At 39.1% G+C, this 72,089-nt stretch overlaps 2 protein-coding genes across 2 annotated transcripts in view; both read right to left on the bottom strand.

Annotated features, from left to right (window-relative positions):
- The window catches only part of LOC114478464 (ras GTPase-activating protein-binding protein 2-like), a 23,066-nt gene extending 16,467 nt beyond the window's left edge, over positions 1–6,599 (bottom strand). Inside the window, exons 1-10 of the mRNA XM_028471560.1 lie at positions 6,461–6,599; positions 5,097–5,215; positions 4,949–5,021; positions 4,632–4,799; positions 4,151–4,241; positions 3,798–3,926; positions 3,490–3,602; positions 1,222–1,372; positions 951–1,079; positions 643–755 (exon numbers count right to left, since the gene is read on the bottom strand). Of these exons, the coding sequence (XP_028327361.1) occupies positions 643–755; positions 951–1,079; positions 1,222–1,372; positions 3,490–3,602; positions 3,798–3,926; positions 4,151–4,241; positions 4,632–4,799; positions 4,949–5,021; positions 5,097–5,191 (1,062 nt within the window). The 5' untranslated portion in view covers positions 5,192–5,215; positions 6,461–6,599. The remainder of the gene's footprint in view (positions 1–642; positions 756–950; positions 1,080–1,221; positions 1,373–3,489; positions 3,603–3,797; positions 3,927–4,150; positions 4,242–4,631; positions 4,800–4,948; positions 5,022–5,096; positions 5,216–6,460) is intronic.
- A 25,968-nt stretch (positions 6,600–32,567) lies between these two features.
- sim1a (SIM bHLH transcription factor 1a) lies at positions 32,568–65,768 on the bottom strand. Its single transcript, XM_028470883.1, has 11 exons — positions 65,295–65,768; positions 59,220–59,296; positions 52,418–52,507; positions 52,240–52,348; positions 52,088–52,173; positions 50,189–50,388; positions 49,982–50,088; positions 48,957–49,104; positions 37,675–37,834; positions 37,199–37,565; positions 32,568–34,055 (listed from the first exon to the last, which is right to left on the bottom strand). The coding sequence occupies exons 1-11, from the start codon at positions 65,467–65,469 to the stop codon at positions 33,469–33,471; spliced, it is 2,106 nt and encodes a 701-aa protein (XP_028326684.1). The 5' UTR covers positions 65,470–65,768; the 3' UTR covers positions 32,568–33,468.
- Between the last annotated feature and the right edge of the window lie 6,321 nt (positions 65,769–72,089).

Genomic DNA, 72,089 nt, shown 5'->3' with positions numbered 1-72,089 from the left:
ATGTGGCTATGCTAGGCTAGCTCTGCTAATAATATAATAATAATATTACAGTCTAATTTAAAACATAAATGGGTATATGAAGCACATTTGTTTATTTAATATACTTACAGTTCATATACAAGGAACGTGTGTGACAATATTGACTTTTCAAAACTGAACCTTTTCACAATATTCTAATTTTCTGAAACACTGAATTTTGGGTTTTCATTATCTTTAAGCCATAATCATCAAAGTTTCATGAATTAAAGGCTTGAAATATTTCACTCTGTGTCATGAGTCTAGATCATATATCGGTTTGACTTTCTGAAATGAGTGACCAAAAATATGAAACTTTTTTATGATATTCTATTTATTTTTCATTTTCATGTTTTGTACCTTTTTCCTACTTCTTGGTTTTTATCACTGATCCTGTCTGATAATGTTCTATGTTTTGTGAAAAAAAAAAAAAAAAAATCTAAATAAAAAGTTCTAAAAAAAAAATAAATAAATACTTTGAACATTGGGGTTTACAGCGTCAGTGAAATGATTTAAACATTTGATGCACCAGGTGAGCAATCCCAACTACACCATCCAATTAAATCAAGAACCAAACCACCACTATGTGAATGAAAGTTGATAATACTTTTGATAAATGCCCCTTACCTCATCCTGAAGGATATTTTGAACAGGATCAGAGTTGTCAAAGACCACAAATGCAAACTTGGGCAACTTTCTACCCCTGGTGTTAATCCTCAGCTCCACCACATTTCCATATGCTGCGGGAACACAGATGCAGGACAATTCAATAACAGTTTATTTGTACCAAAATGTGGTGGCAAATGAATCAAATGATTTGGAAATCATTTTACCACAAAAATCGGTTCAACTTATCCCTCTTTTTTTAACCTTATGTAATTAGCATATCTTTATTTAGACTAGTGAAACTACTGGTGTTTTGCAAAAAAACCTACCCATGAATATTTCTTTGAGCTCGCTCTCATCGGTGTCATGTGGAAGATTTCTGACAAATAGCTGGTGACTGTCAGGGTATCGAACAATACGCCTGTTGTCCGTATCTCCAGGTCCACCATCTCTGCCACCTGCCAGTCAAAGCAACAAACAGAAGATAAATTACACACCGGGTCACTTCTATAGTGTTAAATACAGGACAAATATTCCTTCAGATGAGGAATATTTATCTTTATTAACAAAACTCAGGTGGGGTTTTCCTGTTTCCCCTACCGTCGTGCTCACGCATCATTCCGCTTTCCACGATGCCTTGTGAACCTCTGGGTCCCCGATTGTTGAGCCTCATTTTCCGTTCACGTTCACGGACTGCCCATGTCTTCTTCTCCACCACATGCAGATGCATCTCACCTCGGAATAGTATGGGCTGTAGAGAGATAAAGGAGGTCTGGTGTTACCAAATTTGAAATTTTATTACTGGGCAGCCCAGCTTACTGCAATTGTAACTTGGATCAGCAGAGGCAAGGAGGCAAAGTGGACTCAAATAGAACAGGGTGAAGTTAGAGATGCAGTTATTTGCCCTGCCTTTTGTGGACTTGAAACTTATTCATAAAATGAAGATTGGAAATGAATGGATAAAACATGCTATAAAGGTTTGGGCAGAAGTTAAAAAGATGCTTAAAGATAGTGGATCTATTTCTCGAGCAATGCCCATAGTGGGCAAAACTGATTTTCCACCTTTGATTTCAGATCATGGTTTTAGGAGATGAGCAGCTAAAGGTCTCATTATCTTTAATCAGTTATTGGAAGGAACACACTTAAAATCTTTTACCCAAATGCAGGACTAAGTTCACCATTCCTCAAATTATTTTTACAGGTATTTACAAAGTAGGCACTTCTAGGCTTGGAACGTATCCAAATTTTGATACCATTGTGTCTGTCTGTCTGTCTGTCTGTCTGTCTGTCTGTCTGTCTGTCCACAGAGCTGAGTGACAGCAGAGAGGACTGATCAATAATTTTCCTTCTCACTCTGGCCGTATGTTTACAGCACTTATCATTAACAGCCCACTTTTATGATTTAAATGATCAACTGACGGAGTTACTAAAGGATGAGTTCACTCAGAATGTAGGCTTGTTCAAGGAGTTAAAGCTGCAATTCGTAGAATCCTCTCTTTGCTCCGTTTTTAAACCGAAACTGAAACTAAACCTTCCTCACTAGTATATTTTCTGAACACTCAGCGAGTTTTTTCTCAATATAGACTAGTGACAAATGTATGGACTTTATCTTGTGTTTTTGGAGATTTTTCTGGTGTTTTAGAGATTCTGACATGACTGTACGTATCACTGTAGATACTGTCCCGATCAGCTGCTGCTGCCATCAGCCCCTCCCCACCACAAGCACACACACATAGGGGGCTGTGATCCCTGCTGACTGCCGCTCTGAGCGAACCAACACTCTGCTTCCAGACTATACACCTTTTCGCTGTGACATCATCATCCGGGATATTTGCCTTAGCAACGCCCGCTGCCATTTTAAGAGGTGTATATATTTGCTTGACAACCTTTATTTATACTATTTACCGCGACAACACGAAGGTTTTACTCAATGTTGTATGAATATTTCAGCAGATTAGAGCTAAAGGCCAAGCACCAATATGAAGGGAAGTTACATCTGGTTGGTTTGGAATCATGTCCATACCAAACACCTCAAGGTTCATGGAAAAACGACCCGACAACATGGCCAGATCTCCAATGGTCTGATATTTATGAGTAGATCATTAACAGCCCTGGCGTCTACACAATGGAGAAGATGAGGACTTAAAAAAGCTTGGATGCATATATTTTCTTTAAGGTAGGCTTATGTATGTGTTTTTGTGTCTATATAGGCCTATGTCGACATGATACTTGGCTCTTACGCAATGTGGCTATGCTAGGCTAGCTCCGCTAATAATATAATAATACAGTCTAAATTAAAACATAAATGGGTATATGAAGCACATTTGTTATTTATACTTACAGTTCATATACAAGGAACGTGTGTGACAATATTGACTTTTCAAAACTGAACCTTTTCACAATATTCTAATTTTCTGAGACACTGAATTTTGGGTTTTCATTATCTGTAAGCCATAATCATCAAAGTTTCAAGAATTAAAGGCTTGAAATATTTCACTCTGTGTCATGAGTCTAGATCATATATCGGTTTGACTTTCTGAAATGAGTGACCAAAAATATTAAACTTTTTTATGATATTCTATTTATTTTTTATTTTCATGTTTTGTACCTTTTTCCTACTTCTTTGTTTTTATCACTGATCCTGTCTGATAATGTTCTATGTTTTGTAAAAAAAAAAAAAAAAAATAAAAAGTTCTAAAAAAAATAAATAAATACTTTGAACATTGGGGTTTACAGCGTCAGTGAAATGATTTAAACATTTGATGCACCAGGTGAGCCAATCCCAACTACACCATCCAATTAAATCAAGAACCAAACCACCACTATGTGAATGAAAGTTGATAATACATTTTGATAAATGCCCCTTACCTCATCCTGAAGGATATTTTGAACAGGATCAGAGTTGTCAAAGACCACAAATGCAAACTTGGGCAACTTTCTATCCCTGGTGTTAATCCTCAGCTCCACCACATTTCCATATGCTGCGGGAACACAGATGCAGGACAATTCAATAACAGTTTATTTGTACCAAAATGTGGTGGCAAATGAATCAAATGATTTGGAAATCATTTTACCACAAAAATTGGTTCAACTTATCCCTCTTTTTTTAACCTTATGTAATTAGCATATCTTTATTTAGACTAGTGAAACTACTGGTGTTTTGCAAAAAAACCTACCCATGAATATTTCTTTGAGCTCGCTCTCATCGGTGTCATGTGGAAGATTTCTGACAAATAGCTGGTGACTGTCAGGGTATCGAACAATACGCCTGTTGTCCGTATCTCCAGGTCCACCATCTCTGCCACCTGCCAGTCAAAGCAACAAACAGAAGATAAATTACACACCGGGTCACTTCTATAGTGTTAAATACAGGACAAATATTCCTTCATGAGGAAATTTATCATTAACAAACTTTTCCTGTTTGTGATTCTGAAGGAACACCATTTAATTGTGACAGAGGCATGCAAACAACATGAGACATGTGTGCATGTCATTAGAGATCATTGAAAAATAATAATGAGCATCTTACCTTCATCAAGCTCAGCATCAGAGTCACCAAATACTTCATCCACATAGCAGAAGATGTTGTTGTGTATATCATACTTTTTGGCATCCGAACCCTGAAAATATTCATAATACAATGTCAAAATGAATCGTTACACCCCAACTTTCAAGCCGTGTTTATCACAAATGACCCGTAACCACTGACATCACCAGTCCCATTGTGCAATTAGGAATTGGTCTATTGGTCTACTTAATCCATACAGTGGTCAACAGATTCATTGAAGCCTTCTTTCTTCCAGTGTGCTCAAGTATATATTATTAACTACGGCTTCTCTTTCCAACCATCGTCAACCTGTATTGACAGGGCATTGGATTGCTCACACAAAATTCTACTGTTCAGTCAGAAATAAAATTACCACATTGATAAATGTTGTGTAGTGACGCTAAAACCAGAACGGAACAAAATTATTTTTGAGGTGAACAAGATGATGCAAAAAAATACTCACTTCTGGAGCAAGAACAAACGTCTGCATGAACATCCTCATTGGTTGGCCACTGTTGGACAGCTCTCCAAGTACCTGCACAACCAGTCCATTATTCAGCATGGCTTGGGCATCCACGTGCCTGATCTTTGTGTGGCATTCACTGAGTGACACCATCTTCTCATGGATTCCCTAAAAGACAGAAATGGCACAAAAAGAATTTACAATAAAAAATAAAATCCACCTTCGACATTTATAAATCCTATGCTTTCTTGTTAAAACATAACAGTGATAATAAAACACATTGAATCACAATTATTTCAAGATTTGGCAAAACCCACCGCTTGTCCATTCACAGGTTCAGCCAGGTTTCCATTTGTATCAAGTCCTCCATGAACATCGGAAGAATCACTCCTAAAACAACAACAACAACAACGTTTTAATTAATTATTCTGGTAATTGATTATAGCATTTGAAGTCTTTATTTACCCGTGCAAAACATCTGGAGCGTTGTTTAGGAGGCTATAATATTGCCTCACAAACTCTTGCGCTACAAACAGGGGACTTGACTTCTCCATCTCCATTTCTTTGGTAAACAATATTAGGTGCTGTGAAGGAAAAAATGGGGAGAGGGGAAGACATTAGACACCATCAAATTGTCTAAAACAAGTGCTATCAAATACAAATACTTTATAACTCAATGCGACAATAATCTTAGGGTAACTGATCATTAAGGTTGTAGGATTTTTTTTGTATTAAAGATCATTATAGTCTATAGAAAGAAGCAGAATAGTCTACAAACCTAAATTTGGGGTACTGACTGGCAACATAAATTTGCACTTTTTGTCAAAAATAAATGTTGCATAAATGTGGGGGCAAGCAAATCAGGTTTTTGAGCCCGTTAGACGGCATGTTGATCTGTTAAGGGTCATGGTAGTTCAAGGACTCATTTTAAAACACATTCAGATTAATCGTCTCTATGGGGCGCCAATTGTAAAGTTACGCATACTGAAATAAACTTTTTGCAACATTTGGCAACAAACCACATTTAAAAAACATGTATGAATTTTTTGTTACTTTTGAAAAGATTTACAGCAATATTCGTGAAATTTCTTTTCTTGTAAAAACATATCAATGTAAAATCTGAATCTAAAGATTAATTGTTAAAGCTAAATGTTAAATCTAAATGTTAAAGCTAAATGTTAAATCTAAATGTAAATCTGAATATAAAAAGTTCAATCTAAATGTTAAAGCTAAATGTTGAATCTGATTATAAATGTCAAATCTAAATGGTAAATCTAAATGTTACATCAAAATGTTTAATCAGAATATAAGAGTTAAATGTAATTGTTAAATGTTAAATCTAGATGTCACAGGTGAAGCTAATTATCAAAATAAAGCATAACATAAAACAAACGCTTGTGAATTTGCATAAAAGCTAAATATTTAGTTTCACCTGTGACATTTATATTTAACATTTATATTTATATTTAAGCATTTAGATTTAGCATTTAGTAGTAACATTTACATCTAACTTTTAACATTTAACATTTACATTTGCCATTTAACATTAAACATTTAACATTTAACATTTACACTTAACATTTACATAATATTTATACAAGAGAAAAAAATGTCCCAAATGTTACAAGTATTGCTGTAAATCTGTTCAAAAGTCACAGAAACATTAACAAGCTAAATATTGCAAAAAGTTGCTCTTTATTTTGGCATTATCCAACTTTACAAACGGTGCCCCAGACATCTTTAAGGTAAACAACAGAATAAATGCATCATCACATTCATCAAACACCTATTACCAGTGCTATCAGGCTGATTTAGCAGTTTCTACATACCTCTGTGTGCTCTGATGATGGTCCAAAGTACTGTGGGTCAAGTAACTACAGTGAAACACTCACAGTTCCAATTAGACTTTGATGTCTAACCGTGAGTTACCAAGATACCTGTCAACAGTAATGTTCTAACTTATCCTGAGTAACCATGACTACCTGTCAACAGTAATGTTCTAACTTATCCTGAGTTACCATGACTACCTGTCAACATCAGTTCTTTTTTCTTTTTTTTTTTCTTTCTGTCACTTTTTTGGATTGTGGGAGGAAGCCGGTGTACCCGGAGGAAACCCACGCAGCATGGGGAGAACGTGCACGTTTTATCTCCTGACATGTTTCAACTGTCAACTGCCAGTTTTCCTCAGAGGTGATATGCCCTGATGTGTCCCTGTATAAAAGTTCTCTCATAAGGAGCTCATTGATGACTAGAGCTCCTGAGGGCCCCTCACATGGTCCATACCAGTGTTAATTTTGTTGACGAAAATTTTTCGTCATAGTCTTCGTCAACTACATGTTTTGTCTGACAAATACGAAACGATAACTTAATAAAAACTACCGCACAGGGATAAAAACTTTGACGAAAGTTATTGATATTTTCGTTGACGAATAAAAACGAGACGACAAGACCTGTGCCATCAACATCCAATCAGAGGAACTGTTAGTATCGTAAGGCGGGATAAACACAGAGACGTCCAATCAGAGGACGATGTCTTGCATAGTCAGGCTTCAGCATTTCCTTGTGTCTGCAATGGAAGTATGAAAATGTCGACTGCGGGTAGAAAAAGAAGAGCCGACATATGGACACACTTTAAATATGATGTGAACCAAAACAAGACGTTGTGTACACCGTGTGGAGCAACTATTAGCGGTAAAAACACAACAAACTTGAAGCGACATTTGCAGACAAGTCACCCTGAAATCCACTCAAAGGTAAGCATGTCATAATTATGTATAGCTTTTTGTTGCTACACTAGAGTTACGTTTGTAGAGCTATATTGCCCATTACTGTGGTATGGTAATTAAAAAAGCCTGAAACGTTTTAGCCAATAAGTTGAATGCTTTTTCTTTTTTTCTTTTACCCGCTATTTTTCTAGCAGTTGCAGAAGCGTCCAGATGATGACAGCGGGCCGCCGGGTGCAAAGAGGGCTAAAACTACTCAACAGAGTATTTCAACAGCATTTCAAAGTGTCTTAAAATACAAGAGTAACTCAAAAGAGCAGCTGAGTAAAGAGGAAGCAATAGCGAAATGGATAGGAAGGACAGGATTACCAGTCACTACTATTGAAGATGAGGACTTTATTCTAATGATGGAAACTATTGACAAAAAGATGACTATTCCAAAGAAAACCAAATTGGGTAACTTGATAGACAAACAGTACGAAGATGAAAAACAAAAATTTAGGGGGAGACTGGCTGCTGCTCGGAGGATGTCTGTAGGAATTGACTTGTGGACAAAAAAAGGACTGACTGCTTCATTCCTGGCCATTAGTTCATGCTATTTTTGCATTGAACAAAATAAACCAGAGCACATTTTGTTGGCTCTTGAACAGGTAGCCCATCCACACACTGCACAGTCAATCAAAGCTTGTGTGGATAAATCTCTGCAAGAATGGGATATACCAACTGAGAAGATCATCGCAGTGATAACAGACAATGGGAGCAATATGGTGGCAGCATTTAAAAATACAGCTTCAGAGGGAGAAGACATCACCTCAGATGATTCAGAAGATTTCCCAGTCATGGAAAGTGACTCTGTGCCTGAAGTTGATGATCTCAGGTGAGCAATTATCTTAAACCTCTTTTTATCCAAGTTTGATTGCATGAATAAAGTTGGAGTATGTTTGTGGTATTTGGTTTCTTTTGCACTTATAATTTATTATTTTAAGTTTCAAATAGAATATTTAAAAAATATTTGTTAATTTGTGTTTGTTGTTGTTATTCAGGTACCATAATGTTAACATGGAACGGATTCCATGTGTGGTGCACTCCATACAACTTGTGGTCCACCTGATGCAAAAGGAGGCAAGTGTCAAGAGACTCCTGGACAAAACAAGGTCGGTGGTGAAGCTCTTTCACAAGTCATCTGTTGCAACACAAAGGATCTTGGATGCGTGTGGTCTTATTGTCGTAAATGACTGCCCCACACGCTGGTCAAGCACATAGGCAAGGCAAGGCAAGGCAAATTTATTTATATAGCGCATTTCATACTCAAGGCAACTCAATGTGCTCTACATGATAAAACATTCAATTGTTTAAAATCAATAAGAACATTTAAATCAATAAGAACATTTAAAATCATCAGTAAAATCAATTAAAATCATCAGTAAAATCATCATTACATCAACAACATGACAAAAAATCTCTCTCTCAATCATATGCAGTAGAGAAAAAAAGTGCCTTTAACTTTGATTTAAAAATGTTCACATTGGATGCTGACTTCAGCTCCGCTGGCAGTTTGTTCCACTTCTTTGCAGCATAACAACTAAAAGCAGCATCACCATGTTTACAGTGAACTCTGGGCTCCACTATCTGACCTGTGTCCATAGATCTGAGAGACCTGCTGGGTTCATACCTGACTAACATGTCACTGATGTATTCTGGACCAAACCCATTCACACATTTATACACCAGCAGCAGAACTTTAAAGTCTATTCTGAGGCTGACTGGGAGCCAGTGTAAAGACTTTAAAACTGGAGTAATGTGCTCTGACCTCTTTGTTCTGGTTAAGACCCGAGCTGCAGCGTTCTGAACCAGCTGTAGCTGTTTGATGCTCTTTTGGGGGATTCCTGTCAGAAGACCATTACAATAGTCCAGTCTGCTGGAGATAAAAGCATGGACCAGTTTCTCCTGGTCTTTCTGAGCCATTAAACCTTTCACTCTGGAGATGTTCTTTAGGTGGTAGAAGATGTTTTTGTGATAGATTTGATCTGACTGCTGAATGTAAGATCTGAGTCAATCAGAACACCAAGGTTTTTGACTTGGTCTTTAGCTTTTAAAGATCGAGACTCAAGATAATTGCTGACAGCAGTCCTCTTTTCCTTGTTACCAAAGCCAATCACCTCCGTCTTGTCATGGTTTAGTTGAAGGAAGTTTTCACTCATCCAGCAGTTTACTTTTTCTAAACAGTCACACAACACCTCAATGGGACCATGGTCATCTGGGTTAAGTGATAGATATAGTTGTGTGTCATCTGCATAGCTCTGATAATCAACCTTACAGTTCTGTAAAATTTGTCCTAAAGGAAGCATGTAAAGGCTAAACAGAAGAGGTCCAAGAACAGATCCCTGAGGAACCCCACAGGACATTGGTAATCTGTCAGATTCAAAGTTTCCAATGCTTACAAAATAGCTTCGCTCCTCCAAGTATGACTTAAACCATTGCATTACTTTTCCATTTAGTCCAACCCATGTTTGCAATCTGTGCAACAAAATTGTATGATCTACAGTGTCAAATGCAGCACTTAGATCCAACAGAATGAGAACAGATACTTTTCCTGAATCAGTGTTCAACCTTATATCATTGATCACTTTGATATATAACACATATAACATGATCGCACGCCTCCTCAAAGTGAAAGACTCGGTCTGCCAAATAGAAAATGACATGGGTTGGGACAGCTTGCTCCCCAGTGAGTGGCAAAAGCTTAAGTCATTGCGTGAACTACTGCTGCCATTTGCAGAACATACACAAACCCTTCAGAGTGACACCATGTCCATGTGCCTGGTTGTCCCTGCTCTCCTTGACCTGCTCAGCCACCTTGATGACTTTAAAGAGAACACCAGCTACCGAGACCTTGGTACTCTTGCAGAAAAAATGAGTCAGTATAAACCTTCGTTTTGCATACATCTTGGATCCAACTGATGAAAAGTTCACGCCACTTGCAGCAGCTGCCTGTTTTGTCAACCCCAGTGTATGTGAAACCCTTGTTAATGTAACTAATGACAATATTCGGGAACTGCTCAAAACAGCAGAGGAGTATGTGGTAAAATCCACACACTCGCAACAAGAGGATGAGTCTGATGTTAATGGAGAGGAGAGCACAGAGGAACCAGTAGTACCATCCTCATCAAAGAAGCCGGTCTTCAGGTTTCTCTCAAAATGCTGCTCAACACCTAAACAAAGATTCTCTGAAAACAACATCAGGCAGCAAATCAGAAAGTATAAGGAAGAGCTTTCACAGCCCATCACTTGTGACACAGGAACAGAGTTTTGGCTGGAAAAAAGCGATTCTCTCTATCACAGCTTAAAGCCTTTTGCTTTAGACCTCTTGGCTGTGCCAGCTTCTCAAGCCTTTGCAGAGCGGGTGTTTAGTGTTACAGGAGACCTCACTAGAGGTAAGCGCAACAGAGCAAGGAGCACTTTAGCATGAAGCGCATTCCTTATCGAAGCAAATAAAAAGGGATATTAGCTATACTTGTATTGCAACAACATGCACTATTTCATTCTAAAAACGTAGTAAAATGATTTTGTTTTTGAGTGTTTAAAAGGCTGTCCGCCATGCCAGTAGATTGTTTTTTTTCTGCCCTGATGGTTGTTGTTTAGTAGTTAGGGTAAAATATTGTTAGAGACTGCACTTAATGCATATGACTACTTTTCATAAAATCTTGAATATGTGTTCTTTCTTTATTATTAGTTTTAAATACTTGATGGAATTATATTTTTATATTTTGTTTCCTTTGAATGTATTTATATTTGAAGATTTTTGTTGAAATACTTCAAATTAATTTTCAGAATTGTTTTATTTTTAGTTAAATTAATTTAATTAATTATCCAGGGAGTGAAGGCCTGCTGACAGTATAGCACATGCACTTTTCTTTAAATGTTTTTCCAAGGGTGAAAATATATACTACATATGGCAGTTAATTCAGTTTTTTTGTGTCAAGATTGTCCAAATTTTTTTTTTATGAACAAATGTTTTTTTTCAAGGAGCACTGTTCCTTTATTTCATACAGAGGAAAGCCAAGTTGATTAAAATTGTTTTCATATAAGTAAAACCTTTGTGTCTTTCTGTTCATACTTAATTTTTAATTCATTGTAGACATAGAAACATGTAAACACAAAAAGAAATGTACACTATTTCCGTCAACTAAATCTCTAATGGTTTTTAGTCAACTATAACATTATGATATTTAGTCGACTAAAACTAAACTAAAACTAATAGAATCAACATGACTAAATCATGACTAAAACTAAACAACCATTTAGTCAAAAGATTATGACTAAAACTAAATGAAATTTTGCTGTCAAAATTAACACTGGTCCATACCCTGCTGGCCGAGTGAGAGACGGATTTAGACAAAATTGTACAGAACTTTAACGTCATGACAGTTTAAAATATGTTACCTGAGAAAATGAAACTGTGACGTCCTTTTACCACCATGTATGCTAATGCTAGTGTTGAAGCTGCTTTACAAGCTGCTGCGATGCCAGCACGGTGTGAAAATGTCTGCTCCCCATCAGCAGAGCTAGTACTGGTCCCAGTCTGTAGCTCCACTGGTTCACCCAACAGAACATTGGTTTCTGCATCTTCACATTCTTCCAAAAGTGTTTCTAGTTTGGTCTCTTCTCCTTCCAGTCCGTTCATTTCCTGGTGACGTTCCATCAACACCTTAACAGTGTTTTCCATGTCGTTCTCAGGAGGAAAGGGATTGGTTTGTTTCTTCATTCCAGTCTGAAGATCACTCAATTTGTCCTTAAGACTTTGAATCTCCAAATCCTTTTTACACATGTGACTTTCCATTTTCTCTATCTGAGCTACAAGTGAATTGTTTTGCTCTTTGAGTTCTAACTCCAAACCTTGTATACGCTCCTGAAGCTTCAAGTTCACTTCTTTAAGTCTTGTTTCTTCTGTAGTATGTGTTAACAGGCTAGTTTTTGCAGCTTCCAACTGTTCCCGGAGATGCAACAATTCTTTGCTGAGACTCTGATTCTCATTTTCCAGCTCCGTGAGCTTCTCCGTCTCCTCATGCTGGATACTGTCAAACTGTTCTTCATACTGGACTTGTAAAGCACATTCTTTTTCCAAAAACTTCTTACGATGATTTATTTTGGACTTAATCCTCTCAATAATTGCCAGTGAGTCCACCACACCGCAATACATCTCAGTTCTACTAGAGATTTGGGTTTTTCCACCCAAATGTCTTCCATATCAAAATTATGGAGACCACTGAGCTCTTAGAAAAAACACCAACAAACAACCTTGTCCAGATTTGTGTCTTGCTACAACAGTCTCCAGCTCTTCTTCAGTTTTTTTACCCCATGGATCTAATTTTTGTTCTTATATGAGCTGTAAGGCCATACTTATGATTACACGGACATCAAAACTCACGGCTCCATAGTAGAAACACGGGTCATATGCAGTGTTAACGTTACTTTTGACAGTAACTAATACTCTAACGCAATATTTTTAAAAGAAATAATGCAGTTACCGTTACAATATGGTGCGTTTGCCCGTTACTTTGCTAGCAACAGTGTACTTCCTGTTCACAGTGGTGCTACATTTTTTTGCGGGATGCCGTGCCAACCACGGTAAAACAGAAGAATCAGAATCAGAATCAACTTTATTGACCAAGAGTGTATGAATAAACACGAGGAATTTGTTTGGTGACCTGTGGTCTCTCAGGTAGTGTGACATTAAATAATAACAATCAACTAGAATAAAGAAAAATAAATAAAAAAAGAAGTATAAACATAAATATAAATACATAATTATAAGAGTAGTTAGACTAATATGTGCAAACTAAATAAAATAACAAGATAATAATAATAATAATAATAATAATAATAATAATAATAATAATAATAATAATAATAATAATAATATTAACAAAATAAAATAATAATAAGATAATAGTGCAGTAGTGCATTCATGAGTAGTGCAGGTGAACATTTAAATGAAAATATTATGTCCATGAACATTCACAGTGACAGGTTGATCCAGGGTTGTTATGTTTAGTTCCATGGTTATTTCACAGAAACAGGTCTGACACTCTATGACTGTTTAGAGTTGATCAGAGTGACAGCCTGGAGGAAGAAACTGTTTTTATGGCGGGTTGTTTTGGCGTACAGTGATCTGTAGCGTCTGCCTGAGGGGAGGAGTTTAAACAGATTGTGTGCAGGGTGTGGGGGATCTGCAGTGATGCTACCTGCCCGTTTCCTGACCCTGGACAGGTATAAGTCTTGGATGGAGGGCAGATCGACACCAATGATCTTCTCTGCAGTCCTGATTATCCTTTGTAGTCTGTGTCTATCTAGTTTGGTTGTAGATCCAAACCAATGCTGGAGGTGCACAGAACAGACTGAATGATGGAGGTGTAGAACATGATCAGCAGCTCCTGGGGCAGGTTGAACTTCCTCAGCTGACGTAGGAAGTACATCCTCTGCTGTGCCTTTTTCCTGGTTGTGTCTATGTGGGAGGTCCACTTCAGATCCTGTGAGATTATGGATCCCAGGAACCTGAAGGAGCCACTTTGCTATTCAGAATGGTAAGGGGGGAGAGTGGGGGGGGGATTTCTCCTGAAGTCCACTGTCATCTCCACAGTCTTGAGCGGGTTCAGTTCCAGATGGTTCTGACTGCACCAGAGAGCCAGCTGTTCCACCTCCCGTCTGAAGGAAGACTCGTCCCCATCCCGGATGAGACCGATGACGGTGGTGTCGTCTGCAAACTTCAGGAGTTTCACAGAGGGGTCCCCTGAGGTGCAGTCATTGGTGTAGAGGGAGAATAGAAGTGGGGAGAGAACACACCCCTGTGGGGCGCCAGTGCTGAGTGACCGGGTGCTAGATGTGATGCTTCCCAGCCTTACTTGCTGCTTCCTGTCAGACAGAAAGTTGGTGATCCACTGACAGGTGGAGGCCGGCACTGTGAGCTGGGTGAGTTTCTGGTGAAGGATGTTCGGGATGATGGTGTTGAACGCAGAGCTGAAATCCACAAACAGGATCCTAGCGGAGGTCCCTGGGGAGTCGAGGTGATGCAGGATGTAGTTCAGTCCCATGTTGACTGCATCCTCGACAGACCTGTTTGCCCGATAGGCACACTGCAGGGGGTCCGGAAGGGGTCTTGTGATGTCCTTCAGGTGGCTCAATACCAGCCTCTCAAAGGACTTCATGACTACGGACGTCAGAGCAATGGGTTGATAGTCATTGAGTCCTGTGATGGCAGGTTTCTTTGGGACTGGGATGATGCTGGAGCTTTTGAAGCAGGAAGGTACTTCACACAGCTCCAGTGATGTATTGAAGATCCGTGTGAAGATGGGGGCCAGCTGCTCAGCACAGGCTTTCAGGCAGGAGGGAGATACTCCTTCTGGTCCTGGAGCCTTTTTGATCTTTTGTTTCTTGAATAGCTGGCACACATCTCTTTCATTGATGTTCAGGGCAGGTGGGGGGTCAGAGGGTGAGGTAGGGGGGGAAGTGGGGGGAGCAGGAAGGGCAGAGTCCAGGTGATGGGCTGATGCTAATGAGCTCGGGGGTGGGTGTGAAAACCTGCAGTAAAAGCAATTCAGGTCTTCAGCCAGTCTTTTGTTACCTGCAGGGTGGGGGGAGGGTTTCCTGTAGTTGGTAACCTCACGCAGGCCTTTCCACACTTCTGAAAGGACTTTGTTTGAGAAGCTTTGTTTTAGCTTCTCAGTGTAGCACCTCTTGGCTACTCTGATCTCCTTGGTTAGTGTGTACTTAGCCTGCTTAAACAGGACCCAGTCCCCACTCGTGTAGGCTTCCTCCTTAGCCTGACGGAGCATCCTAAGTTGAGGTGTGAACCAGGGTTTGTTGTTGTTGTATGTGCAGAAAGTCTTGGTCTGCACACACATGTTCTCACAGAAGCTGATGTAAGATGTCACAGTGTCAGTCAGTTCATCTAGGTTGTCTGATGCAGCTTCAAAAACACTCCAATCAGTGCAGTCAAAGCAGTCCTGTAACTCATGCTTTGACTCCTCTTTCCACCTCTTAACAGTCCTTACTACAGGTTTAGCAGATTTAAACTTGTGCCTGTAGGTCAGGGTGAGGTGAATCACACAGTGATCAGAGAGCCCCAAAGCTGCACGGGGAACAGATTGATATGAATCCCTTATTGCAGTGTAGCAGTGGTCCAGTGTGTTAGCACCCCTGGTGGGGCACTTTATATGCTGTCTGTATTTAGGGAGTTCGTGGGTTAGATTTGCTCTGTTAAAATCCCTGAGAATGATAAGCAAAGAGTCTGGATGTTTTTTCTCCACGTCTGCTATCTGGTCGGCCAGGTGCTTTAACACCTTTGTTACACAAGCCTGAGGTGGGATGTAAACACCGACCAAAACAAACGAGGAGAACTCCTGCACAGAATAAAACGGTTTACAGTTTATGAAAAAACTCTCCAGATTAGGGCTACACGTCTGCTTCAACACTGCGACATCTTGCACCTGCAACCAACCTTGGTTAATGTAAAAGCATTAACCGCCTCCCCTCGTCTTCTCAGAGAGCTCTTTTACGCGGTCCGCTCTGAGGAGCTGAAAGTCCGGTAGATGTAGAGAGCTGTCCGGGATGAGTTCACTGAGCCAGGTTTCAGTAAAACACAGGGCGGTGAATCTGCAAAAGTCAGAGTTTCTGGTGTTTAGGAGCAGCAGTTCATCCATTTTATTTGCCAGAGAGCGGACATTCGCCAGGTGAATGAATGGAAGCGCCTGCTCGTTTACCTCGTCTACGTCTGCGGCATCTCCTGCAAATTCCATAGAAACCTGCTGCTCCTCTGGTGAGAATCTCCGCATAACTTTCTGGTTCAATGAGAACCGGTGAAAAAAGATCAGCAGAGGACTGTCCTACGTTTATTAGTTCTTCTCTGGTGAAAGAGACCAGAGAAGGGGAGCAAGAAACTACAAAAATAAAGAAAAACATAACAACTACGAGAGAGCGCATTACCGAGGCAACCATCCGCGGCGCCATCTTGGCGAAGAAGCATTGTCGGCGTGTCTCTGTTTACATCACGTCCACCAATCATGGTGAGTCAATGCGAGAGCAGGACGAGCTTCTCAGAGTAGAAATACGCGCATCGTTTTACCAATTTGTCTCCAAAAGATGCATCAGTGAAGCTAAGCTAACGCTGCTATGGTGAACGTGATGGAAGCCTATGCACCAAAACAACAATCATTAGATGTGCTCTATTAAATATTAGATCACTGAGATCCAAATATCTACTAGTAAATGACCTTATCTCAGAAAATAACTTTGATTTATTCTGTTTAACTGAAACATGGCTGTATCAAGATGAATATGTTAGTTTAAATGAAGCCACTCCTCCCAGTCATTTAAATACTCATATGCCACGAGACATAGGCCGTGGAGGTGGTGTAGCAGCTATTTATCATTCCTCTCTCCTAATCTATCCTAAACCAAAGGCCAGTTACACTTCCTTTGAAAGCCTGGTTCTAAATGTATCTCATACCAAATTAAAAACCTGCCAGCCAGTCTTATTTGCGATAATTTACCGTCCTCCAGGCCCTTATTCTGAATTTCTATCAGAATTCTCTGAGTTTATATCAAACTTAGTCCTCAGTTCTGATAAAATACTGATAGTAGGAGATTTTAATATCCATGTTGACAAAGATAGTGATAGCCTGAGCTCAGCCTTTATGTCCCTAATAGACTCAGTTGGCTTTTTTCAAACTATTAATGAAGCTACTCATCGTTTAACTCATACTCTTGATCTTGTTCTAACATATGGCCTTGATATTAATGAACTAAAAGTCAACCCTGAAAATCCTCTGCTATCAGATCACTTTTTAATATCTTTTAACATTATCCTCGAGGATCTCGCACTGTGCAATAAAATAGTTACGAGTAGAAATCTGTCCAATAGTGCTGTGGCTAAATTTAAAGAGGCCATTCCTGCTGCCTTAAACTCAGTGCACCATCCAATAAATAACTATATATATATATAACCATAATTCCTCTAGCCCTCAGCTGTGAGGACTTTATGACATTTTTTAACGATAAAATTCATAAGATTAGAGATAAAATTAGCCACTCCCTGCCTTCACCTGGGCCTGCTATACCATTAAATGTAAATTGGCCTAACCTAAACTGTTTCACACATATAGGACTTCAGGAACTTAACTCTATTATTTCATCCTCCAAACCATCGACCTGCCTTTCAGATCTGATCCCAACTAAGCTGTTTAAAGAAGTTGTTCCCCTGGTCTGCCCATCTTTGTTGGAGACAATAAATATATCCCTATCAATAGGCTACGTGCCACAGTCCTTTAAAGTAGCTGTAATCAAACCCCTTCTCAAAAAACCTACTCTTGATTCCAGCACTTTAGCAAACTACAGGCCTATATCTAATCTTCCTTTTATTTCAAAGATTCTTGAGAAAGTTGTGGCGGCTCAGCTCTGACTTCCTTCAAAACAACAACCTGTTCGAGGACTTCCAGTCAGGTTTTAGAGCTCAACACAGCACAGAGACTGCTTTAGTTAAAGTAACTGATGATCTACTCTGGGCTTCAGATGAAGGACGACTCTCAGTGCTGGTTTTATTAGATCTTAGTGCAGCTTTTGACACTATAGATCACTATATTCTACTAGAGAGATTAGAGGAATTACTTGGAATCACAGGGACTGCCCTAAACTGGTTTAAGTCCTACCTATCTGATAGGTACCAGTTTTTACACATGAATAATAAGTCTTCTGTGTACACTAAAATAAGCTACGGGGTTCCTCAGGGCTCTGTGCTAGGTCCAATCCTCTTCTGTATCTATATGATCATCCTTGGTAATGTTATGAGAAAATACTCTGTTAACTTTCACTGCTATGCTGATGATACCCAACTGTATGTATCAATGAAGCCAGGTGAGACAAATCAGCTATCTAAACTTGAGGCCTGTCTAAAGGACATTAGGGCCTGGATGGACCAAAATGTTCTTCTTCTTAACTCAGACAAGACTGAGGTCATTGTACTGGGCCCACGACACCTTAGAGAAACCTATGCTAGCCTAACTGCCCGAGATGGCATTACCCTGGCACGAAGCACAACTGTTAGAAACCTTGGGGTTCTATTTGATCAGGACTTATCCTTCAACTCTCACATAAAGCAAACTTCAAGAACTGCCTTCTTTCATCTCCGTAACATTGCTAAAATCAGATCTATCCTGTCTCAGAGCGACGCCGAAAAGCTAGTCCATGCTTTTGTTACCTCTAGACTGGATTATTGTAATTCTCTTTTAGCAGGCTGCCCGAGCAAGTCGCTTAAGACACTTCAGCTGGTTCAAAATGCTGCAGCACGTGTACTGACTAAAACTAGGAGAAGAGATCACATTACTCCTGTATTAGCCTCTCTGCATTGGCTTCCCATAAAATATAGAACAGAATTCAAGATTCTTCTTCTCACTTAAAAAGCCTTAAATGGACAGGCACCAGTCTATCTCAAGGAGCTTGTAGTGCCATACAATCCCCCCAGAACACTACGCTCTCAAAATGCTGGCCTACTCGTTGTTCCATTTGTCTCTAAAAGTAGTATAGGAGGAAGAGCTTTCAGTTATCAGGCCCCACTTCTCTGGAACCATCCACCAACCACGGTTCGGGGGGCAGACACCCTCTCTACCTTTAAGGTTAGGCTCAAAACATTCCTCTTTGGTAAAGCTTTTAGTTAGGAACCAGCTCATAGCTCATGGTTAAGATGCAATAGGCATAGACTATAGGGGGGTCTGGCATGCTCGGTTGGAGAGAGGTTGGAGAGGGCGTTAAGAGAGAGGTCATTTAGGTTAGAGAGGGAACGGAGAGGGTCCCATTCCTCTCTCAAACACTCTCTCTATGTCTGCTTCTTCCCTTGTGTGTTTGCTCCTGTACTCCTTCTGGCTTTTGTCTTGCAGGTCCGTGGAATCCATAGTGTGGAGTTACAGAGTCTCAGCAACTCTGTCTCCACCCTCTCCTCTGCACACACCCAACACAGCATAACGTGGATGGCTGTTCATCATAGGAATGGGATCCACACAAGGTTCCTGCTGCTTAACAGAAGGTTTTCCTTGCCACCATGATGAATTCATGTTGGGTGTGGGATACATATGTATGTGTATATACGTATATATGCATATGTGTGTATCCATAAAATGAAGAGTCCGTTCTTAAGACTGCTCTACTGTAAAGTGTCTTGAGATACCATTGGTTATGATTTGGCGCTATACAAATAAAGATTGATTGATTGATTCATTGATTGATTGATTGATTGAACAGCGGCTGGATTTTAATGGACTGTGACCGTTATCCAGGGATAGATCAGCAAAGCTATTGCACGGTATGTTGTTGTAAATAAGCAGCCTGTCGCTACTGCTGAGTCACCGCTAACAGCAGCCTGATACGTTTAGCATTGTGTAGCTGAGAAAAATGCTGTGAATTAGTTTTTCCACATTTATTTTTATTTATTTATTCATAAGCATTTTCAACAGCAGAATGTGCACCTGGAATATGCACAGCTTACTTTACATTACTGTGCTAAGGTTGAAAAATTGCAGTTTTGAGCAGCGGTTTTTGCTTTATATGAATATAATTTATGGCTGTTTTATAGCAGTTTTTGTAAAGCAGAGTTGGTCAAACTGTATTCCGAATGTTAATTCAGATTGCTTTCATTTATTTATTTTTGAAGGTTTTTTGTGTTTATGTTGTACATTGTTGCTAGTTTTTGTACTAAAGCTGTAAGGGAACATTCTAAGGCTAAACACAACTGTTTTATGATGCTGAAGCCACTTTAATTTTTGATCTTTGATTTTTAATAATATTTAGGTTTGTTTGTGTTTTATTTATTTCACAATTCCTTGTAACATTTTCAGTTTCTGCTGGTCTCAGGCAAATAAACTGGTATTGAAAAAATATTTAGTGTTTCAGTCAGATTGGTGTTTGTAAAGATTAATAATGAGCAGAGTTTAGTTCTGTGAATGTAAATGATTATTAACTGTAGGGTTGGATACAATAACATTTCATTTATCAGAAGCGCTGATATGAAGCTGTACAGACACTAATGACCCAAAAAATAATACAATTACTAAGTAACTCAAAAGTTACTTGTTCCAGTAGCGCATTACTTTTTGGTGTAAGTAATCAAAATACTTACTGAGTTACTTTGTGAATGAAGTAACTGGTAACAGTAACTAGTTACATTTTTTCATAGAACAACACTGGTCATATGTGGTTTGGCTTTTGATCATGAATAACATCCTGCAATTAATCGAATAACCAATTATCAATTCCTTTATATTTGAGATGTACAGTATGTAAACTCATTCCATGCTGCAATCTTCTCCAAAATTAATGAGCCGTTATTCATTGGCTCCAATGCAAACACCTCTTCCTCTAAATAAATAAATAACTGTTAATGAAAACAAGCATAATAAAAAAGTAAATTAATTAGATGAAAAATTTTAATTATGATAAAAAATAACAATCATGAGGTGAAATTCCTAAGATCTGCTAACTCACTCATCAAATATCATCTCAACATTACTGTACAGATTCACAATATTTACAGTATTTCCTCAATAAGAAAAGACATATCTTGATAAAAACATGGTGAAATTTGATCCTAAAACTGCTTTTGTCATGCCAATATTTAAAATCATGTAAAACTGTGATGTGACATACTGTATTTTACTGTATGACCTTATACCATTACTCAGCCACACACACACACGTATTTGTACTAAAGTATTGGTTCACACTGACTGTGTGTGTGACTGTCCTCATATGCCAAACACTGGTCTCATACACCATGATCATGTAAACACAAAAAACACACAAGCCATAGTGAATCTTAGTCATACACAGAAGCAGTGAGTCAGCATTATTTCAGGTCATTTTAAAGCACTTCCTGTGTTTTAATCTTCACTGACACAGTCAGTGTACTGACAAACCTCTTTGACTAAGACTGTGGGACCCTTAGCATGAAGTAGTTTATTCAAGTGTACTACATGTATACCTGTTTATACATGTGGGCGACCGTGGCTCAGGTGGTAGAGGGTCGTCTTCTGATCGAGAGGTTGGGGGTTCGATCCCAGTACCTGACTATGTGTCGAAGTGTCCTTGGGCAAGACACTTGCTCCCAGTGGTTGACTAGCGCCTTGCATGGTAGCCCTGTCCCATTGGTGTGTGAATGTCAGAGTGAATGGGTGAATGAGCTGATATGTAAAGCGCTTTGAGACTGCTTCAGTGTGGTGATAAAGCGCTATATAAATCAAGTCCATTTTATACTAAAACTGAGGCAGTATACTTGAAGTATACTTCTATATACTATTTTTTATATACTTAAGAAAAGTATAGTGAAGTATACTTAGCTTATACTGAAAAGTATAAAGAATAGTCTAAGACTAAGTACGTTAATACTTAGACTTGCACTTTAATACTAAAGCTTATACTTGTACTATAAGTGTACTTCTTTTATACTAAAACTGAAACAGTATACTTCAAATATACTTTTTTATATACTATGGTTAATATACTTAGGAAAGAATAATGAAGTATACTTAGACTATTCTTTATGCTTTTCAGTATATTATAAGATTAAGTACATTGAACTTAGACTGTCACTTTAATACAAAAGCTTATACTTGTACATTAGTATACTTTTTTTTACTTCTTTCGACTACAAAATATTAATATTTAGTATCTTGATCCAAGTACAGAATAAGGTCAAGTCACTTTAATAACATTTCATTTAGCAGAATAAAAAAGTTTTTTACTACACACATTTACTTTGAGGTATTACCCTTGTTATAAACTTACATGTTCAACATCATATAGTGCTGGAGTTTAAAAGTTAACAGTAAATAGTTTGTGTGCTCAACTGCATTAACTTTATGTACCTTAAAAACATAATCAAAAACAGAGAAACATTTGACGTGACAATATTGATCAAGTTTATTGTAGTCTAGTGTACGTACAGTAAGTAGACTGCAATGAGTTAACTTTAAGAAGCATATTTCAAGTATATAGATAAATAAATAATAATAAATAACCATGTCACAGTTATAGTGCGGGTCGGGCCACATTTTCTCATCCAAGTCTGACCCAACAGTAAAAAGCAGATTTTTTTTTCTTAAAGAAATAACATAAGTACAGACCCTTTGCAAAAAATTAGAATATCATGGAAAAGTTCCATAATCCCTTTCAAAATGTTAAACTTTCATAGATTATAGATTCAGGGCCCACAATTTAAACAATTTCAAGTCTATATTTGTATATTTTTACATAATTTGGGCTTCCAGCTGATAAAATCAACAAAACAGGATTTCAAAAAATTAGAATACTGTGAAGAAATCACCATTTATTTCTCAGTTTTTGCAGAAAAAAGAGGAAAAGAAGGACTGGACTGTTGGCCAGTGGTGCATGGCCATACTGTTTTTTCCTCAATGGCAAAAGGCATAACTTGATGAAAACATTGTGAAATTTGACACACGGTCAAATTTTAAACGTCCCCCAAAGTAAATGTATACAAAACAAGAGCAAAAACATATTAAAAAACACAAAGCATTAAAACATTGCAGGAAAATACAGAAAAAGACAAAAGAAAAACACAGAAAATACTACAAAAATGAACAAAGCGAGAACAGTAATACACAAAATTTCTCAGAAAAATATACAAAAATATAGAAAATGACAATAAATTTACACAAAAATACAAGAAAAATTACTCTGCAAACCCACAATAGACAACAGAAATAAACAAAAATTACTCCAAAAAAACACTAAATTATAGCACACAGACAGTATGACTTAAAAAACATATAATAGATACAAAATATATTTTACAGAAAAAATACACAAAAGAATTACAGAAATGCACAAAATGCCTCAAAACGAGTATGCCAACAAACATACACAGAATGATAGAAAAACACACAAACTTACATAAACACTCTTTGTTCTTTCCTGTATTAATGCTCAGATTGCTCATTATACTAATAGCTGACATGAATGTTGATCATGTGGCCCTCCGATCAAACAAACACATTTTGTGGCCCCGCTGTGATAAAAGTTGCCTACTTCTGTTATACATCAATCGAATCAGCCAGACCTGGTCTAAAATACAGCTCAAATTAAAGCTGCGAGCGGTTCAAAGAAGTCGCCGGGGTTGGTAACCCAAGGTCGCGTATCCGAATGTTGGGGATCGGGGTTCAGTCTAATCAAATTTGGTGCAAATTGGTAGAAAAACAGCTGACATATTGCATTTAAAATGTTTTAGCATTAGCATTAGCCTAGCAATAGCATTAGCATGACAATAGCAATAGACAGCAAAAGCTTTGCATTAGTATGAATCTAGCATTAACATTAAGGTAGCATTAGCATTAACTTACATTAACATTAACATCAACCTAGCATTAGCATTGGGCTAACATTAGCATTAACCTAGCATTAGCATTGGGCTAACATTAGCATTAATCTACTATTAGCCATAACCTTGCATTAGCATTGACCTAGAAATAGCATTAACCTAGCATTAGCATTCACCTAGCAATAGCATTCACCTAGCATTAACATTAGCTAGCAATAGCTTAGCATTAGCATGAACCTGACAATAATGCTAAGCAATAGCTTAGCATTAGCATGAACCTAGCAATAGCAATGATATTGCAGTAGAACACAAAAAACAGTATAACTAGTAAAACCAATTAGAAGGCCTGTTTACCCAGTAGTATTAGTTAAAAACCCAGTATGAAGAGAAAACCAGTTAAAAATGTTGATGCAATTCCATTGAAAAATAGCCAAGATACAGCATTTAGATGTGATGGCGAAGGTGAGGAAAATTCAGTAGTCATCTGACTGGCTGCCCTGCATGTCAATCAAGTGACGGGATGGCTGATAAGCTGACCTTTAGGTCACTGCGCATGTGCAAACAGTGCAGCAAAGCTAACAAGCTAGTCAGCGAGTTACCTCCGATTTTAAGGCCTCGCTTTTTTGACGGGATGGATGATAGGCTGACATCAGCCGTTCACGTCTGTTTTTTGATGTCATGCGATCTACCAACACTACCTTTGCGATCGACTGGTAGATCGCGATCGACGTAGTGAGCACCCCTGCACTAGATGAAGCAGCAGAGATAATGAGCGTGGAGCAGTCTGATGAAAAGTTGTCATTTTTAAGGTGGAGATACAAACACTACTATAAAGGGGACTTATCATGCTAAATCCACCTTTTTAGCCCTTAAATGCATTTTGTTGTATTTTTAGAGTGTTTAGAAGTACAGAAAAGTTCAAATTAGTCTCTTCAGGTGCTCCGTTGATATCTTTATATTCTGTTTTCGATTTTTCTATTCTCTATTACGTTTTTTGAACTATTACATCACAGTATTTGCAGCGGAACTGCCAAATTAGTACATCAACTCCAGGTCCAACACTTCGAGCAATCCGCCATTTTTATTTCTCGCTTTTATTTTGTAGTCCAAGCTCAAGGATGCAGAAGTTACGAGAGGATAAGTCAAAATGTTTGGTTGTTGGATGTAGTAACCCACACGCTTCATTACACCGTCTCCCAGCATCAGAACCTTTTCAAAGTGCCTGGTTGAGTTTTATTTTTCACAGAAATGTACCCACATCTGTGGGTAAGGTCATTTTTGTGTGCGCGAAGCACTTCAGTGATGACTGCTTCATCAACCTCCACCAGTATAAAGAAGGATTTGCTGAAAGACTTTGTCTGATTGAGGGTTCAATTCCTTCTATCTTTGGAGACGATGAACAGAGCACTTCAATAAGCTGTAAATAACGCTAAAAAGTGTGATGATAAGACGTCCCTGTCATTGTTTTGTAGGGATGTAACGATTCACTCAACTCCCGATACGATTTGATTCACGATACTGGGTTCGCGATACGATTCTCTCACGATTTATTTTACAAAATGGGACTGTAGACAAATTTTTTTTTTGGGAAAAAAACTAGAAAATGCTGTACTATTTTCCTTTTATTTTTCATTGTCTAAAGAATTCCTTGATAAACTATTCAAAACAATGCAATTTAACTAAAAATAAATCTTGAATGAAATAAATAAAGTTATAATACAAATGAAAATGAAGCCTATTAATTTAAATTCTGGTTTTATAATAAACAATGCAAAACTGTATAATAGTGCTTTTTCTTTTTAAAAGTGCAACTGATAAAGTATTTTGTGCCTTAACAATTGGACTTTAAAAATAAAAAAAAAACCGTGATTACACTGATTTACGTCATGTTTGGACCAGCAGAGGGCGCTGGTAATACAGTGGTCGGTTGGCATGCAGATATCTTGCAGTGAAGAAGAGAAGCTATGCTAGCAGACAGAGCTAATAGAAAAATGTGACTTTTACAGATATATTTACAGAATCATTTATTAACATATTTAAGAGTAGAAGGCGGCCAGAAAGAAAGTATTAGCAGACTCCGCCCGCCACCTACACTTGTGGATAGCTCTGCTGGTTAAAAAAAGTACTGCGATTCAATTTTCAAAAAATCGATATCAACCGTGATACCTATGAATCGATTTTTAACTGCCTTACGATTAATCGTTACATCCCTATTATTTTGTTAGCATTTGCAGTTGCACCGTCTTCAGACTTCATATGTTAGCGCTGTGTGCTCGTTTTAGATCCTTGATGATATGGCCTACGTGATTTAATTTAAATCTAAAGTTTGCATTAGTCATTTCATTTTGCCGTTTTTGTCTTTGAAAAGACTGTATTAAAATGCATTTTGTGACGTTAGCTTGGCGCTAGCGTTAGCTCGGTGCTTGTGTTCGCTCACTTGTTAGGGTTCTGCAGGTTCATCAGCTTCATTTTCATCTCGCTCCGCCGGTTCAGACTCTGGCTCAAACATGTAAGGCTGGATGGACAAGTCTTCTGTTGTTGACATTTTGTAAATAACCTCTGAATAAAAAGTTTATGCGCCGCTACATCATCGTATCTCTTCTATCAAACTACAAAAATGGCCGAGCAGGGTGGAGTTGAACCCCCTCTGCAACCTGGAGAGGGGGCGGGGTATGAAGTGCTCTCAGAAGCACATCAGAAAAGGGTAGAAAAGGGGTGGAGCTATAATAATGAGGAATTCAGACCCAAGCATTGCAGTTCCGCTTTATATAGACCACAACTGTATGATTTATATGTAAAAAGGAAGGATTTAAAACCATGATACGTCTCCTTTAAATTAATTGTGGTCAAAAATAAGAACGTGCATGTGAAGTGTTCATTATAACCAGGAGTGAAGACTTTGTCCACATCCGTTGTAAGCAACTCAAATTTAATGAAATACCTCACAACGACACATCTAAAAAATCTGAATTCTTTGACAAATAGCAACTTTTTTTTTTAACAGTAAAGCAAATAGTTACTTTCCTTGATAATGAGTTACTTTTATTATAGAGTAATTCAGTTACTAACTCAGTTACTTTTTGGTACAAGTAGTGAGTAACTATAACTAATTACTTTTTTAAAGTAACGTTCCAAACACTGTATTTAGCCCATTCCAACACCCAGAATAAATATCTACAAAAAAAAAAAACATTTACAAAAAAGATTTTTATTTATTTAACATTAGTATTAACAAATATATAATGTATATTGTATTATTGATACTGTACTCTTTTAGTTTAAACGTTTTACTCCTAAACCACACTGTGGTTCAAGAAAAAGGGATCAGAGACATTTTTAGCCACATTATGTTTTATTCAACATAATTCATATTAGTGAGTGGAAGGTGAGTGTGAGCAACCATTATCAATGTGACGTTCTTTTAGTTTCACTTTAGTTCCTTGTAGCCTGGTAGCCTCTTTTACTTTGATTTACATTCAAACCGTGTGATTTTTGAGGTTATATCAGCACGGCAGACGTCGCTAACCTTCGCGGCCGTCAGATTATTACGGGACCTAGAGGAAGTGCATCTGATTGTCCTAACTCCTCTCCCTAACCCTGTGACGTCATCCACGTGGTTAAGGAAAAGTGGATAGGAAAGGAGAAAGGAGGGAGTATTCGGACGCAGCCCTGGTTTTCACTTCCATGTATACTGTCCATGGCCTCAAAGAAAGAGAAATCAAGGATCACAAATAAAACCCATCAATAAACTTACTTCAAACAATTAATTAGTGAGATAAAAATATGAAAATACCAATATACATATATATATAAAGTGTAGGTGAGGTGGAGTGCATAAATAAACCTGTACGGTGAGGGAGGGGTCACTACAGCTCCCTCACAAGTACAAACTTACATTTCTTTTTCAGGAAAACATCTCTGATACCAACTATAGAGCTAATAATATCATATAATAATATAGAGCTATTAGTGCATGTTAGGTCCTTAGCTATATCAGTTTCGCATGACATAGATTATTCTAGAACTCCTCTTACCATAGTGTCAACTGTGACCTTTGACCTGTGCTCAGAGCTGTTAGCCTGTTAGCTGAGTGAGCTACTGAAACAATTACTGAAGGTATTTCTTTAAAGTGTGTAATGAAACAATTGTGCTGACCGGGTAGAATTGAGACAGTTTGTGGTTACGTCATCCACCGGAGTCAGGACGTCATCAGTCGTGACGGCAAAACATATAAAGTAATTAAAACAATACTAAAAAATGCATTCAAATTACTTACTCATATCGTTGCGTGGAAGCATTTCGGTGGCATGTGAAAAGTTGGTCATTTTCTGCCCTCAACTGAATTAAATTAAATGTAATTTTGTCTGTCCCTGTAAAAGATTAGAAATTGAATCAGACATTTCATAAAGCATAACTACATGTACCAAAGCCCTTGTAATTCAAAATGCATTTCAATATAATACATATTACAGAAATAAAATAATTGATACCTTACTTACACTTGAAAAACATTTTAAAACAGGGTTTATTATGAGAGTCCACGTCCCATGGGTAATTCCCTTCATCAAAGTCCGCTTGCATGCACGCTTCAAACAGGTGTGCATGGAAGGTGCATAGTGGGTGGAGCTAAAGCACACTCTGTATGATTGGGACAACCTACGCACTCGCACCCTTTAGCGGAAACGCACAACCGAGGGATGCAAGAGCGTTACATTTTTACTGTATATTTTACAAACTTCATTTTCAAAATTTTTGTTGATTATTTTTAATTTTTCTAACTCAGTTTTTAGGGGTTACTGTTTCAATATTATTATTGTATTATAAAATAATACAAATATTGAATAACGAATTACAATTACAACCCCCCAAAACAGTCGATCGCAAAGAGCTGTCTGTGGTAGAAGTAGCTCGTGAGCTGAAAAATGTTTGGGCACCCCTGTTCCAGACCAATAGGCAACAGATTTGTAGTGAACCTCAACCACATTTGGTGATACTGACCTCAAGGCCTGTTTATCTGTTTCTGCCTGTGAAACTTTATCAATAAACCCTGTCTGCATCAGAGCAGCGATGCCCCATCAATGACTCCGTCTCATTTTCATCAAAAACTGCAAAAAGCAGAGTTCCTGGTACCGACAGGCCAAGCAGAACACAACCGCAGTGGTCAAAACCCAGACAAGAGAGACATTTGGTTAGGCCATGGAGAACGACTTCCGGAGAGCTTTGAAAAGATTCTGGACCACCATCCAGCATCTCAGGAGGGGGAAGCAGTGCACTGTCAACACAGTATATGGTGGGGATGGTGCCCTTCTGACCTCAACTCGAGACTTTGTGTGAACTGGTGGAAGGAATACCTCCTCAATCCACCGGCACGCCTTCCAGCGAGGAAGCAGGGTATGGGGATCCAAGAGTGGACTGTCCTATCTCTGGGGCTGAAATTACTGAGGTGGTTAAAAAGCTCCTTGGTGGTAGGGCCCCGGGGGTATGGCCGGTAATGCTCCTTGCCTCGGATGCCGACCGCCGTAAAACCACACAGAAGAAGAAGGGCCCGGGGTAGAGGAGATCCGCCTGAGTTTCTCAAGGCCCTGGATGTTGTGGGGCTGTTATGGTTGACACGACTCTGCAGCATGACGTGGACATCGGGACAGTACTTACGGACTTGCAGACCAAAGTGGTGGTAGTCCCCCTTTTCAAGAAGGGGGATCGGAGGGTGTGTTCCAACTATAGAGGGATCCCACTCCTCAGCCTCCCTGTTAAGGTCTATTCTGTGGACCAGCTCATTATCATCAGCAGGTCCTTGAGGGTTTATGGGAGTTTGCCCAACCAGTCCACATGTGCTTTGTGGACTTGGAGAAGGCATTTGACCATGTCCCTCAGGGATTCCTGTGGGGGGTTCTCAGGGAGAATAGGGTATTGGACTCCCTGATATGAGCTGTCCGTTCTCTTTAAGACCGGTCTCAGAGCTTGGTCTGCATTGCCGGCAGTAAGTCTGGCTGGTTTCCGGCGAGGGTTGGACTTGTCCAGGGATGCCCTTTGCTACCAATTCTGTTCATAATTTTTATGGACAGAATTTCTAGGTGCAGCCAGGGCATTGAGGAGATCCGGTTTCGTGGCCTCAGGATTGGGTCTCTACTTTTTACAGACGATGTGGTCCTGTTGACTCCACCATGCCATGACTTTCAGCTCTCACTCGATTGGTTTGCAGCTGAGTGTGAAGCGGATGGGATGAGAATCAGCTCCACCAAATCTGTGCCTTCTTCAAGTTGGGGATAAGATCCTGTCCCAAGTGGAGAAGTTCAAGTACCTCGAGGTCTTGTTCACAAGTGAGGGAAGGATAGAGTGGGAGGTCGACAGACGAATAGGTGTGGCATCTGCAGTGATACAGATTCTGCATCGATCCTTCGTGATGAAGAGGGAGTTGAGTCAAAAGGCGAAGCTCTTGATTTACTGATCAATCATGGTTCCTAATCTCATCTATGGTCAAGAGCTTTGGGTCATGACTGAGAGAACAAGATCATTGGTACAAGTGGCCAAAATGAGTTTCCTCCATAGGGTGGCTGGGCTCTCCCTTAGAGATAGGGTAAGAAGCTCAGTCATCCAGGAGCTGCTGCTCCTCCGCATTGAGAAAAGCTAAATGAAGTGGCTTGTTCATCTGATTAGGATGCCCCCTGGATGCCGCCCTGGTGAGGTGTTCAGGGAATGTCCCACTGGTAGGTGACCCAGAGGAAGACCCAGGACACGCTAGGGGTTGAACAGACTCGTCGATTTTAGTGTTGTCTCGCGACTCTGTCTACGTGACGTCAACTAGTTGCAGTAGCTGACTTTTGCCCAAGATGGTGGTGCAACACAGAAAACGAGGGTCCTAGTATCCCTGCACGGCAAGGCAGCAAGCGTTTCTCCTCAAACTGCAGCTGGTAGGCAGATACTACGGCTAATATACTGTATTTGCTAACGTTAGCTGTAGTGGTAACATGTCTGTGTATTAAGCAGATCTGGAAAACATCAGCAGCACAGGACGGGGGCTCCGTTAGCAGGGGAAGACCCCTGTTGTGCCAAAATCTGTGACCCAAAAAAATCTGTGACTGGAGGCTGCGACAATGCCAACCCCTGCTGCTTCTCGGCGGACATTTACTCCCCTTAAAAATGTTTGTAATTATTCAACAGTCTGCATTTACTTCACCCACCAGAGTGTCATGTTTAAGGGGGAGTTAATAGCTCCCGAATAGCTACAAAGAGGTTTAGCACTCTTCTTCTCTACCGCTGAGAAGCCACAGCGGTCACAGATTTTTTCAGGTCACAGATTTTGGCACAACACCAGCTTCAGTGAAGGAAGCCAAAGCTGCAGTAAAAACAGCCCAAACAAAGTCTAAACACCTAAGGAAGCCTTGGAGCTTAACGGTTACCGTAGACTCACCGTAGGCGAAGCAGCAGTGGTCCTGGGTTTACTTAGCTTCTATAGCATGTCCCCTGTCCCAGGGGCTGGCGGTGTTGTGCCGAAGTCTGTGACACGAAACAATCTGTGACCGCTGCGGCTTCTTGGTGGTAGAGAAAAAGAGTGGTAAACATCTTCGTAGCTATTCAGGAGCTACTGTATTTACTCCCCCTTAAATATTGCTCTCCTGTGGGTCAAGTAAATGCAGACTGGAGAAGAATTGCAAACTTGTTTAAGGGGGAGTAAATGTCCGCCAAGAAACTGCAGGGGTTGGATTTGTAGTCGCCTCCGGTCACAGATTTTTTCGGGCACAACACTGGCACTCGGCTGCCACTCGGCATGGCTTCGGCTCTTGATGATGTCATTGATGAGTCGACGTCGACTCGACTAGTATGCATATAGAATCAACCTTTAAAATGATGTAGTTGTTCAACCCCTAGGACATGCTGGAGAGACTATGTCTCTCTGCTGGCCTGGAAACACCTCGGAAAGCTGGACCAAGTGACCGGGGAGAGGGAAGTCTGGGCCTCTCTGCTTAGGATGCTGTCCCCGAGACCCGAACACGGTTAAGCAGCAAAAGATGGATGGACCGGGGCATAGAAAAGCCCTGAATCAGTTAAATATACTGGTAGGTAAAGATTAAATAAGTCTCCATTTAATGTTTGGTCAAATGTAAAATAGCTTTAACAAAATAAACTGTGATGGGGTTTTCTCTTCAATTTCTCTGTGATGTATTGGTTATATTTGATTAAAAACAGAACGTCTCTCTGTGCAAAAGGATTTTATTTACTCATCTTGGGCAAACACCCTCAGTTAAAATCACTCTCAGAGCCGATCACAGCAAAACCTTTCATCAATAAATATTTTTTTTTGCCCATGTGCTTGAATGTTACTTTTTCAAGTGTATTTACAGAACATCATAAATAAATTCAAAAAACAAAACAGATTTCAGGCTTTGCAAAAACAATAAACAAAAACTCAGCTTGTAAAAATATGGTTTGCTTTAAACGTAGAAACGTTGTGACTGAACATGAACAAACACCTGCTTCAGGATCATTGATGCAATGAAGCCATTCCAATATGTTGCAGCTCTGCTACACACCTACTACATACCCTTCACACACAGGGTAGAGACATCTAAACAATGGCTTTGCATATAAACCTGGAGATATAAAAAACCCACACACTGCAAAGTGCACAACCCCACCCCCCGACCACCCCCACCCCCGTCCCCCAGCAGTGGAAGAAAGTAATCGCTCAGAGTGCAAAACGTCACAGCTCAGTCCTGTGAGTGACGATAAACAGAAAGAAGCTTTAGCCCTTCAGCACAGTTAGCATGGATGGCTAAGCTAAGCTAACGGAGGATCAACAGGTCTAGTAGAGCCTGTACCTGAGCTGGATGAGGATGGGATTGTACTGGTTGGACTGGGACATGAGAAATGCTGCTACTGGTCAAACATGACTGAGTGTACGGAGTTAGCGTAGCCACAGCTAATGACCGTTAGCTACCAATGGTGACGATCGCGAGTTAGCGTAGCCGCAGCTAATGATCCTTTGTTACCATTAGTGGCGATCACTTGAGTTAGCGTTAGCATAGCCTAAGCTAAAGACTGATAGCTACCATTGGTGATGATCACTTGAGTTAGCATTAGTGTAGGCGCAGCTAACGACGATTAACTACCATTAGTGACGATCACAGAGTTAGCATAGATGCTGCTAATGACCGTTAGCTACCGTTAGTGATGATCACTTGTGTTAGCGTAGCCGCAGCTAATGACCATTAGCTACCATTGGTGATGATCACTTGAGTTAGCATTAGCGTAGGCGCAGCTAATAACCATTAGCTACCACTGGTGATGATCACAGAGTTAGCGTAGACGCAGCTAATGACCGTTAGCTACCGTTAGTGATGATCACCGAGGTAGCATAGCCGCAGCTAACATTATTGGAGATCACAGAGTTAGCGTAGCTGCAGTTAATGAGCATTAGCTACCGTTGGTGGAGATTACAGAGTTAATGTAGCTGCAGTTAATGAGCATTAGCTACCGTTAGTGAGAATCACAGAGTTAACGTCGCCGCAGCTAATGACCGCTAGCTACTATTGGTGATTGATTGCTGAGTTAGCGTAGCCACAGCTAATGACCGTTAGCTACCATTGTTAGAGATCACTGAGTTAACGTAGCCGCAGTTCATGATCATTAGCTACCATTAATGAGGATCACAGAGTTATCATAGCAGCAGCTAATGACTGTTTGCTACCGTTGGTGATGATCACTGAGTAAGCGTTAGCATAGCCGCAGCTAATGAGCGTTAGCTGCCGTTGGTGATGATCACTGAAGTGTGTCCGGGGCTCTGTTCTGAAGCTCTGCGTATGTGACCACAGTGAGTGTGGCCAGAGGGGGCAGGGCTGCAGTAACCACGAAGACTCTGTGTGTCACAGAGGTGCTCCAGAGCATAGTACGCTGTGTGTTTGTCCAAATATGGTCGAGGGTGGGCGTGGGTGGGGTAGAGGGGCTGGGCTATAGGCTGATGCAGCTGCAGGGACAGAGGCGACAGGTCCTTGGTTCTTTGGCAATGCTCAGATCCTGGACTGCTGAGCCCAGATAAAGGGACGGGGCTATGTGCTGGACTCAAACCCCGACACATTGAGATGGGGGCGTGGCTATATTCTGGACTGAAGCAGGAAGCTGAGCCGACAGGCAGCCCGTTGGTCTTCTGAGAGCCTTTGTGCAGTCTACTTTCCTCCTCCTTGATCATCTGCTGCGTGGCTCTGATCAGGGTCTCGATCTTACTGGGTTCCTGTGGGCTGCACTGGTACCGGTACCGCTCCCCAGAGTCACTGGCAGAGCCGCCATCTGGAGAACTGACCACGCTGTCCTCGTCCCAGTGACTTCGTCCTGCAGGAGGAAGCAGAGATAATTAATATGATAACAAAAATATTTGTTCAAATACAAAGATGTTTAACAATAATATGTGTAGCCTTTGTTCATTGGTTATTTCATTTCAAAACCAAACTAAAAAATAGAAAAAATGGATAGTTAAAACCAAAAACCACACAAGCAGCGTTTTTCTGTTTTAAAATTAAATTTGGTTCTGTTTGTGTGGTATTTGGATATTTACGGGGAAACGAGATTCATGTTTTAATCTCACCACACAGAACGGTCTTTTAATTTGCTGCGTTTGATAAAAAATGATCTTGAATCATATTGTCCACCTCACATCGATGGCAGAGGTGTAATTTGTGTGTTGATGACGTTTCATGAAAGAGTTAATGATGCTGGAAGTCCGAATTTGTGAAAATCTGCCAACTAATCCCAATAGTATCCAGATAATCTGGTGACTGGGCAGACTTTTGCTCCCGGACGAAAAAGGAGCAAAGAATAAATCACATTACTGATGAATTGAAATGTTATTAATACATAAATAAATCAAAACCAAAAAATGGATGTTACGTAACACAAGATATGTGGAACCAGAGGTGGTGTAATGAATCTACTGGTGCTCCTCGTTTCTTGTGATCAACTTTCGCGTGTGTTGACGGCTGTTAAAAATAACATTTTACTGACCTCAAAAAAAACTGTAATTGTTTTTGCAAAAGTGTCAAATGGTAGAAGTTCTAACATCTATTGTTCATCACACCAGCCTCACAGTCGATAGTCATCAGTTTATTTGGATACTATTGGGACCATAACACCATAAAACAAAACATAAAACAAGCTAAAACATTCAAACGGGAGCAGAACCAGAAAACTGCTGAAACTGCTGCCTAAACAGTTCTATTGTGTGAGGAGACCTGGTCCAGGACCTGGGGAGGGAAACCACGTGTAGTTGACTTCAGTTCTCGCTGTAATTTCCCCGTAAAAATCCAAATATCTCACAAACAGAACAAGTTAAAAAAAAAAAAACACAAAAACGTTTTGGTTTTAAATCAGTAAAACAAAATAACCACACTGTTTATTTGTTTTTTTGATTTGGTTTTAAAACAAAATAACCAAAGAACGAAGGGTACACGGATTAACAAAGACACACTATGAGAACACTTTGTTTGGGAGTAAACTGGAAAATCAAAATGCTTAAGCTGCTTTAGGATCTGTAGTTTGATTCCTGACCTGGACAGTGGTACATTTGAGCTTTGGGCAACTGGCAGTAAGTAAACTCCAAAAACACACTAAACAGTAAAAATACACAAAATCACAAAAAGGTGCACTAGTCAAACAAGAACATACACATTTACTCCAAAAATAGAGGGGGGACTGTATTTAAAAAATATTCTAATTAATTAGAGACTTATTTAATTAATCTTGATTAACCTGAGTTAATCGCATAACAGTATTCACCAAGAGAAGCAATGTTTTTCAATTGAAATGGATTTTGATATATGACAGAATCAATGAAAACAATAAATGAGCTTAAACAACAAAATAGTGATTATTATTTTCATCAGGCCCTATATTACACAAACATACACAAAATAACAAAAAATAAAGAAGTGACTAAAATCACACAAAACAAACACGAATGAGGGAAAAATACAACAAAAATCTTGATATTTTGTCTCAATATGGCGATATACAGTATATCTCAATTTTTTTAACTCAATAAAGTATTTTTTTCTTTTTTTTACATCATATTTCTTTTCCATTTCTTTTCTCTTTTTTTCCTTTAAAAAACAAACAAAAACCTTCAATAAAGTGTTACCAGAAAGCAAAATCTGGGTTGAATCACAGACACATTTATTAAAAAACAGCTGCACAATTTGAGCCACTTTTGTCTTTTTCTCTTCTAAGGGACAGCACGTGTGAGTGAGTTCTGAGGTCTGGGTTAGGACGCACTCAGTGATCCCTCCAACCGTGTTTTCATGCTGTTCTGAGAAGTAGCAAAAGCAGCGACTCCTAAAATGAGTACGTTAATGCAAAATGAGCTATAAAATGAAAAAGATATTGTTATAGTAGAGCTAGACGATAAGGACCAAAACTCATATCTCAATATTTTATTTCAAATGAAGTCTGACTAGAAAAGACAATTCTGGGTTAAATTTGCTGATGCTAAATGCCACACAGACACATTTATTAACAAACAGCTGCACAATATGTGACACTTTTGTCTTTTTCTCCTCTAAGGGACAGCAAGTGTGAGTGAGGTCTGAGTTAGAACACACTCAGAAATCCATCTAACTGTGTTTAACATGCGACTCCTAAAAAAAAAGCTAATAAAAAAAAAACATATATATATATATATACTGTATATATATACTGTATATATATATATATATAGGTCAGTGGTTCCCAAATAGGGGTACGTGTGCCCCTGGGGGATACAGGAGCACATTGCAGAGGGTACTCAGAAAGATTTAACAATTAATGAAAAAATAATAAAGATATGTTCTTAGTTAATTTATAATACTTAGTTAATAAAATACTATATTTTCTCGTAAATTTATTGAAAGAGGATTATTTTACGCTGTAGAGGCCAGTTTTATCACACTTCTGACAAAGGATACTGTATTTACTTACTGTTGAGGTAATCACATAAAAGTAGTAGTTTAACTCAAATCCATTCATTGTTTTGAATTTATAGATTAAGCCTTTGGGAACCAGTGTTCGAGACACATTTAATTTGGAATTAAAATCGGAATAAACCAGCCAACTAATTCGGATTTAAGTTTAATTCGGAATTACATTTTCATTCGGAATTAGGCGTTTACACAAGGTCAGTTTAAAGAGCATTTAACTTTTATTCTGTATTTAAGAGGAATTAAAGCTCTCATGTAAACGTGGACATTTAGGGGTTTAGGAGAGCCTGCTGTTCAAAAATGTGAAGGAGGTACACGGGACAATAAAGATTGGGAACCGCTGATATATCAAGCTTTCTATTTTGGAGATACAAAAAATTTAAATATCACTGATATCTTGAATACATTATATTGCCCAGGCCTAGTTTAGGTATTAATGTGTAGATGAGTGGTTATTCTAAATGCTGATAAAGACGCTGTGAGGTCACGTTTAAGGGGCGTGTCAGTGACCGTGCAGTGCGTGCTCACCCTGGTAGCTGTGCATGGATGAGATGTGAGGCGTGCTGTGGTTGAAACCCTCGTTGTTCTCCACTGAGCTCTTGAGATGCGTGCTGCTCCACCACGTGTCCCTGCTGGGGGGAGGGGCTCCCAGGAAGTAGCGTCCCGCCTCACAGCAAGCCCTCCTGCAGCTCTGCCGCTGGCCGTGTGTGCTTTGATGCTCCTCAGACGGACCGTGGCACAGTGCACGTGAGTCTGAGAAGTGTGTGTACGCATAAGAGGCGTCCTGGCCTTCGCTCTGATCTAGCAGCTGAGGGGACGCACAGTCAGGGAGGGGGCTGCTGTTCCACGGGCTGCCCCGCTCCGACTCAGAGCGCTCGACCTGGAAAGTGGAAAACTGCAGAGAAAAGAGACGTTGTTCCATGTTAACATAACATTAAACTTCTCATTTCCTCATCATTTGACTGAGCCCCTCCTTTAGTTCTGCTGACTCCCACACCTCATACCTGCATATATGGTGACAGTCTGGCTTTGGGCTTGGGACGCCCCCCCCTGCTCCTGGGGGTCCTACAGGGCTGAGGGAGGACGCTGCTGCTGCTGTAGGAGAATGACGTCTTAGACGTGGCCTGGTCCAGAGAAAGCTGGAGGCCTTTATACTCCATCTCCCTGAAAACACACACACAAAACTTTATTAGAGAACACAAAGGTTTTGTGTGTGTGTCTCCCTGTGTGTACGTGTTTCTCTCTTTTTTTTTTTTTTTCTACTTGTCTGCACATGCTGTCAAAGGTCAACACTACAAAAAGTGCAATCATTATGAGACAGCAACTACGGATGTAACGATTAATCGCAAGGCAGTTAAAAATCGATTCATAGGTATCAAGGTTCACATCGATGCTGTGAAAATTGAATCGCAGTACTTTTTTTAACCAGCAGAGGGGGCTATCCAGAAGTCATGGCGGCGGGCAAAATCATTTAATACTTTCTTTCTGGCCGCCTTCTACTCTTAAACATATTCATAAATGATTCCTTACCCCTTTAGCACCAAAAGAATATCTGTAATATTACGTGAATATCTGTAAAAGTCACGTTTTTCTATTAACCCTGTCTGCTAGCATAGCATCTCTTCTTCACTGCACTTAGCTGCATCCCAACCGACCACTGGGTTACCATCGCCCTCTGCTGGTTCAAACAAACATCTGACGCAAATACAGTGCAGACTTTTTTTTTTTTTTTTTTTTTAAAGTCCAATTGTTAAGGCACAAAATACATTTTCAGTTGCACTTTTAAAAAGAAAAATAACTATTATGCAGTTTTGTATTGTTTACTATGGAACCAGAATTTAAATGAATAGGCTTCTTCATTTGTATTATTCCTTTATTTCATTCAAGATTTATTTTTAGTTAAATTGCATTGTTTGAAAAGTTCATCAAGGGATTCTTTTGACAATGAAAAATAAAAGGAAAATAGTACAGTATTTTCTAGTTTTTTTCCCCCAAAAAAATAAAGGAATATTTAAGTACAGTCCCATTTTGTAAAATGAATCGTGAGAGAATCGTATCGTGAACCCAGTATCGTGAATCGAATCGTATCGGGAGTTGAGTGAATCGTTACATCCCTAACAGCAATGCATGTTTTGTTATTGCAATAAAATTAATAAAGTTATTGCACCCCCCCAACACCCACCCACACCCAAGCACTCAACCCCACGAGGGGAGGGCCCAGGGAGCCCCCCGCCCGAGACCCCAGCAGAGGAGCCAAGGCCCACGCCCAGCAGACAGCCAGAGCCGCGCCGAACGGGCAGCCGGCGGGCGCCCCCCGGTGGGCCCAGAGCCAGCAGGAACCGACCCCAGGTCAGAAGGACCCGGAACTGAAGCAGCACCGAGAGCAGCGCCCCCAGGAACGACGACCACGCCCAACCAAGGGGATGCTGCAAGTCGCCCCGCCGGTCCTCCACGCGCACCAACCGAGCAACCCAGAGCGCGCCAGATCTCCTTTCCTTGATGCCGCCCACGCGATGAGCCCTAGACAGCCCCCCCCACACACACACACACCACCAACGGGCCCAGCCACACCGCAGAGCCCGGCTCGCAAGGGCGCCACCCAAGCCGGGCCACCCAGCGCCGTACTCGCAGGCATGGTAGGGCGCGGCCTGCACCACCCGCCCCGGAAGACCCCCGCCAGGACCGGCCAGGCTCGCCGGACCCCAAGGGCACCACCACAGGACAGGGGACCCCCAAGGGCAAACCTTCGTGGGGGGCGCCCACCCAACCCAGCCCACAAACAGACCACAACCCAGCAAGACCGCACATCCCCCCCCGGCGCAAGAGCAACCGGCGGCCGCCACCGCGGGAGAGAGGCACCCCAATGGCACACAACCGATGCGGAGCAGCCGCCCCCAGCCAAAGGCGCAGAACCACCCACCCACCAGCCCACAGATAGCAGGACAGACCTACCAAGCGGCCGATACCGACCTCAACCACCGGAACAGCTAGAGCCGCCCCCCCAACAAAGACCACCACCCCGGAGCACCAAGCAACCCCGCCTCAACCCCGGCGTAGACGCCAGCACCCCCCAGCGCACCCCAGGGACCACGAAAAGCACCCAAAAGGGACGCACGCTTGCACAGAGGCACCCAAAACACCCCAGCAACCCACTCAAGCCACCCAGGTCAAGGCCACCCCATAAGCCAATGGAGGTCCAGGACTACAGTTAGTGTACGTGTTTCTCAGTGTGTGTGTGTGTGTCTCTGTTTGTGTTTCTCAAAGTCGGATTCAATGAATGGTTAGGGGTATTAAAACATGTGCAAACGTCACTCCACGCGCTAAAAAGGGGTACAAACTCCAGGAAATCAGGACTGTGCGTCTTCCTGCTGTCACAATGCGCCCACAATCCATTTAGCGCGTTTCTCTCTGATGAAGATGGGAAATGGACGGATCTCATAAGGGGTGCAAAAAAATGGGAGAAGGAAATGTGAATAAATTAAAGCAAAACTAAGTAACTTTTTCACCTTGTAGTCCCTGTGAGGATAATACATGTGTTTATGGGGTGATTGGGGGGTCTTTCATCTCCCCCTGCTGTCTCTGGCCAGAAAACAGCACTTGCATCTTTCCTGCCTCCGACCCAGTGGCAAGACGTACTGCTTTACGGCAGCCCAATACAAACTAATGGAGATTATGACCATCCCCGTGGCTGCACACGGTTGTCTACAAATTCACTTGTATCATGGCGGAACCAGCAAAGAAAAGGCAGAGAAGATCTTAGTCTGAGGAACGGAGCAACTCTATGCAGTGACAGCTCAGCAGCAACACACAGCAAACACACACACTGACGTAGCAGCAAGAGGCACGCACACACAATCACAACCCAGTGCACCATCAGGCAGCACACACACAAATATCCATCCATCTATCTATTCATCCATCCATCCATTTTCAGAGATGCTTTGTCAACACACAAACAAACACATCTGACACATTTCCACACTCCCTTCCGAATTACTCCCACATCATTCATTTAATTTACTTGTCGCTCTTCCTCATACTGTTCACATGGGACTATATGTGTGAAAACACCCTGTGTCACTGTTGTATTAGGATTTTTCAGTCTTCGGAGAGAGCAAAGGTGTGCATGTAGCTGTGGGGTGGGGCAGGCAGCGGGGGGTGCAGAGTGTTTACGACAGTGACATAACCAAAAGGGACCTTTAGGGGGAGCGCTAAGCGCAAGTTACTTAGTTTTGCTTTAATGCAGTGGGCGCAATGCAATTAATAAAACCTGGAAATGTTTGTAGTGATTGTTTTAGCACGAGAAAATAGTAAGACTGACAAGCAGGTGCAAACACACACGCAGAGATCATGGCTGCACTGAATGTGGAAAAAAGATCCCAGTTAACATTTCGGGTATAAGAAAATAATTTAAATAAAACAATTGTCAATATTAACAGCCGCTGAAAGAAAATGCAAAGCGTTGATGGCAGGAGCGTCAATTTAGACGATGGAACAAAGTTCACATCTAAGAGTGTGTATGACACAGCGCTGCAGGAGCTCAGAAGGAAGTGACGGAGCAGACACATTGGATTATGGGGGAAAATAACATTAGGTTTTAAAGTTTAATAAACAGCATTTTTATTTTTTTTTTATTTTGTTTTCTACATTATTAAATGTTTGTACAGCACACAGAGAAGTCCATCTGCCTCCAGTTGAACTTCTTCAAATGTCATTTTGTGCTTCTGTGCACTCAGTTGAACGAGCAAAATGTTCATTTAAAATAGGAAAGTCTCAACCACGTCTGTACGTACAGCTATTAGTGCCACAATCTTAGTGAATTCCCCACAGCAGGTGGAAAAACGGCGCCACCAAAGGATTTAGGGACGCCACTGGTTTACCACCCTTTATTTCAGATCTTAGTGAATCCACCCCTCAGTGTGTGTGTGTGTGTGTGTGTGTGTGTGTATGCGTGTGTGTGTGTGTGTGTGTGTGTGTGTGTGTGTGTGTGTGTGTGTTGGCAGGCCTGTAGAACAGAAGGATTGCAGTGAGGCCTTTAACAAACACTCTACAGAGGTAAAGCCGTCCAATCAAACACTCCGATAGATTAAAGTCTGTGTCTGGCTCAACCAGGCCCAGAGGAGAAGAGAAGCCTGGACGTCTCACTGCAGGGCGAAGGGAATTGATTCCTCGCTAAAGTGTTCCCACCGTGGATGATGAATTAAGTTTAAGAAAACACAAGCGCTGAGCAGGGTTTACTGCAGACAAATAGTGATGTGTCCTGTGTGTGTGCCGCCCGTCTGTCTCAATCCCTCTACACATGCACACATGCACTCACACACATTTTACACGGTTTGCATCTGTTACATTGGAAGGATTGTGGAGCATTAAGACATTTGGTGTTTGTCAGCTGGTATCAACACATTCGTTTGCATCTCTTTTCAGGCACTAACGGTAGGAAACATGTTTGGTTTGGATCATCTTTACATTCACGTATCTGAGTTTGTTGTTGGTGCGGCCAGTGGTTCTCAACCTTTTCAGCTCGTGATCCCCAAAATAAAGGAGCAGAGACCGTGGACCCCCATTCAGGGTTCGCGCCAGTGTTGTTGAGTGTAGGGGCCCTCGACGTTATAATTTTTCTCCCCTACGGAACAATGGCGACCCCTACGTTCAGTTTTCAGCAACGTAGAAGGGATTTTCTGTAGTTTTTTCCTTTTTTAATCGGTAATGTCGTAATAATTGTTGCACACATTTATTTTATTTATTCAGTTCATTTCCGACATGGTTGCAATCACAGAAATTCATTTTGACATTCAGAGCAAAATCACATCATTGTTTTTTTTTTTTTTTTTTTTTTTTTTTTGTCCTTTTGCATGCCGGATAGGGCGACGGAAAAAAGCATTATGCTTATCCAGATCCGTCCCCTGATTTGAACACAGATAATTTTACATCAAACCTCGTTTCTTCCCTTGTCAAACATTCTCATCTTCTTCATAATTTCATCTTTTCATTCACGTTTTTCTTTTTTTTTTTTTTGTCCTTTTTTATGTGATGCGTTCTCGTCTGCAGTCATTGTTCCTGTTGTTACTCCTCCTCACTGTCCTTTTTTTCCGTATCTCCTCGAGCTTTCTTTTCCAGTCGTTGTTTACGTTCTTCCAACTCTCCAAACGAAAAGTTCTTCTTCTTTCGGAGTACCTTCATATCCTGGACACAAAAGGGACTACCAACTCTTCACACTGAAGGACTTAATGCTCAAATCCAATTTTTCTGTCCCTATGTGATCTGTATTTGATCTTTTTATGGCAGTCGTTCAGACCCAAATCCAACTTTTTTCAAATGCGACCCAGGTCACTTGGATATGTAGTCCTAAATCTGATACGTATCCCATCTTTTGCCATGCGACTGCAGTGTGAACGGTCAAGGTGGATTCAATACGCGTTTGATACGTTGACGTCATTAATACCAGCTGGAGCTGTGACCATGTGATCACCATGGACCAGAGAGGGACAGACTGTTCCCTTCTACTGTTGAATCAATCTTTTTTTCTGCACAAGAACATGGATTATCCTTATATTTGATACCTTGATTATGTAAATAGATCCACTGTCTCACACCTGTGTGTGTTTGACGCTTGTTACCCCATTCGCTGATCTGATGACATTAACGGTTAAATAGACTTTGTAAATGGATTTGATTTATATAGCGCTCTTATCCCCACACTGAAGTAGTCTCAAAGCGCTTTATAATATCAGCTCATTCACACACTAATGGGACTGAGCAAGGCGCTGGTCAACCACTGGGAGCAATTTAGGCTTCAGTGTTGCTCAAGGACACATAGACAGGTATTGACCGGCATCAAACCCCCAACCTCTTGATCAGAAGATGACCCCTCTACCACCTGAGCCACAGTAGTTTAAATGGTAATGTAAGTGAACAGACTAACAAAAATTGGATCTGAGAAAAAAATGGTAATTGAGCATTAAGGCTTGCAGTGTGAACGCAGCCTTATGATAATCTGTCCTCTGTAATCTTTATGTGCAGGTTGGTGTTACAACTAATGCCTGGTGTTGCTGATGTATGTGTTTCTCTGTTGTGCAGATTAAAAAGAGTTAAAACAACCCATGAATGCCTTGAAGTCCCTTTTGTGTCCAAGTGTGTAACAATTATTATGACGGTACTGATTAAAAAAGAAAAAAACAACAGAAAAGCCGACATCACGGCGGAGGGGGCCCTTTGTCTTTTTTCTGAAACCAAGCACCCCCTGTTTCCAACTTCAACGTTTTGCTCAGAATTCGATATAAAAAAAAAAAACAACTATAGAGGATAATGATGGAATGAATGAGTGATAAGATAACACACATTTGAAAGAATCCCATTGTAAATACGGTACGTGGAATGAAACAGTATTTAGTGCCTCCTGTTTATTAATTTTCCACTTTCTCTCTCTCTTAAGTACCCCATGCATTGCCATCGTGTACCCTTAGGGATACACGTACCTCATTTAAAGGGGCAGTATTTCCTCCCACCCTTGTTATTCCACATTTTGTAAAAAGCCACGGAGTAGCGCCCAGGGAGCAGTTACAATCAGTTCCATTTTTAGCAACTGTTATACAGCCTTGTATCTCCTTTGAGATGATCTGACATGTTGGTGACCCGATGCAACGCAGCGGTTAAATAAAACAGTGGACTATCATCTTGAATGGACTATTCCTGTAATCAGTAGTGGAGAGGATGACAAGAAAGCGACGTAGCAGCTCCGGTAAGTATTTGAAACAAGCTGCTACTTCTGCCTCACAAACACTGCAGAGCAGCTTTTGTCTGACACACAATCACAATAGCTGCTAAAATATCCATATGTTTTACTGTAATGTGCAGTATTTTGGCTGAAAACAAAAACAAGAGTGTGTGCATAGCAAAAGAAAATCACTACGGTAATAAAGCTGTGGTTTGGAGTCTGCTTCTATATACACGCCAACGATTGCATATGCATGAAGGCCCCAAAACAGCCTGTTTTTAGAAGCATCATTAAACTGACTTTTCAGAGACTAAAATTCTGCAAAACAGGCGAGTTTGGGAAAATAAATCTCAAATACTATGTTTTTGGGGTTCTTAGAACAAATGGAGATGAAAAATAGCATAATACTGGACCTTTAGGAAACACTGGCGTAGGGGATCAAAATCAAAGCGTCGGGGACCCTGACGTTCAACTACCCTGGAGAGAACCTACTTTAGTTTTTACAGTGAGAAATTTTGACTTGGTTCAGTGCAGAGATGGGCAAGTTTTATCGCAGCAAGGGCCACAAAAATGTGATTGTCAGATCTGAGGGCCACGTTATCAACATTCATGTTAGCATTTAGAATAATGACCAATCTGATCATTAATACAATAAACTAAAAAAAAGGTTTGTTATTGTTGTTTTGTATACTTTCTTGTTATTTTTGTAACCATGTGTCTTTGGAGTCACTTTGTATATTTTTGTTGTTGTTTTGCATGTTTTTCTGTTATTTTTGTTGTTATCTTGTGTGTTTGTGGAAAGTTTTTGTGTATTTTGTTATCATTTGTGGCTTTGAAGTCATTTGATGTTTTTGTATAATTTTCATTCTGTGTATGACTACTAAAACATTGTGTGTTTTAGTAGTCATTTTGATGTTGTTTTGTATACTTTTTAATTTATTATTTTTTGTTGTGTATTTTTCAGTCATTTTGTGTTTTTTTAAGTCATTTTTTTGCATTTACTTATGAGGCTGCAAAATATTGTAGTTCGACAAAGGAGGTACTTGAGCCAAAAAAGTTTGAGAACCACTAGTGTCGTGTGTTCTCAGTGTGAAATGTTAGAAAGAATGTTACGTGGTGTGGGTTAGACGCAAATATTGATTTCCCACCTGTAGGGCAGCATATCTATGCTAAATCATTCTGTATGTCTTTGTTCAGGTAGTGAGTGTGCGTGTGCGTGTGTGTGTGTGCGTGCGTGTGCGTGTGTGTGTGTGTGTGTGTGTGTGTGTCTGTGTGTGTATGTTTGTGTTTGTTTCACTGCTGATAACACACTGAGAGTGAGACGGCTCCTTATTCAGAGAGTTGCTAAATCACTGCCTGTTGTAGCATCGCTGTGTGTGCAGAGGTTATCAGAGGCGAGCACACAGCAGGGGGTCACACACAGGTGAAGTACCCCCAGTCTCTTTCTTATCCGTGGCTGTGTTCACTAAAACAACTGGACACACACACACACACACACATCCAGTTTTCTGCACCCGTGTGGAGCGCGCTCGCCGCCAGCAGCAGGAAACAAAGCAACCAAACTGGATCCCATAAACGCTACAGTTTACAGCCTCTATCAATGAAAAGGCCGTAAACACAAAGCTGGTGTGGATTTGATGCTGGAGGTGGAGGAATGTGCAGCAAGCTGTTCTCTGCATCTGAACCAGTGCAGCCACGCTGCAGAATTACAGAATTTACATTCACATCAAACAATGGGTTAACAGGCACATAAGGAGAGGGGCGGGGCTTACAGGGCTACATGACTCAGCTATTCTTTGTGTGACATCATCATCATTTCACAGATGACTCCAACAGAAGGTTTGATCCTCGTTTGGTTACGTTTGCTTTAAAGGGATCCGCCATTGTTTTTACAGATATGGCCTAAAACCTTTGAAATGTAATTATTAGATCTATGCAAAACAAAACACATTAATATGCACCACATTTCTTTTATTAATTTTTAAAAATGGGACTACTTTACCATTTTAAAACCTGTGTTTGAAGATCTTGAAATCATGTGACTGATGATGTCACACACCCCATTTGCCTGTAAACATCCCATTGTTTTCTATCGGAGTGAAGCATTCAGCCTGTTTTTTGATAATTTAGCAGCTTTTTCAGTCAATTTTTTTTTTTTTTTGCTGCTTATGGTTGCTCTGAATAATCATGAAACGTTAAAGATGTCAATGTGAACAGCTTATGTTTACCACAAGATTATAAAAACAGCTGTGATCTGAAAAATAATCTATGACCGCAAGGAGCGACAGTTCCAACTTTGCAGTTTGGTTGTAGACAATAAAGCAGAGAAGAAGAGCTCTCCTAAGGGACCTTTACTTATACTCTGATGGCTGAAGTTATTAAGTAAATGAAGGACTGTTGAAGGACTCCCACCCAAAATAAATTCTATTGTCTGGATTTGTGTGTCTTCAACTGTCCAGTTTACATCAACACCTTTAACTTTTCCTGATTATTTAGTCACTTTCTGAGATGTTACTAAACTTCAGTTCACCGAGCATAGTGACGGAGCGCACGTGGGGCGCTGAGCGGAGAGCGTAAACGCGCAACGCATACACGATTTCACACCAAAAAGAAGGACCTCATCAGAACCAGTATGGAGGGACCAGAACTGATGGACTATGATACCAGGCCAGATGTTCAGCTGTGGTTCTCCCAGGGCAATGGTCTGCAACCTGCGGCTCTGGAGCCTAATGTGGCTCTTTGACTCTTATGCAATGGCTCCCTATAGCTTTAAAAAAACTATTGAAATAAAGACGTATTTGTTTTTACAGAGACTATTAATGATTAATGACAAATAAAAACAAGATATAGCAATTTGTTAACCTAAAAATAAATCACGTTGTGCAATGACTCAGCACCTTCCTACTTCACCTCCTGTAACATCTACAGACCATCAACTTTCCTGTACCTGTGACTAACCTTAAGTTTTAAATCCCTGGTAAGATAATTAAACACATAAAAACACTATTCTGGAAAAAAATAAAGATTTTAATTGTGTGGGAACAGATTCATTTAACCACCAATGTACAGGTTAAATATGCAAGTTTTATGTGTGGCAAGAAATGAGTAATTAGCATGTGTCGATCACGTGATCATGTGTTATCAAATTCATGTTACTTTTTGTAGCTTTTCAAATACAATAATTAAAAAAAAAATCTTGTTTATATAACATTGTGTTCATGTAAACTGAGATGTGTAAGAATTTGGAGATGTAAGATACTGTTTTATTTCTTGATGTCAATTTATTTTATTTTATTTTAAACTATTTTTAAGTTTCCATTTACATGATCAATATAAATCAAATCAAATTAAATCAAACATTATTCTATATAATGTTAACTGTATATAATTTAATACACTGTATTGTCTTCATTGAGAAGGTATTTTTTGGCTCCAGGAGGACTTTAATCCAGGTGAGATGAGGTTAAATGGTTCCTTGTAGAGTAAAGGTTGCAGACCCCTGACCAGGGGAAAACATGTAACCTGTTTTTATGCTTTGCTGTTAATTAAAACATTTTTGTTACGTCTTTTAAAATTATATAAAAGAAATGACTTGTTATTTCAGCCACTGCTTGAAAACTTAAACATTGACACTAAAACATTAAAACGTTTTGTAAACATCATATCTCGAATCATTGTCAATCTTTACTACAACTACGATATGCCAGTTAAGTCAACTATTCATCAGCCTGCATGGCTTGACAAAAGAAGGGTGCGACCAAATTCTGTGCTGGTGCGACCAACTGAGAAAGTTAGTCGCACCAGTGCCACCAGTGGAAAAGTTAGTGTAGAGCCCTGTGATGCATTATGAGCGGAATGTAAAGTGGTTCTGGGACCGGATTCAAGCTAAAAAACACACATCTTTTCAAAACAAAAGCATCTCTTCTTGTCTTCCACTAGTTTTTACCACTTTTGTATATAGGGCTCTTGTTTTGAAGTTCAACAGAACTTTTGTGAGTAGCACAATGGAGGGTCTCCAAAAATCTCTGAAACGTCTAAATGAAATGAGTTTCTGTGAATTGAATAGATCAAATGAGCACATGTTGACATTCTACTTGGTGATGAATATGAGAATATGGGAATGAGTTAAACCTCTGACCAGGTTTAACTTAACTCTTTATTTAGAGCTGGATTAGTTTGAGTCTTTCTCCAAGAAAGTTTTATCTCAAGTCTAGAACAAGCCTGACACTGTTCCAGAAAGCCAAATTAATCAATCCTGGTTTAAAATAAGATTTAGTCTAGATTAACTACGTGTAGTATTTGTACAGGGAGTTCCAGTTAAAGATCAGCTCTCCCTGAATGCAGAGCATCACAATAACAAACGTGCACTTCATGTGCACTGTTGGCAGTTTAGGTGATGAAATGCTGCATGGATTTAATAATTTACAGGTAGAGAATCAGATTGGGAGAGCAAACACATCACTAGCTCCTAGCTAACATCCTTAGCCAACGCAATGCTAACATCTTATCAACAGCTTATCTGTTCTATGGAGAACAAACGGAGTTACAGTCACGTGCGCACGCTGAACTTACGTTAGTACGTAGTTGACGCTGACGATGCAGTGAGGCCGAGAAGAACGGCTGTTGTGAACAATGGTTGCGTAGCTCTGGACCCAGACCCAGCCCCCATGTTTGGCTAGGAAGCGGTAGTACTTGGTGGTCACCTGACCTTTTACCAGCACTGCAGAGACAGGAGGAGAACCAGTTAGCACTGCTGGGAAATAGCAACCCAAACACAGCACAGCAAGGATTCCCCAAACCAGTACAGCAGTGGTTCTCAACCTTTTCAGCCTGTGACCCCCAAAATAAAGGCTCCAGAGAGCAGGGACCCCACAGTAGCTGAAGGTGGTTGAACACAGACATGAACATTGAAGAACAGTCATGTGGAGACAGGGCCATAAATAAGAGGGAATAAAGGGGAGACATTTTTTAGTTCCATCCATAAAGTAAATTAATTAATATTTTTGATTGTATGAAGCTTAAATGAACACAAAAATAAAATGACTTATGAATGAATTACTTTTTAATACAAAAAACAGCTCATAAGATTAAGTTTAATGAGCAATGCTATGTAAGACTTTTTTACAGTGTATCTAGTCATCTTAAAGATGAAAATGTCTTGAAAGTAGAAAGCAATGTGAAGGAAAAGGCACTGAAATTTGATGGAGAAGTTTGAGAAATGGGAGTAATGTAGCGAAAATGCTTTAAAAGGAGCAAAGATATGGCAAGAAAAGGTGATGAAAATAGGTTGAAATATGCCAAGTTTGGTATAATTGCAAAAAATGAGCTCAAATTGTTAAGAAAATATTCTGTTTCTTAAAGGCATCTGGCGACCCCCTCCCAATGTCTCGCGACCCCAAGGTTGAGAACCCCTGCGTTACAAGATACAAGAAAAATAATCATGTTTTCACCCTGAAACATTGACAGTCTGACGTTGATTGTCCTTCACTTTTCAAAGCACATTTTTATGGATGTTCTCATACGAGAAGATAGAACATGAGGCTCTGCTCAGTCTCGGTATTTCCATGGCAACAAAAGGTAAGTCATAGCTAACTCACACAAGTGATGAGCACAGCGCAGGTGGAAGGAGTCACAGCTGTGCACGTGATGGTACAGAGTCTTCTCTATCAGGTCCTGAGGCTCGTAGCCAGTGAGCTCTGCCACGCTGAGGAGCAGCACAACACATTCATCACACAACAACAACAACAACATGCACGACAATCCACCCAAACCACAGCCTGTCTGAGAGTGACACGAGTTCATACCGTGAGTCGAGGAAGATGAGCTTCATGTCCAGGCTGGCTCTGAACATGAACATGTTGCTGTGTAGTTTGATCTCAGTGACGGCGCTAGGGGGCAGGGAGTGACCCACGGCCACCAGCCCCACGTTCTGGTAGCAGCCGTCAAACGGAGACATGTCCAAGCTATACTGGCGGATCTTCAGGTAGCCACTGCAGTGTATCACCTGGACCAGAAGGTCACACATGGAGCATTGGTTCACTCATAAATAAATAAAGATGGAAAAGAAAAAAAGGTTTGGTTTAGATCCTAAAGCTTCAAAACAGTGGTGTTGATTCTAATCCTGAAGGCCTGCTGTTCTGCTGATTTCAGATGTCTCACCTCTCTAACTCACCTGGTTCTAATTTGCAGGTTTTCGTCATACTCTGCAGAAGGCCCATCAGGCCTGATTAAGTTAGAAAACATCCAAAACATGTGACCTGGCTAGAAATATGGGCTAATGCTGTGTTAAATTGCCCTCAGAACCCGGAAAAATCCAACAGAACTAAACGGAAAAATGCACTGATGCTTTCAAGTCATACGTAAGGTGCGTTCACACCAAATGCAACTTCAGCGACTACAGTCGCTTAAATCGCCTGTGATGAGTCACTTGAACATTGTTGCACTTTTTGGTCACTTCATCGCTCCAGTGACGTGACAACAGAGGAATAGTATGTGTCTGCGGAGTCGGTGGCAGCGCTGAGAGGGCTGATTTCAAGTTCAAATTTTTCAACTTTGAGTAATATCTTGCAACTTAGAACGTGCGACAAAGTCGCTGGAACCACGCAAGTCGCGTCCCTTGACGTTGCATCATTGACATTGATTTGAATTGGAATCTAGTGTGTGTCTGTTGCAACGGCAACACGCACACACACATGAATTTAAGAAAAGAGTGAGTGGCAAAGTGTATTAATTTAAGTTGTTATAATATTCATGTGAACGGCTCCCAATGCCTCTTTATTTTTTCATTGAATGCTACCTTTGACTCTGAATGCATTATTTTGTACCTTTATATTCTAACTTGAACTTTATTTTGGAATTTTGAGTTGAAGAGCAATAAACATATATTGCAATGTTAAGGAATTCATGTTTTTTTAGATATGTAAATCAACATGTATAAATTACTTTTAGTCAATTAATGGGGAGATCATTGACAATCAAATCGAGTCGAATCAAATTGGAAAATGAATCGTTAGATTAATTGACGCATAAAAAAAAAAATCACTAGATTAATCGCTTAAAAAATAATTGTTTTTCCCAGCCCTAGATCTGCACCAATCAGGATCTTCTAACAATGAGCAGCTCATTTTCTAAGAGAACTGATTGTTCAGGAGGCGGGACTTTAGTACTCGCTCAGATCTGATCCACCTCATAACCTGGTCCAGACCAGGTAAGGTGTTCAGCCTAAGTTACCATAGTGATATACCCGGAAAGAAGTTAACCAGTGTTATAGTACAGCACACACTGAATAAATCGCAGAAGTTAGCACAATAAGAGGAAATCCAGCTTTGTAGTACAGGCCCTCAGGGTAATGACTAATCTAAGCATTAACACAGGAAACAACAAAGGCTTTGTGTTTTTGTTGTCCTGTGTCTTTTTGTCCATATTTGATGTCGTTTTGTGTATTTTGTGCATTGTTGTTGTGGTTTTGTGTATTTTTTGTTGCCTTTTGAAATAATTTATAATCAACTTCTATTGTTTCTTCCTTTTTTGGAGTTCAGGTGCGTTCTTTTTAGTAATTTGGATTATTTTTGTTGTCTTTTGTGCGTTTACTTTGGGGGCCACACAAACTTAGTCTGAGGGCCGCTTATGGCCCGCGCGCCACCAGTTTCCCATTTCTGATATATAAATACTGTATGAAAGGAATCTCAGCAATAGAAACGCACCTTGTAGCCTCCACAGGTCAGTCCAGCGTTTCTTTTAGCGAGGACACATTTCATCCTGAGAAAGAAGGAGCGCTCCACTTCATATTCTGTCATGAAGAAAACAACAGGTTAGTTACATACATGCTGAGTCATGACCTGTGCTGTGAGATTACCCTGCACAAAGTGTGAGTGGTAGGGCTGGTGAGCCGTGAGCACAGCGGTCATCTCATCCTGGTCTGCTGGGTGGATGTACTCGTAAATACTGTTTCCTGTCAACTCCACCTATTGAAAACAAACATCCAGTCAGAAACGTGAGCATGTGCAGCTTGTTTTTTTATCTGATACACCAACCTGTGACAGGCCCAAGTGCACCGACGCTGTTTCTGATATGTACATAATCTTCCCATCTGGAGCCACCACAAAGATGAAGCCGTCCAACGTCTAAGAAAACAACAAATAAACAAACAATAAATACATTAATCAACAATGCTTCATCATATATCATCATAATGTAAGCTCTAAAGCAGGGGTGTCAAACTCATTTTGGTTCAGGGGCCAAATATGGACCAGTTGGATCAGAAGTGGGCCACAGGTTTTAGGTGGGAAAATTAATAAGTTCATCATTAATGTGGCCAAATTTGCACTTCCAGTGATAAATTAGACAAAGTATGGAAGGTATCCACAATATTTAAGTAATAAGTGACAGATACTTCAATGTCCTTTGATTATTTTTTTTTTGACCAATTTTTATTTAATTTGGGGAGATTTTGTGGAATAAATTAAGAATAAATTGCAGGATTTTGGAAAAATCAACAATTTACCACTGAATTATTTGGTCATATACACAACGATTCATTTTCTCTTTTTCCTGTGGGCCAAATCGGATGCTCTGTAGGGGCAGATTTGGCCCCCGGGCCATGACTTTGACACAGGCTCTAAAGCAGTAGTTCTGAACCTTTTCAGCCTGCGACCCCCCATGATATCCACTGTTATCCAGGAAGTTTATTATTATTTCTGCCCTAGTATATAGTCATCTTAAAGGGATCCTCCGCTGTTTTTACAAATGTGGCCTAAAACCTTTGAAATGTCCTTATTAGAAGATCTATGCCTAACAAAACACATTACTTTGCACCATAAATTGTTTAAAAGTGGCAAATTAAAGTGACCAAAAAGTGGTAAAAAGGGTTCAAAGTGTCAATATTGGCTTAAAAGTGGCAGAAAAGTGTGGCAACAATGAGTTTAAACTGGCAAATTATGGGCATGACAAATAGTGAATGTGGTTAAATTGGGGAAAAAAAAGCATGGAATAAATTGAAAAGAGGTTAATAGTAACAATAATGGGTCAACATATGTTACATTAGGTGGAAAAGTGGTGGAAAGTGTTTAAAAGTGTTGAAAATGTCTTATAGTTGGAAAAAATTTGCAGAAAAGGCATTGAAATTTGATGGGAGTAATGTAGCAAAAATGCATTAAAAGGAGCAAAAATATGGAGATTAGAAGAAAGAAAGAAAGAAAGAAAGAAAGAAAGAAAGAAAGAAAGAAAGAAAGAAAGAAAGAAATATTAAATACGTTCAGAGTAGTTTGGCAGATCTTAAGCTTTAACATTTGGTTCAAATCAGTTCCAGGTGTTTGATTGTTTCATTTTTTGTGAGACGCTCTCTAATATCTGCAGCTAGTATAAATCATTCATTGATTCTCAAAATGAATCATCTATACTTGAGTTATTTCAGTTGTTAATGTGCAAATCAAATTCTTAGCTAGATCTAAAAAAAAAAAAGTTTGTTTCACAATAAAAGCAAATTTTCAGGAAGAACCTTTTTTTTATTACAATTTCTGGACATATTGTTGGAAATAGTGAATATTTAGACTATTCTTAAATATATTTTGGTAAAATAAGAATGTTTTTTTAAATTGTGCTTTTCTTTTGACTTTGGAAAAATCCACTGGTTTCCATCATTCATTAGCATAAAAAAAGATTTGTAAACATTTGCTATAAGTTGCAGCGATAGGTTAGAGGTGAACAAAACATTACAGTGGCAGGAAAATGGAGGCAATAACTACAAAGTAGTGATCGACCGATTCATCGGCCATTGTACGTGTATCTGCATCGGCCGATGTGCGCTGCAACGTTCGCCAATCCACTTTATATACAGAGCAGCTGCCACAGTGCTCCGTGTTGCTGGAGACAGAGGCAGCAAAGTGCAAAGCCCCTCCCCCACTAGCAAAGCGTTGAAGTGTGTGTGTGTGTGTGTGTGTGTGTGTGTGTGTGTGTGTGTGTGTGTGTGTGTGTGTGTGTGTGTGTGCGTGTGTGCGTGTGTGTGTGTGTGTGTGTGTGTGTGTGTGCGTGTGTGTATGCGTGTGTGTTTCTCTCAGTGTTTGTGTGTGTGTATGCGTGTGCATGAAAATGAGGCTTAGCGTGAGCAACACAAAGCTGTGCATGTGTTACTGCAGCCATGCATTACTGCAGCCATGCAGCTATGTGTTACTGCAGCCATGCATTACTGCAGCCATGCAGCTATGCGTTACTGCAGCCATGCGTTACTGCAGCCATGCAGCTATGCGTTACTGCAGCCATACGTTACTGCAGCCATGCTGCTATGCGTTACTGCAGCCATGCATTACTGCAGCCATGCAGCTATGCGTTACTGCAGCCATGCATTACTGCAGCCATGCAGCTATGCGTTACTGCAGCCATGCATTACTGCAGCCATGCAGCTATGCGTTACTGCAGCCATGCGTTACTGCAGCCATGCAGCTATGCGTTACTGCAGCCATACGTTACTGCAGCCATGCTGCTATGCGTTACTGCAGCCATGCAGCTATGCGTTACTGCAGCCATGCTGCTATGCGTTACTGCAGCCATACGTTACTGCAGCCATGCAGCTATGCGTTACTGCAGCCATGCGTTACTGCAGCCATGCAGCTATGCGTTACTGCAGCCATGCAGCTATGCGTTACTGCAGCCATACGTTACTGCAGCCATGCTGCTATACGTTACTGCAGCCATGCAGCTATGCGTTACTGCAGCCATACGTTACTGCAGCCATGCTGCTATGCGTTACTGCAGCCATGCAGCTATGCGTTACTGCAGCCATACGTTACTGCAGCCATGCTGCTATGCGTTACTGCAGCCATGCAGCTATGCGTTACTGCAGCCATACGTTACTGCAGCCATACGTTACTGCAGCCATGCTGCTATGCGTTACTGCAGCCATACGTTACTGCAGCCATGCTGCTATGCGTTACTGCAGCCATGCTGCTATGCGTTACTGCAGCCATGCAGCTATGCGTTACTGCAGCCATACGTTACTGCAGCCATGCTGCTATGCGTTACTGCAGCCATACGTTACTGCAGCCATGCTGCTATGCGTTACTGCAGCCATGCTGCTATGCGTTACTGCAGCTATGCGTTACTGCAGCCATGCAGCTATGCATTACTGCAGCCATGTGTTACTGCAGCCATGCGTTACTGCAGCCATGTGTAACTGCAGCCATGCTGCTATGCGTTACTGCAGCTATGCGTTACTGCAGCCATGCAGCTATGCGTTACTGCAGCCATGCGTTACTGCAGCCATGCGCTACTGCAGCCATACGTTACTGCAGCCATGCTGCTATGCGCTACTGCAGCCATGTGTAACTGCAGCCATGCTGCTATGCGTTACTGCAGCTATGCGTTACTGCAGCCATGTGTAACTGCAGCCATGCTGCTATGCGTTACTGCAGCTATGCGTTACTGCAGCTATGCGTTACTGCAGCTATGCGTTACTGCAGCTATGCGTTACTGCAGCCATGCAGCTATGCGTTACTGCAGCCATGTGTTACTGCAGCCATGCAGCTATGCATTACCGCAGCCATGCAGCCATGCGTTACTGCAGCCATGCGCTACTGCAGCCATAAGTTACTGCAGCCATGCGTTACTGCAGCCATGCGTTACTGCAGCCATGCGTTACTGCAGCCATACGTTACTGCAGCCATACGTTACTGCAGCCATGCTGCTATGCGTTACTGCAGCCATGCTGCTATGCGTTACTGCAGCTATGCGTTACTGCAGCCATGCAGCTATGCGTTACTGCAGCCATGTGTTACTGCAGCCATGCGTTACTGCAGCCATGTGTAACTGCAGCCATGCTGCTATGCGTTACTGCAGCTATGCGTTACTGCAGCCATGCAGCTATGCGTTACTGCAGCCATGCGCTACTGCAGCCATACGTTACTGCAGCCATGCTGCTATGCGCTACTGCAGCCATGTGTAACTGCAGCCATGCTGCTATGCGTTACTGCAGCTATGCATTACTGCAGCTATGCGTTACTGCAGCCATGTGTAACTGCAGCCATGCTGCTATGCGTTACTGCAGCTATGCGTTACTGCAGCCATGCAGCTATGCGTTACTGCAGCCATGTGTTACTGCAGCCATGCAGCTATGCGTTACCGCAGCCATGCGTTACTGCAGCCATACATTACTGCAGCCATGCGCTACTGCAGCCATGCGTTACTGCAGCCATACGTTACTGCAGCCATACGTTACTGCAGCCATGCGTTACTGCAGCAATGCCGCCATGCGTTACTGCAGCCATGCGTTACTGCAGCCATACGTTACTGTAGCCATACGTTACTGCAGCCATGCGTTACTGCAGCCATACGTTACTGCAGCAATGCCGCCATGCCTTACTGCAGCCATACGTTACTCCAGCCATGCGTTACTGCAGCCTTGTGTTACTGCAGCCATACATTACTACAGCCATACGTTACTGCAGCCTTGCATTACTGCAGCCTTGCATTACTGCAGCCTTGCGTTACTGCAGCCATGCTGCTATGCGTTACTGCAGCCATGCTGCTATGCGTTACTGCAGCCATGCAGCTATGCGTTACTGCAGCCATACGTTACTGCAGCCATGCTGCTATGCGTTACTGCAGCCATACGTTACTGCAGCCATGCTGCTATGCGTTACTGCAGCCATACGTTACTGCAGCCATGCTGCTATGCGTTACTGCAGCCATGCTGCTATGCGTTACTGCAGCCATGCAGCTATGCGTTACTGCAGCCATACGTTACTGCAGCCATGCTGCTATGCGTTACTGCAGCCATACGTTACTGCAGCCATGCTGCTATGCGTTACTGCAGCCATGCTGCTATGCGTTACTGCAGCTATGCGTTACTGCAGCCATGCAGCTATGCATTACTGCAGCCATGTGTTACTGCAGCCATGCGTTACTGCAGCCATGTGTAACTGCAGCCATGCTGCTATGCGTTACTGCAGCTATGCGTTACTGCAGCCATGCAGCTATGCGTTACTGCAGCCATGCGTTACTGCAGCCATGCGCTACTGCAGCCATACGTTACTGCAGCCATGCTGCTATGCGCTACTGCAGCCATGTGTAACTGCAGCCATGCTGCTATGCGTTACTGCAGCTATGCGTTACTGCAGCCATGTGTAACTGCAGCCATGCTGCTATGCGTTACTGCAGCTATGCGTTACTGCAGCTATGCGTTACTGCAGCTATGCGTTACTGCAGCTATGCGTTACTGCAGCCATGCAGCTATGCGTTACTGCAGCCATGTGTTACTGCAGCCATGCAGCTATGCATTACCGCAGCCATGCAGCCATGCGTTACTGCAGCCATGCGCTACTGCAGCCATAAGTTACTGCAGCCATGCGTTACTGCAGCCATGCGTTACTGCAGCCATGCGTTACTGCAGCCATACGTTACTGCAGCCATACGTTACTGCAGCCATGCTGCTATGCGTTACTGCAGCCATGCTGCTATGCGTTACTGCAGCTATGCGTTACTGCAGCCATGCAGCTATGCGTTACTGCAGCCATGTGTTACTGCAGCCATGCGTTACTGCAGCCATGTGTAACTGCAGCCATGCTGCTATGCGTTACTGCAGCTATGCGTTACTGCAGCCATGCAGCTATGCGTTACTGCAGCCATGCGTTACTGCAGCCATGCGCTACTGCAGCCATACGTTACTGCAGCCATGCTGCTATGCGCTACTGCAGCCATGTGTAACTGCAGCCATGCTGCTATGCGTTACCGCAGCTATGCATTACTGCAGCTATGCGTTACTGCAGCCATGTGTAACTGCAGCCATGCTGCTATGCGTTACTGCAGCTATGCGTTACTGCAGCCATGCAGCTATGCGTTACTGCAGCCATGTGTTACTGCAGCCATGCAGCTATGCGTTACCGCAGCCATGCGTTACTGCAGCCATACATTACTGCAGCCATGCGCTACTGCAGCCATGCGTTACTGCAGCCATACGTTACTGCAGCCATACGTTACTGCAGCCATGCGTTACTGCAGCAATGCCGCCATGCGTTACTGCAGCCATGCGTTACTGCAGCCATACGTTACTGTAGCCATACGTTACTGCAGCCATGCGTTACTGCAGCCATACGTTACTGCAGCAATGCCGCCATGCCTTACTGCAGCCATACGTTACTCCAGCCATGCGTTACTGCAGCCTTGTGTTACTGCAGCCATACATTACTACAGCCATACGTTACTGCAGCCTTGCATTACTGCAGCCTTGCATTACTGCAGCCTTGCGTTACTGCAGCCATGCAGCCATGAGTTACTACAGCCATACGTTACTACAGCCATACGTCACTGCAGCCATGCGTTACTGCAGCCATACGTTACTACAGCCATACGTTACTGCAGCCATGCAGCCATACGTTACTACAGCCATACGTTACTGCAGCCATGCAGCCATACGTTACTGCAGCCATGCAGCCATACGTTACTACAGCCATACGTTACTGCAGCCATGCAGCCATACGTTACTGCAGCCATGCAGCCATACGTTACTACAGCCATACGTTACTGCAGCCATGCAGCCATACGTTACTGCAGCCATGCAGCCATACGTTACTACAGCCATACGTTACTGCAGCCATACGTTACTGCAGCCATGAGCTACTACAGCCATACGTTACTTCAGCCATGCGTTACTGCAGCCATGCAGCCCTTTGTGCTGCTGGAGGACGTGACCATGAATGAGTTCAGCTCATTTCACTCAAGCACAACAATGACTGAAGGAAACAGGCTGCAGATGGTGGCCAAACACAAACTCTCACCACACTGTGTCAACAACACTAATAATAATCATAATAATAATAACAGCTCATTTCAGTGAGCACAGGCTACCTGTAACAGATGGGATCCTAATTCCTGACCGACTCCATCCAACGTGCGACTCACGTGACCCCACGATTCACCAAGGCCTAAAAAACAAGCATCAGGTGAACATGAATTAAATCCAAGTTAAAGGCTTTTCTTTCTCTCTACTGTGTACGACTGACAGGGAGAGTTTTAATCATATTATTGATTTAATGCTTTTACTGCTGTTGTATTTTATTTTTTAAAAGTTTTTATTGGTAACAGATAGCACAAATTTAACATATTACAACTTACAGTTCCATGTTTTTAAATATGTATAGAGTATAAACAAAAACAACATATATGCATACATAGTTGTATAATAAAATACATAAACAACATTGTTCCAATTCTTCAGTGGTTTATTCATATGTTGGTGCAGTCACATCTTAAAACCAGTTATGGTGCTGAATTAAACCATTTCCATGGTCCATGGAAAACATTTTTCATGATCCAGTGTTACAGCTACAGACAGTGTTTTGTCAGTTTTTGCACTAAATACATACATAACCTCAATACTGTTTTTACTGCTAATTTTAATGTTTTTAGTGCTAATTATAATGGTTTTAATTTTTTTACTGCTGATTTTAATATTTTTATTGCTAATTTTTATACTTTTATTGCTGATTTTAATATTTTTACTGCTAATTTTAATGTTTTTACTGATAATTTTAATGTTTTTACTGGTGATTTAAATGTCATTACTGCTGATTTCAATATTTTTACTGGTAATTTTAATTTTTTTACTGGTAATTTTAATGTTTTTACTGGTAATTTGAATGTTTTTACTGGTGATTTTAATGTTATTACTGCTGATTTTAATATTTTTACTGCTAATTTTATCATTTTTACTGCTAATTTTAGTATTTTTACTGCTGATTTTATCGTTTTTACTGCTGATTTTAATGTTTTTACTGCTAATTTAAAATTTTTTACTGCTAATTTTAATGTTTACATTAACTTTTAAATTGTTTAGTGTTTTCTGTTGCACTTTTAATCATGTTAAACACATTGAATTGCCTTGTGTAGGAAATGCACTTTCCAAATAAATTTGCCTTGTCTAAATATATATATTTATAAATATGATCGATCAATGATGTTCAATTGCATTTCTGTCGGTTAAAAAAGGTTTAAATGCATAAAAAGGTAAAAAAAAAAATAAAATAAAGTGAAAAAAGAAAAAAGAGAGACAGCACCCATGTAGTACCTTAGTATACATGTGCTTAATTTGAATTTTCAAAAATAAAAACATTACTAATCAGTAATTTCAGAATTAGAAATACACTGACTCATCCCAGGGAGAAATTCCTTAGTCACAGCAAAGTCTCGAGAAATACTACAAATGAAAAGAAGAAACACAAATAAATAAAGAAAGAAATGAAAAACAAAACATACATAATTAAGTAAAAGACAGTTAATTAAATGTAAAAAAAGTGTCTAAATATCTTATGGTGCGAGGCCACCGCTGCTGTTTGGGAAAAATAATACTTAAAATAACTACATCTATTCAAAGTTATTTTTTACCCTATTATAATCCAAAAAAAAAAACCAAAAACCTATTACATTCATGTATAAAAATAGTTTTTCTATTTCTGTTTTCATCATAATATTTGAGCAAATTTTGCCCGATGCCCATTTTATGAAATATGATGTTCTTTATTGATACAATATATATCTGTAAATGCAGACTAATCTCTGAGGCTGATCCAGGCTTTTCTCAGTGCGTATATTAACACTCTATATTTCATACATTTAACAATATATTTTATGTATTTATCACTTCATATTTCATGTTTAACATTAAATATTTCATATATTTAACATTATCCACATTTCTTATATTCTACATTATATATGTTATATATTTACTACTTCATATTTAATATATTTAATTTCATATATTCAACATTTTATATTTCATACATTTCACACTATATATTTTATATATTTAACACTATATATTTCATATATTTAACACTACATATTTAATATATTTAACACTATGTATTTCATATATTTAACACTACATATTTAATATATTTAACACTATGTATTTCATATATTTAACACTACATATTTAATATATTTAATACTGTATATTTCATATATTTAACACTACATATTTAATATATTTAACACTGTATATTTCATATATTTAACACTACATATTTAATATATTTAACACTGTATATTTCATATATTTCACACTATATATTTTATATATTTAACACTATATATTTCATATATTTAACACTACATATTAAATATATTTAACACTATGTATTTCATATATTTAACACTACATATTTAATATATTTAACACTGTATATTTCATATATTTCACACTATATATTTTATATATTTAACACTAAGTATTTCATATATTTAACACTACATATTTAATATATTTAACACTGTATATTTCATATATTTCACACTATATTCTATATATTTCATATTTTAACACTATACATGTCATATTGTCATGTAATATTTCATAATTTTAATATAACAGTGAACAGTTCTCTCCACGCGGCTCGAGCTCTGAAGGTAATTTTAACATCAAAGCTGTGATCGATCCGTAGAAAACGAAGTGTTTAATAATAGGAACAAAACAACAGCCAAGTACCGAACTATCAAAGATAATTATGGATCAATAAAGAAAACGTGCGACAAAGCACGCGGGTCTGAGTCTCATTTACAGCTTTAACCCTTTAAACAGCAGCCGGTTATTAATCTGATCACTGAGAATATAACATAATAAACACCGGGACTAATATATCCTTCCGCCAGATAACTGAATATAACATAATAAACACCGGGACTAATATATCCTTCCGCCAGATAACTGAATATAACATAATAAACACCGGGACTAATATATCCTTCCGCCAGATAACTGAATATAACATAATAAACACCGGGACTAATATATCCTTCCGCCAGATAACTGAATATAACATAATAAACACCGGGACTAATATATCCTTCCGCTAATTTTAACATTTAAGTGAAAAGCCAATGAAAGTGATTCGATCCGAGCCAAGTTAATAAAACGTCCAAAAGACAAGTCATTATAATATATTGCGTTAAATATGAGCTTAAACGAAACGAGTGTTTATGGAACATTTAAAGTTTGTATAAATAATGTGATTAGAGTGTTTCTATCATTGTGTAAATGTTGGAAAAACACTGAAATAAAGTGGTTTATTAGGACTGTGGTCTGTTCATTATTAAATACAGGAAACACTCACCTCACAAACATTTCACTCATTTCATTTAAATAATTAGCGACTATATCTGATAATTTAAAAAGGCTTTTAAATAAACGGACGACTTATTTTATTCTTCTTCATTATAATGGTCGGAAAACTGTCATCTAACAATTACAATAAATCTGCCGTTCCTGCGCACATTAGGCCTGTGTATTCATTTTATAATAATAATAATAATAATAATAATAATAATAATAATAATAATAATAATAATAATAATAGAAACAACGGAAATTATTAACCCCTATAATTTTACATGTTCTGTTAATATCACTGTGTGGTGATGTAAATAAATGTGTGAGATAAATTACAATGATCATTGTTTTATAACAATAATTATTCTAATTAAACTCCAGCCGTGTCACAAAAAAAAGGAGAAGCGCGAGCGGAGAATTGAACGAGAACGTGCCCAGCGCTAAAGGACGGGAATAAAACAAGTTGTTTTTATTAAGTGTGTGTGTGTGTGTGTGTGTGTGTGTGTGTGTGTGTGTGTGTGTGTGTGTGTGTGTGTGTGTGTGTTTCAGAGCTCGTGTAAAACATGATGGATTCAGCGCATGCGTTGCTCACATCAACTGTCACTGCAGCTCCTTTTTTAATGTAAAATAAATCATAATAACGCATTGCACTGTATATTATATATGTAACATATCGAGTCCAACACGTTTCAGGACAAATAAACTCAAGGATTTTTGTCAGTAAATATAGACATCACCAGGGTTGTGTGATTATTGTATTTATATATTTTATTTATTGTGCAGATGTAATGGATGTGAGTAAATGCAGCAGCAGCTCCATATGTTGGAGCATCATCACACGTGGAGCTCATACTAATATCTGTGGCTTTGCAGCAGTCACGCAGAATAGAACCTCATCACTGACTAATCTGCTGCTGGAGGGGCCACCCAGGGGCCCCCCTGACAAGTACCCCCACATTAACACACACACATGCAGGAATAAAGCCTGAGAGAATGCTCATCCACATGAAGAGGATTTTATTAGAAAGCATGAGTATAGTTATTCATTATTTGCAGACAAACTGTAATTCTGAAACAGATGTGACAAACCAAAACTCAGCAGAAATGCGTTTTGCACATAAAGCTGTAAATACTTCAATATTTTAACACTCGTAAAAAATAATAAAATATATACATATGTATATATATATACATAGTTTTTTAAAGGAATAAAATTGATGCAAAGAACAAAGAAAAAAAAGATCTCAGCATTTGCTTTAAAAACTGAATTTAATCCTGAGTAAATAAACACGCTGCATGGGTTTATAAATGTAATAATGTTCCCTAAAATCTGACAAACACCATCATTTATTACATTTACTGTTTTTTTTTTTTTATTGGGTTTTGCATCTGTTAATGGTGTAGAATGGGGGTTTGACAAGCTTCTTCTAGTCAAAGGTGTTTTATATTAAAATGTGACTTTTTCACTTATTTCTGTTCAGATTTGTTTATTCATTTTCATAAATGTTTTAGTCATTCGTTCAAAAATAAATAAATAGAATAAATATTGAATGTATAGAGGCTGTATGTATGATGTCTGTGTATGTAGGCCGTGCTTTGCAGAGTGTTGAAAAGCAAAGTCAAAGGTGTGTATGTGTAACATGTTAACCTCTCATAAACATACAAACTGAAGACAAACACGTCTAAATATACATAAATAATAACATACTTTCACTTTTCTTTAGGTTGTTTTATTCTTGTTTCAGTTTCAAAGGCCTTCTTTTTTATCTTATTTTGTCAAATTAAAAGCTTTTTATTTCTTTACTACGCATGACAGAGGGAGATTTTAATATTATATTATTGTTGATTTAATGTTTGTACTGCTGATTTTAATGTTCTTTAATTATTTTTAAATTGTTAAATATTTTCTGTTGCACTTTTTTATCATGTAAATCACATTGAATCACATTGTGTATGAAATACACTATACAAATACATTTCCATAGTTTAATTCTCAGTTAGGAATAAAATAAAGGAAGAATAAACAACTGCTGTTTAATTTAAATATGATTTTTTCAACAGAAATGTGGAATAAAAAGCATGTATTTTTAAATGTAATTTATGTTCCAGAAATGTTTACGGTGTGCTGTTGGGCCTGCTGTGTAGTGTAGTATATTAGTGCTGCATGATTCATCAAACTTTAATCATGATCACGATTCTGGTTGAAACGAATAAATATTTACATTTATAATGTGGGCTCTGCACTCTGTAATAATGTATTTATTCTGTTAGTCTTTGGAACGTTTTAAATTCTAGGGTGTTTTTTTTGTTTTCATTTATTGAAAGTTTTATTTTGCACTGTAAACTGTACACATATTGTTTGTTTAAAAGTAGCGTAATAAAAACACGAATGTTCTCCTACCTTCATAAATAATTATGATTTAAATTGTGATTACAATATTGATTAAAAAAATTATCGAGAAGAATATTTTGACCATCATTGTGCAGCCCTAGTATATCGTGTAATATAGTGTATAGTATAGTGTAATGTAGTGTATAGTATAGTGTAATATAGTGTATAGTATAGTGTAATATAGTGTATAGTATAGTGTAATATAGTGTATAGTATAGTGTAATATAGTGTATAGTATAGTGTAATATAGTGTATAGTATAGTGTAATATAGTGTATAGTATAGTGTAATATAGTGTATAGTAAAGTGTAATGTAGTGTATAGTATAGTGTATTATAATGTTATGTTTAATATAGTGTATATCGTAATGTAGTACAGTTAGTTATGTATAACGTAATATAGTGTTAGTATTAGTGTTCTACCTTCCGGAAACACGAGCCTCATCTTCAGGTAGCTGCTGGTCAGCCTGATGATGGACGCCTTGTCCAGCTGGGAGGTGATGGCGGAGGGAAGCGGCAGCAGCTTGGCCAGCTCGTAGAACTCACTGTTCTCCTTCTCCCGCCGTGTCCGGGCCGCGTTCTTCGACTTCTCCTTCATGCTGCCCCCCTCACAGCGGCCGCTACCCGCGGTGAGACGGTCCGAGCTCGGCCCCCGGCCCTCCTACCCGGAGCCTGAAGCTTCCCTCATGCCTCCAGCTGTTCCCGCCGATGGATGGAGGAGGTTTAATCCTAATAATAAGTCCTATTTATCCACCGTGAGGTGCAGAGTAAAGGTACCCTGGTCCTGGATCACACACACACACACAGAGTGAAGGACGTGACCGGGATCCGAGGTCAGAAGTGGGGTAGGTGGTTAGTGTGAGGTCCTCAGCCCCCCGCAGTGACCACCGTCTGTCTCTATCCACCACCACCTTCTGGACAACATCGATGTCCTTTCATCAGGGCCCGCCCACCACGGATTCACCTCCTCCAATTAAACGCCCATAAACCCTGCTCACGAGTCTATTGGCTAGGCGTACGGCAGGCCAAGCGGTGATTGGCTGAAGGAAAGTTCACCTCTGGCCTGAGGAGGATTAACTAAACCCAACAACTAACTAAACCCCAACAATAACCTAAACTAAACAATTAACTAAACCCAACAAGTAACTAAACCCAACAACTAACTAAACCCCAACAATAACCTAAACTAAACAATTAACTAAACCCAACAAGTAACTAAACCCAACAAGTAACTAAACCCAACAAGTAACTAAACCCCAACAATAACCTAAACTAAACAATTAACTAAACCCAACAAGTAACTAAACCCAACAACTAACTAAACCCAACAATTAACTAAACCCCAACGATTAACTAAACTAAACAATTAACTAAACCCAACAATTAACTAAACCCCAACGATTAACTAAACTAAACAATTAACTAAACCCAACAATTAACTAAACCCCAACGATTAACTAAACTAAACAATTAACTAAACCCAACAATGAACTAAACCCAACAATTAACTAAACCCAACAATTAACTTAACCCAACAATCAACTAAACCCCAATATTAACTAAACCCAACAACTAACTAAACCCCAACAATTAACTAAATTAAACAATTAACTAAACTAAACAATTAACTAAACCCAACAATTAACTAAACCCCAATAATTAACTAGACCCAACAATTAACTAAACCCAACAACTAACTAAACCCAACAACTAACTAAACCCCAATAACTAACAAAACCCCAATATTAACTAAACCCAACAACTAGCTAAACCCTAACAATTAACTAAACTAAACAATTAACTAAACCCAACAATTAACTAAACTAAACAATTAACTAAACCCCAACAATTAACTAAACCCAACAATGAACTAAACCCAACAACTAACTAAACCCAACAACTAACTAAACCCAACAATAACTAAACCCAACAATTAACTAAAACCAACAATTAACTAAACCCAACAAATAACTAAACCCAACAATTAACTAAACCACAACAATTAACTAAACTAAACAATTAACTAAACTAAACAATTAACTAAACCCAACAATTAACTAAACCCCAATAATTAACTAGACCCAACAACTAACTAAACCCAACAACTAACTAAACCCAACAACTAACTAAACCCAACAATTAACTAAACCCAACAACTAACTAAACCCAACAATTAACTAAACCCAACAATTAACTAAACCCCAACAACTAACTAAACCCAACAATTAACTAAACCCAATAATTAACTAAACCCCAACGATTAACTAAACTAAACAATTAACTAAACCCAACAATAAACTAAACCCAACAACTAACTAAACCCAACAATTAACGAAACCCAACAATTAACTAAACCCCAAAATTAACTAGACCCAACCATTAACTAAACCCAACAATGAACTAAACCCAAATAATTAACTAAACCCAACAATTAACTAAACCCAACAATTAACTAAACCCCAATATTAACTAAACCCAACAACTAGCTAAACCCCAACAATTAACTAAACTAAACAATTAACTAAACTAAACAATTAACAAAACCCAACAATTAACTAAACCCCAATAATTAACTAGACCCAACAATTAACTAAACCCAACAATTAACTAAACCTAACAACTAACTAAACCCAACAACTAACTAGACCCAACAATTAACTAAACCCAACAATTAACTAAACCCAACAATAACTAAACCCAACAACTAACTAAACCCAACAATTAACTAAACCCCAACGATTAACTAAACTAAACAATTAACTAAACCCAACAACTAACTAAACCCAACAATGAACTAAACCCCAATAATTAACAAAACCCAAACAATTAACTAAACCCCAATAATTAACTAAATCCAAGAATTAACTAAACCCAACAATTAACTAAACCCAACAATTAACTACCCCCAACAACTAACTAAACCCAACAATGAACTAAACCCCAATAATAAAAAAACCCAAACAATTAACTAAACCCCAATAATTAACTAAACCCAATAATTAACTAAACCCAACAATTAACTAAACCCAACAATTAACTAAACCCAACAATTAACTAAACCCAATGATGAACTAAACCCCAACAATGAACTAAACCCAAATAATTAACTAAACCCCAACATTTAACTAAACCCCAACAATAAACTAAACTAAACAATTAACTAAACGAAACAATGAACTAAACCCAACAATTAACTAAACCCAACAATTAACTAAACCCAACAATTAACTAAACCCAACAATTAACTAAACCTCAATAATTAACTAAACCCAACAATTAACTAAACCCAACAACTAACTAAACTAAACAATTTACTAAACCCAACAACTAACTAAACCTAACAACTAACTAAACCCAACAATGAACTAAACCCCAATAATTAACAAAACCCAAACAACTAACTAAACCCCAATAATTAACTAAACCCAAGAATTAACAAAACACAACAATTAACTAAACCCAACAACTAACTAAACCCAACAACTAACAGAACCCAACAATGAACTAAACCCCAATAATTAACAAAACCCAAACAATTAACTAAACCCCAATAATTAACTAAACCCAACAATTTACTAAACCCAACAATTAACTAAACCCAACAACTAACTAAACCCAACAATGAACTAAACCCCAATAATTAACAAAACCCAAACAAATAACTAAAGCCAACAATGAACTAAACCCAACAATTAACTAAACCCAACAACTAACTAAACCCAACAATTAACTAAACCAAACAATTAACAAAATCCAAATAATTAACTAAACCCAACAATTAACTAAACCCAACAACTAACTAAACCCCAATAATTAACAAAACCCAAACAATTAACTAAACCCCAATAATTTACTAAACCCAACAATTAACTAAACCCCAATAATTAACTAAACCCAACAATTAACTTAACCCAACAATTAACTAAACCTAAATAATTTACTAAACCCAACAATTAACTAAACTAAACAATTAACTAAACCCAACAATTAACTAAACCCCAACAATCAACTAAACCCCAACAATTAACTAAACTAAACAATTAACGAAACCCAACAATTAACTAAACCCAACAATTAACTAAACTAAACAATTTACTAAACCCAAATAATTAACTAAACCCAACAACTAACTAAACCTAACAACTAACTAAACCCAACAATGAACTAAACCCCAATAATTAACAAAACCCAAACAACTAACTAAACCTCAATAATTAACTAAACCCAAGAATTAACAAAACACAACAATTAACTAAACCCAACAACTAACAGAACCCAACAATGAACTAAACCCCAATAATTAACAAAACCCAAACAATTAACTAAACCCCAATAATTAACTAAACCCAACAATTTACTAAACCCAACAATTAACTAAACCCAACAATGAACTAAACCCAACAATTAACTAAACCCCAATAATTAACTAAACCCAACAATTAACTAAACCAAACAATTAACAAAATCCAAATAATTAACTAAACCCAACAATTAACTAAACCCAACAACTAACTAAACCCCAATAATTAACAAAACCCAAACAATTAACTAAACCCCAATAATTAACCAAACCCAACAATTAACTAAACCCCCAACAATTAACTAAACCCAACAATTAACTTAACCCAACAATTAACTAAACCTAAATAATTTACTAAACCCAACAATTAACTAAACTAAACAATTAACTAAACCCAAATAATTAACTAAACACCAACAATTAACTAAACCCCCAACAATTAACTAATCCCAACAATTAACTAAACCCAACAATTAACTAAACCCCAACAATAAACTAAACCCCAATAATTAGCTAAACCAAAACAATTAACTAAACCCCAACAATTAACTAAACCCCAACAATTAACTAAACCCAACAATTAACTAAACCCAAATAATTTACTAAACCCAACAATAAACTAAACTAAATTAACTAAACCCAACAATTAACTAAACCCCCAACAATTAACTAAACAAAACAATTAACTAAACCCAACAATGAACTAAACCCCAACATTTAACGAAACCCAACAATTAACTAAACCCCAACAATAAACTAAACCCCAACAATAAACTAAACCCCAACAATTAACTAAACCCAACAATTAACTAAACCCAACAATTAACTAAACCCAACAATTAACTAAACCCAAATAATTTACTAAACCCAACAATAAACTAAACTAAATTAACTAAACCCAACAATTAACTAAACCCCCAACAATTAACTAAACAAAACAATAACTAAACCCAACAATGAACTAAACCCCAACATTTAACGAAACCCAAATAATTAACTAAACCCCAACAATTAACTAAACTAAACAATCAACGAAACCCAACAATTAACTAAAATAAACAATTAACTAAACCCAAACAATAAAGTAAACCCCAATAATTAACTAAACCCCAACAATGAACTAAACCCCAACAATTAACTAAACCAAATTAACTAAACCCAAAAATTAACTAAACCCCAACAATTAACTAAACCAAATTAACTAAACCCAAAAATTAACTAAACCCCAACAATTAACTAAACCCCCAACAATTAACTAAACCAAATTAACTAAACCCAAAAATTAACTAAACCCCAACAATGAACTAAACCCCAACAATTAACTAAACCAAATTAACTAAACCCAAAAATTAACTAAACCCCAACAATTAACTAAACCAAATTAACTAAACCCCAATATTAACTAAACCCAACAATTAACTAAACCCAACCGTTTACAATTATACTATGATCAAATATAAAGGAATAAATAAGATTATACTTTAATAAAATATATATAAGATTAAACTCTAATATTTGAGTTTATGTTATAATAAAATACAATGTCATTTATTACATTATAATCTAATATATCTAATGTAATTAATAAAAATAAACTAATAAAATATATCTATTGTAATGTATACGATTATACTCTAATAAATACATCTACTGTAATATTTGCATTTTTTATAATGAAATATATCTAATGTAATTTATGAATTCAAACTACAAAAATTACTACAACAATTATTCTCTGATAAAATGTCTACTGTAATATATACAATTATACTCTAATGAAATATATATAATGTAATTTATGAAATTAAACTGATAAAATGTATCTAATGTAATATATAGAATTATAATGTAATAAACAAAGAATCCAATAATAAAACAACATTTTTATAGAGCTACTATATTGGGTCAGAAAATCTAAACCCTCAAAGAATCAGTGACAGGAGAGCGATTAGTAACTGTACATCAGTGCTGACAATGTATTTATGTATTTATGTATTCATCATGTATTGTGACTGGGACATTTAGAGCCAGCTGTTATTTTGAGAACCATGTTTTATTTATTACAATTTTAAACATCAGCTTTTAAAAAAATTACAGAAAACAATGAGAAAAAGAGGCGATAAGTTCTAAACTGCAAAATAGAAAAATTAATTAAACACCATTGACCGTTTGTAAGAAATATGTTTATTATTTGTCTTTCAAGCCCTCAGTATTTTCATTGTTTTTAATGAGTTTAAAATGGTTTTATATAATAAGCAGTGAACATTGTGAAATAGGCTACAATATATTAACAACATCTGAGCGCGTGGATCACGATCTATAAAGTCAATGAGAAGAGAAACATACAAAAGAAAGTTGTTTAAATAAATAATATTAATAAACTGAAATATATTTCCTATTGGTCTGTGTTGTTTACACATAAAGAACAGTTTATACTTAACATTTAGATTACATTGGTAAATTAGGTTTTTAGTGTTAAAACAAATAATCCTTTGGAAGCTAAATAAGTGTATAATGTATTTCAAACACACAGCATACTGTACCCACCCACCCACCCACCCACCCACTAATGTTCTGTTCCATTGTGAAACAACCCCCGTGTGTTGACGTTGGAACCCTTGGTTTTGGGGGTGAACTTGTTTTTGTTGAACTGTTCGGGTTCCTTTGGACTAGTTGTGCTCGACCCCCAAAATAAATGTTCCAGAGACTGGAGACCCCCAATGTAGCTGAAGGTGGGTGAACACAGACATGAACATTGAGGAACAGTCATGTGGAGACAGGACCATCTATAAGGGGAATAAAGGGGAGAGATTTTTGGGGTCCATCCATAAAGTCAGTAAAATGATGGTCCATTGTTCTATGAATCTGTGATAACCATATTTATTTATTTATTTATCTGATTAATATCCGTTTTTAAT

Source organism: Gouania willdenowi, chromosome 16 (assembly GCF_900634775.1).
Source record: "Gouania willdenowi chromosome 16, fGouWil2.1, whole genome shotgun sequence".
NCBI lineage: Eukaryota > Metazoa > Chordata > Actinopteri > Blenniiformes > Gobiesocidae > Gouania > Gouania willdenowi.
The sequence above is the reverse complement of the archived record's forward strand: the minus strand, read 5'-3'. Positions and strand labels throughout refer to the sequence as shown.

What these genes read in the sequence shown, in the direction of transcription:
- sim1a (XM_028470883.1), bottom strand. Translation starts at nt 65,469, where the DNA reads ATGAAGGAGAAGTCGAAGAACGCGGCCCGGACACGGCGGGAGAAGGAG. An exon ending in GCGCTGTGCTCATCACTTGT is followed by an intron (nt 49,105 to 49,981) that starts GTGAGTTAGCTA and finishes CTGTCTCTGCAG; the next exon opens with TGCTGGTAAAAGGTCAGGTG. An exon ending in GACTGTCACCATATATGCAG is followed by an intron (nt 37,566 to 37,674) that starts GTATGAGGTGTG and finishes TTTTCTCTGCAG; the next exon opens with TTTTCCACTTTCCAGGTCGA.